This window comes from Lolium perenne, chromosome 6 (genome assembly GCF_019359855.2).
Source record: "Lolium perenne isolate Kyuss_39 chromosome 6, Kyuss_2.0, whole genome shotgun sequence".
In the NCBI taxonomy this organism is placed as follows: Eukaryota; Viridiplantae; Streptophyta; class Magnoliopsida; order Poales; family Poaceae; genus Lolium; species Lolium perenne.
In genome coordinates, this window is record NC_067249.2 from 5098554 (window position 1) to 5169872 (window position 71319).

Here is a 71319-nt window from a genome sequence, read left to right on the forward strand (position 1 = left end):
ACGATTGAACTCGAATTAAAAGTACATAGCATAACTGAAAGTTAAAGATACATGACCAAATTCTACTGTTGGAGTCATTCAGTCATACTCGTGCCTAGCCCTGTAGTAGTCGCCACTGTAGTCGTCGTAGTCGCCATCATCATCGTCGCTGGCATCGGGGTCGCGGTACTCGAACGTCGGCGGGTGAGCACGCGTGGGCTGGGACTGAGGGTAGCGCAGGCGGGGGCCACGGTAGGCCATGACGCCCTGGAGAGTCCGGCCGCGCCACCACAGCCGACGGCCGGCCTCGTTGAAGTTCGGAGGAGGCGGGCCGCCCTCCTCGTGCCTGGCAAGCGCCCTCTCACGCCGATTGATGAAGAAGCTTTCCCAAGTCGGGCTGTAGTCGGGATGCCACTGGGGATTCCTCCGCTGCTCTGGCGTGAGCTCGAAGTAGTAGTGGTTCGTGATGGCCATCTCGCGCGCCACACCTAGAGGGACTGGAGGGACCGGTACGCCTCCGACGCTTAGCAACCAGCCGGTCGGGACGCGGTAGCCCGGCGGGCAGGGGTAGTTCGAGGCGCAAAGCGCCTCCGCCTCCCGGGGGGTTAGAGATGCGATGGAAGCCATGGGAGAGAATGATGAGGTTTGCAGATATGAGTCTAGATGTGATATGTAAATGGTGGCCAAGCCTACATATATATAGTGAAAAAATGGCGGGAAGACAGAGGCGGGAACCGGTGGAAAGCGCGGGAAGAAAATAGGCGGGAAGACAGATCGAGGCAAACCTTTAGTACCGGTTGGTGGGTGCAACCGGTACTAAAGCTATCGGCAGGATAAGGACGCGTGGGTAACCTTTAGTACCGGTTGGTGGGTGCAACCGGTACTAAAGCTGTCGGCGGGATAAGGACGCCCTGCTCGATGAGATAAAGTATGTAGCGCACGACGCCCTGTCGGTGGGATAAGGACGCGTGGGTAACCTTTAGTACCGGTTGGTGTCTGCAACTGGTACTAAAGCTGTCGGCAGGATAAGGACGCTCTGCCTATAAAAGGAGCATCGATAGACCATGGGAAGCAGCTCAACAAGCCAACATGGATGGAGAGTTTCATCACCATGGATGGAAGAAAGGGTTGGGAAATCTCCCGTGGCGGAACTTGTCGAAGATGCCCTTGGTGCACACGCCCTATGGCATCTTCGGAAGTTCCGCCTCAGAAAAATTTCCCTGCAAGCCCGTGGAAGACTCCATCTCCTCTAACAATGTTGGGGAAAGGGTTGGGAAATCTCCCGTGGCGGAACTTGTCGAAGATGCCCTTGGTGCACACGCCCTATGGCATCTTCGGAAGTTCCGCCTCGGAAAAATTTCCCTGCAAGCCCGTGGAAGACTCCATCTCCTCTAACAATGTTGCGGAAAGGGTTGGGAAATCTCCCGTGGCGGAACTTCTCGAATATGCCCTTGGTGCACATGCCCTATATATGGCATATTCGGAAGTTCCGCCTCGGAAAAATTTCCCTGCAAGCCCGTGACTTAACTAGTAAAACAAGCCAACCATCTCCATTGTTAATATCTTACATACAGTAACATCATTACACAAAAGTGATTTCCATATTGAGATACACAAGTTATACTCCATCTCCTCTAGTCTTCTGAGTTTTCTTCGCCCGTTTCCCTTTCTTCTTCATCGCGACGCAACCATGGACAATCTTCATTGTTTAAGATGATGCTTGGGTCAATTTTTACCTTGAAGGGTGGAATATCGTCAAACTTATTATAATCTTCTGACATGTCTGTCTTGTCCTCTACTCCCACGATGTTTTTTTTTCCTGAAAGAACTATGTGCCGCTTTGGCTCATCGTATGATGTGTCCTCTTGCCTTTCTTTTCTTTTTTTCGGTTTGCTAGACATATCCTTCACATAAAAAACCTGAGCCACTTCACTGGCTAGGACGAATGGTTCGGTGTCGTACCCAAGATTCTTGAAATCCACTGTAGTCATTCCGCATCGCGGGTCTACTGTACTCCGTCTTTCAGGTTGAACCATTTACACCGGAACAAAGGGACCTTGAAATTAGGTCCATAGTCAAGTTCCCATATCTCCTCTATGTACCCATAATATGTGACCTTGTTCCCATTGCCATCTTCTGCATCAAAGCGGACACCACTGTTTTGGTTGGTGCTCTTTTTGTCTTGGGCGAAAGTGTAAAATGTGTTCCCATTAATCTCGTACCCTTGAAAAGTCGATATAGTAGAAGATGGTTGCTTGGCCAACAAGTACAGCTGCTCGTCATCGGTGACATTCATGAGACGTGTTTGCAACCAACCGCTGAAAGTCTTCATGTGTTCTCCATCAATCCAATCTTCACGTTGCTCCGGGTATTTAGAGCGTAAGATCTCCTTGTGTTCCTCTTTGTACGGAGCCACCAAGATGGAATTATGTAGAACTGTGTAGTGTGCTTGAGTGAAAGAATGTCCGTCCATACACGTTGCTGATTTCTTTCCTAGCGTGCCTTTTCCACGCAGTGTCCCCTCATAGCGCGATTCAGGAACACCGATCGGCTTAAGGTCAGGAATAAAGTCAACAAAAAACTCAATGACCTCCTCTGTTCCATAGCCCTTGGAGATGCTTCCTTCTGGCCTAGCACGGTTATGAACGTACTTCTTTAAGACTCCCATGAATCTCTCAAAGGGGAACATGTTGTGTAGAAATACAGGACCGAGAACGCCAATCTCTTCGACCAGGTGAACTAGGAGATGTGTCATAATATTGAAGAAGGATGGAGGGAACACCAACTCGAAGCTGACTAGACATTGGACCACATCCTTCTGTAAATTTTGTAGAGTAAGTGGATTGATCACCTTCTGAGAAATTGCATTGAGGAACGCACATAGCTTCACAATGGGTACTCGAACATTTTTCGGCAGAAGCCCCCTCAATGCAACCGGAAGTAATTGTGTCATAATCACGTGGCAGTCATGAGACTTTAGGTTTTGAAACTTTTTCTTCGACATGTTTATTATTCCCTTTATATTCGACGAGAAGCCAGACGGGACCTTGATGCTACTCAGGACTTCAAAAAAGATCTCCTTCTCCTCTTTGGTAAGAGCATAGCTGGCAGGACCTTGATACTTCTCTGGATTCAGGTTGTTTCCTTCGTGGATACTTTGCTAGTCCTGCCGTGCATCCGGTGTATCTTTTGTCTTCCCATACACGCCCAAGAAGTTTAGCAGGTTCACGCAAAGATTTTTCGTCACGTGCATCACGTCGATTGCAGAGTGAACCTCTAAGAATTTCCAGTAGGGTAGCTCCCAAAATATCGACTTCTTCTTCCACATGGGTACGTGTCCGTCAACATCATGCGGAACAGATTGTCCGCCGGGACCCTTTCCAAAGATCACTTTTAAATCCTTGACCATATCATATATAACTTCCCCATTAGGGCGGGTAGGCTTCATTCGGTTATCTGCCTCACCTCCGAAATGCTTTCCTCTCTTTCTTACGTGATGTTGTTTTGGAAGAAATCGACGATGCCCCAGGTACACATTCTTGTTTCCCAAATAATTACTATCAGTCTCACCTAAACAGTGTGTGCATGCATTGTATCCCTTGTTTGACTGCCCTGAAATGTTACCAAGAGCAGGCCAATCATTGATGGTTACAAATAACAACGCTCGTAGGTTAAATTCCTTTTGTTCGTGCTCATCCCACACAGGTACACCTTCATCACGCCACAACTCTAAAAGTTCTTCAACCAATGGCCTCAGGTACACATCAATGTCGTTGCCTGGTTGCTTCGGGCCCTGGATGAGCACTGGCATCATAATGAACTTCCGCTTCATGCACAACCAAGGAGGAAGGTTATAGATACATAGAGTCACTGGCCAGGTGCTATGGTAGAGCTCTGCTCCCCGAAATGATTAAAGCCATCTGTACTTAGACCAAATCTTAAGTTCCATGCTTAATCTGAAAATTACTTTAACTCTATGTCGATTTTTCTCCACTGCGACCCGTCAGCGGGGTGTCTCAAAGATCACATCTTTCTTACGGTCCTCTTTGTGCCATCGCAACAACTTGGCATGCTCTTTGTTCTGGAACAAACGTTTCAACCGTGGTATTATAGGAGCATACCACATCACCTTCGCAGGAACCCTCTTCCTGGGGGTGGACTCACCCTCAACATCGCCAGGGTCATCTCGCCTGATCTTATACCTCAATGCACTACATACCGGGCATGCATTCAAATTCTCGTACTCCCCGCGGTAGAGGATGCAGTCATTGATGCATGCATGTATCTTCTGCACCTCTAATCCTAGAGGGCAGACAACCTTCTTTGCTTCGTACGTGCTAGAGGGCAACACGTTCTCCCCTGGAAGCATCTTCTTTATTATTTTCAGCAACTTTTCCAATCCCTTGTCAGAAGTACCATTCTCTGCCTTCCACTGCAGCAATTCCAGCGTGGTACCCAGCTTTTTCTGACCATTTTCGCAATTTGGGTACAACAGTTTGTTGTGATCCTCTAACATTTTCTCCAACTTCAACCTCTCCTTTTCATTTCCGCAGTTCATCTTCGCATCAAGAATGGCCCGACCCAAATCGTCATCCGGGTCATCAAAAATCGGCTCATCGAAAATGAGCTCTTCTTCATCTTCGTCTTCCCCCATTCTACCACCGTCTTCAGTGAATAAGGGATAGTTGTCACTATCCTCTTCTTCTTCGTTGTCTTCCAATATAACCCCTCTTTCTCCGTGCTTGGTCCAACAATTATAGCTGGGCATGAAACCATTCTCCAGCAGCTGGACGTGAAGGGTCTTCGAGGTAGAGTAATCCTTCATATTCTTACAGGAACTACATGGACAATACATGAAACCATTTGACCGCCTGTTTGCCTCAGCCACGTTGAGAAAATAATGCATGCCAGTAATGAACTCGGGATGGCACCGGTCACCGTACATCCATTGTCGACTCATCTGCATTTTATATGTATATCAAAAATCATTAAAATCACAACATCATGGATATATGAGTGACCAACTTAATTAATATTCAAGTTCATCACATAAAACTAATTGTTTTTTATAAAAGAAGAGGGGCTCACCGAGGTGGTACCGTGCCGGCTAGGGGACGACGCTGGCGATCGACAGCGGTAAGGACGGGGATGATACTAATTAAAACCTACAAAACATACCATAATTTCAGCTCAAATTGCATATAAAAAAATAAAATCACTAACTTAGGCATTTCATCGAACACCTTGCTTGCACTACAAAAATAGTACGAGTTAAAACTACCAAAGAACTGAGCTAAATTAGGAACGCCGGAAGGAAGGATGATATTGCTAACCCTTGGATAGATGTATGCCGTTAATCTTGTTAAAATGGTGGAGAAAAATAAAGATTATTGGAGTGTGAGAGGTGGAGAAAAATTTAGAGTGTGAGGAAGAAGAGAAAAATGAGAGCCAGCAGGGGGCTCGGGAAGGGATCTGGGCGATTTGATATAGCTGGGTACCCTTTGGTACCGGTTCGTGTTACGAACCGGTACCAAAGGTCCAGCCCGGGCCCCACCACGCGTCTGAATTTTGGCCGAAGACCTTTCGTACCGGTTCCTAACACGAACCGGTACGAAAGCTCCTCACGAACCGGTACCAAATCTCCTCGCCCGCCAGAGCCATTGAACCGGTATAGATGACCCCATTGGTACCGGTTCGTAAGGGAACCGGTACCAATGGCTTAGATGGATGAGAGGTTTTCTACTAGTGTCATCTAACCACCCCACCACAATCTTCCAACTGAATAGATGAATAGATACTCCAAACAGAATAATGGAAAATGCATCTCTTCTAAAACCGTGCTACTCTCCAAATTTAACAGAAAACGTACACCTTTAGTTCACAGCGCCAATGTTGTAATGCCTACTACCAATTCTACAATGGAAAATGTATTTATATTAAGTAAGTGAAATTGTATGTACAAAAGGGGAAGTGGTTGTATACTCCGCAAAGAAGAAACACACAATAAATCATGAACATCTCCGTAAATAAATATGTGTAGTCACTAACTTGTCAACTCGATGCTTTGAACTCATCAAATTTGAATCAACGAGAGTACATAATCTAATAAGCACACATCTCAAAGAAAGCTACAATTTCAAAACTCAAAAGCACACAGATATTAGCTACTAAATAACAAGTTCTTGTGGCATGGCTGATTTCTGTTGAATGAGTAATTGATTGGCATTATCCTGCTCATCATCTTGATTGACACTATATAGCAGTCTATGTCACAAATCACTTTGCAATTATTGTGAATCTATAACTTGAGAACACGTCTAAAAATGTAAATGAAAAGAAAAGGATTGTCAATACATATTAATATGGTCCTTCGGTACTATCCATATGCCCATGTTCTCACAAGATCTTGAAAGCGCGCTGAAGGCTTAATATGGACAATTTTCTTAATACCTATGAAACCATGAGTTGCAACAGAAGTTGCAAATCTAGTTTTTTCTAGGTTCCGAACAATATAAATGCTTGGTTCTCATAGGATTATATATAATTCAATATGAAATTAGCTATTAGGTACAACTCAATTAGAGTAACCCTAGGTACTCCCAAAGAACTGCAATTCTAACTAGCACAGGGGATGCAGGTTTCTCCAACAGCTCCATACTCCCAGGGTATAGGAAGGCATTCGCTGCGATCAGCGCATTTCAAGAACCCCTCTTGTTAGATTAAACAAACCTGTTGGGTACAACTCATGAATGTTCTACTGGTACATGCATATAATGCTACGGAACTAGTGTGTGTGAACAAGTAGCAGCAAGTCAAGATAAGTTGCATCAGGTGATAAGCTGCTGCAAGTCAGGATAGTGTTTAGGCTAGTATGCAGGACTCCAACTAGTCGAAGGTTTGCTTCAGCTCTACATGTAGTAGTCTCCTCTACATGTACTACAAAATAAGTGAGAAACAGAAATTTCAGATGAAATTCAGATAAAAGTACAGACAAGTTTTTATAGATGGATAAGAGCATATCTTTTCAGTCATCAAACATCCAAGGGGAAAGGAGAATGATGAAAGGGGAAAGGAGAATTAACCTACACCTAGTAAAAGTTCATAGTCTCGGACATGGAATAAATCATAACATGTTGTGGGTGTGCCCTGTGCAATTTGGGTCGCAGAACCGAACAATCCTACAAAACAGAAACATGTGAGTGCATGGTATTCCAATGTATAGGTTGCAGAGTTAATATCACGCAATGCAGTCGATGGTTACTGCAGGACTGTAGAGACATCAGATCGGCCATTTACATCAAACTGTCCTAATAAACTGGCACAAAAGTGTTTATTATTTTTTGCCCGCCCAAATTTTTCTCAAGGAACTTAACAGCTGATTCTAAGAGGAAGAAACAAACTTTCCTTGTAACACGACCAGATTAATGTACGTTTCTGTGAGGACCGAACCAGCAGGGGGCTCCGCGTCGTGGATCCAGATCGCTGTTGATGGGGTAATCTGTAACTGAGGGCAAACGCTGTTGTGGGTGAACGACCTTGCAATGATCAAATTTAGTTTCAAATCAACCCCAAACATCAAATAGAGGAACCACTCGGATCTGGCGAATTACCTTGTGGTGCAGGGGCATGAACAAACGCCTGTACTAGACGGGATGCGGGGGCCTAAACAAATGCCTGCAGTAGATGGGAACAGCGAGCCGAACGTGCTAGTTGCTAGGATGGTGGTCAGGCCTTGGCGATGAGCGGAACAGATCGGGCAGCAGGTGAAACCAGGAAGAGGGCAAAGGAGTTCCCGGTACGACTGGGAAGATGGTGCGGTGGTGGGCATCTCGGAGGTAGAGGTCGGCGCAGCGGTGGGAAGGGGCGGCGCAGCGGTAGGAAGGGGGATGGGGGCGGCGCGGTGGTGGCAGCCGCCAGACGACTCAGGTATGCGTAGACGAGTTTTTCTAGGGGAGGTGAATTCGAGAAGAGACTAATTAGAGGATCAATATATAGGAGGTGTTAATGGAGGGAAAATTGTATAGTAGCGGGAATTATTAAAATTTCCCATCTACTGATCCTTCCTCTCGACCAAAATAACAAGATTGACATAGGAATAAGATTTTGTTTTTGGTGAAAATAAACTTAGATCTATTGGTCAAGCTAGTAGAATAGCCACCCCTAAAAAATAAAAAATAAAAATCAAGATCCCTTTTTAGAGGAGGTTGGCGGATCAAATGGCAAAGGAAAACAGAAGAGGGGTGGGGACGTGGTGTGCATGAAACTCACGATATGGAGGAAAATAATTTGAATTAAACAGAATTATAAAGTACAAATCACTTTTTAATTGAATTGAGACGAATATAAGAAAGAGAACATCTAGATTAAAACAATATATAGAATCGGTCGAAGTCTCTCCAAATAATGTGCAAATTAAGATGGCAACACCAAAAGCAATATGATGGTGGTCAACCCGTTGCTCATAACAAACTAACACTCCAAATGTCTCAAAGATTCTTTCCCTAAAATCTCCCAGATCGCGCGTTGAAGGCCGGGTTCGGGGGCAAAGGGTGGTCCGATTGCGGGCGTGTGTGAAGGTTTTCCTGAGCGAGAGCTTCGCGTTTCAAAGCCAACGGCAGCGATGCCTGAGGGTAATGTTACCCTCTTGGGGGGCTCCATTGTGGGTACCTTCTTCGCGTTAGGGCTTCGGATGAAAAAAACTCGACTTTGGTTGCGGATACGACGACGTGGTTTGTTGTTACCTTGTTGGGGGTGTCTCCGTGGAACTCTTTTCCTGCAGACCCGTTTTGGTGTCGCAGATGGGAAGTTTTGGATTTGCTTTTACTTTTTTGTTTATTTATGATTTTGTGTTACTCGCACTAATATTTGTAACACACTCCCGCGCACACATATATTTGTGTTACTATGTCGATGTACTTGTATCACATTGCCTCACACACATACTTATATGTTACCGTGTCGATGTCTCTGTAACACAATTTTGGGACTTATATAGTTTGTGTTACTCTCTATCGTTGGCACACAAATTATGTGTTACCGTAATTTTGCATGTAACATATTTTACCATGTGTTACATGATTATGTTACCAAAGCTATGTTTTGTTGTAGTGACCATAGCGGACCACCCGCAGCAAGTCCCTCGACCAGGGCAATCAGCTTTGATCCTGCCGGCGGTGATTGCAGGATTCGACGTTTCACGAGTGTTCATAGATGGAGGCAGCAGCTTGAACCTCATGTATGCAGATACTTTGAGGAAGATGAATATATCCTTGGCGAACCTAACACCAACCGACACGTATTTTCATGGTATTACACCAGACAAGCCAAGTTATCCATTGGGAAAGATAAGTCTCGACGTTCAGTTTGGAACCCCAGAGAATTACAGAAGGGAGAAGTTGGAATTTGAAGTCGTGGATTTCCCGTCACAGTATCATGCTTTGCTAGGGCGACCGGCGTATGCCAGGTTTATGGCGGTACCACACTACACGTACTTGTTATGGAGGCTCCCTGGACCTAAGGGTCCAATCACAGTAAAAGGAAGCTTCGCACTAGCGGATAAGTGCGACAAGGATTTTCATCGGCTGTCAGAAACTTTCGGGATGCAAGCAGAATATATGGCGTTAAAGCTGACAACTGACTATGACGTGTTGCCAGATGGAGGGAGGCCGCTCAAGGAACCAACCTTTGATACCACGAAGAACTCGAAGGAAGTGCAGATACACCCGACAGATCCTAAGAAAACGACAGCTATCGCCACAAACATGGACCTCGCATAGGAAAGCGCGCTCGTCGAGTTCCTCCGTGAGCGCTGGGAAATCTTCGCATGGTGTCCAGCTGACATGCCAGGAGTACCCAGGGAACTTGCCGAGCACCCCCTTAATGTGGATCCATTGGCCAGGCCAATTAGACAACCTTTGCTGCATTTTTCAGAACCAAACCGCAAAGCAATGCTGTCGGAAATTAATCGACTCAGGGAAGCTGGATTTATCAAAGAGTTACATACAGAAGCCACGTGGGTAGCTAACCCAGTGCTGGTCCCGAAGAAAAACACGGAGGTCCTTCGCATGTGCGTCGACTTCACGTGTCTCAATAAACATTGTCCAAAGGATCACTTCCCCCTCCCGAGGATCGATCAAATTATCGACTCCACGGCAGGCTGTGAACGTCTTTCCTTCCTGGACGCTTATTCTGGTTATAACCAGATCCGACTAAAAGAAGAAGATGAAGTCAAAACAGCTTTGATAACACCATATGGCGTGTTCTGCTATAGAACAATGCCTTTCGGGTTAAAAAACGCGGGAGCAACATACCAGCGGATGATGCAAAAGTGTCTCGCCACACAGATTGGCAAGAACGTTCAGGTGTACATCGACGATGTCGTCATTACAACAAAGCAGGGCTCAACCTTGGTTGAGGACCTCAAGGAAACTTTCGACAATCTTGATAAGTTTTGCCTCAAGCTGAACCCAACGAAGTGCTCTTTCGGCGTCCCTGCAGGCGAACTTCTCGGGTTTTTGGTATCAGCAAGAGGAATCGAGGCTAACCCAGAGAAAATCCAAGCTATAGTAGTAATGCGGAAGCCAACCAAGCTAAAGGAAGTACAGCAGTTAATTGGGCGAGTCGCGGCTTTGAGCAGATTCGTCGCCAGACTAGGAGAAAAGGCGCTGCCATTTTACGCCTTGATTAAGCAAGGAGAGAAGTTCGAGTGGAACGAAGAAGCAGATAGAGCCTTTGAGAACCTCAAGCTCACAATCTCAACACCTCCAATATTGGTAGCACCTAAGGAGAAGGAACCCCTTTTGTTATATATTGCAGCCACACCTCAGGTGGTTAGTACGGTACTTGTGGTCGAACGAGAAAAAGAAGGGAAACTTCATGGAGTCCAGAGGCCAGTATATTTCATCAGCGAGGTTTTATCGCCTTTAAAACAGCGGTACCCGCACTATCAGAAGTTGGCATATGGGGTATTCACAACTGCAAGAAAGTTGCGACACTATTTTTCGGCGCACCCGATAATAGTGGTCAATGAGGCACCTTTGTCAAATATATTAAACAATCCGGAGGCTACGGGTCGTGTCTCCCTCTGGGGAATAGAACTCTCCCCTCGGGACATCACGTATGAAAAAAGAAAAGCAACAAAGTCGCAGATCTTACCAGACTTCGTCGCAGAATGGATGGAGCTGCAAAGCACGGGACCTCCAGACTTGTCGAGAACATGGACCATGAACTTCGACGGGTCCAAAAGGCTAGAAGGAGCTGGAGCAGGCGTGATATTAGTATCACCTCAGGGAGATAAGTTGAAGTATGTGTTACGGATGACGTTTCCTAACGCGTCTAATAACGAGGCGGAGTACGAGGCACTCATACATGGGATGAAGATGGCGAAAGCTTGCGGCGCAACCCGGCTCAAAATATTCGGGGATTCTCAACTAGTGGCTCAACAGGTGATGAACCAGTGCGACGCAGTCAACGACAGCATGATAGCATATAAGGAGGTATACAACGAACTCGAGAAACTTTTCGATGGGTGCGAAGTGAATCATATTAGCAGACTCAGCAACGACGAAGCCGACGTTTTGGCGAACATCGGGTCGCAATGTTTGGCAATACCACCCGGCGTATTTTGGGAGGAGATAAGTGAAAGATTAACAAAGGCGAAGAAACAGCCAAAGAAAAAGGAGAAGCTCGAGAAAGCCTTGGGGGCTCCACCGGCAATAGAGGCAAGTACATCGGGAGATGAAGAAGAATCACATGAGGTGATGGTGGTGCAGGTTCCTTGGATGCAGGTATATGTCGCATATATTTCAAGGAAGGAAATACCCGAGGATCCAGTAGAAGCAAGGCGAGTTATTCGACGGTCCAAGGCTTTCACCGTGGTTAAAGGTGAGCTTTATAAGCGAAGTATATCGGGCGTTTTGCAGCGATGTGTCACGCCCGAAGAAGGTCGAGTACTCTTAAGAGATGTGCATGAAGGAGTGTGCGGACACCACGCAAGCAGTCGAGCTATTGCAGCCAAGGTTTTTAGAGCAGGGTTTTACTGGCTAACAGCAATCGAAGATGCAAAGGACATAGTACGTACCTGCGATGCATGCCAAAGGTTCGCCGCGAAACCTCATTCTCCGGCAGCAGAGCTGATGCCAATTCCGTTGTCATGGCCCTTCGCTCAATGGGGTCTCGATATGGTGGGCAAATTGCATAAGGCGTGGCCAGGAGGATACGAGTATATGCTTGTAGCTGTCGACAAGTTTACCAAGTGGGTTGAGGCAAAACCAATAAACTTGCCAGACGCAGCATCGGCGGTAAAGTTCATCAAAAGTATAGTTTTTCGGTTTGGAGTTCCTCATAGCATAGTCACAGACAATGGCAGCAATTTTACCTCCAAGGAATTCAAAGAATATTGCGCAGAAGTAGGCATCAAGTTACATTTTGCGTCGGTGGCGCACCCGCAAACTAATGGTCAAGTCGAGAAAGCAAACGGCATCATCTGCAGCGGCATCAAGAAACGCCTGTTAGCACCATTGGAGAAAGCTCGACACACTTGGCCAGAGGAGTTGCCTAGCGTGTTATGGAGCATACGGACAACGCCCAATATAGCGACACAAGAAACTCCGTTTTTTCTGGTCCACGGAGCTGAGGCAGTGTTACCAATAGAGATAGAACACAATTCCCCGAGAGTGGCGGAATTTAATGAAGAAACCTCGAGGAAGGCACTTGAAGACGACGTGGACGCACTCGATGAAGCTAGAGATGAGGTGCTGTCGAGAGTTACCAAGTATCAGCAAGACCTGAAAAACTATCACAGTCGACGTTTGCGCCCGAGATCTTTTCAAGTTGGCGACCTCGTTCTTCGGCTTACTCAGGATAGCCACGAAAAATTCGAGTCACCATGGGTGGGACCCTACATCGTTACAGAGGTGATCGCAGGAGGAGCGTACAGAATAAAGGACAAGAAGACAGGGGTCGCCGAGCTAAATTCATGGAACGTGGCGCAACTTCGGCGTTTTTACGCGTAGAAGTCAAAATATAGATGCATGTAAACATACAATGTACTGAAACGCTCGCGAGTTTTCGGACGCACTCTTTTCCTTTCAGGGCACCGAGTGGGGCTGGAAGGTTTTTAATGAGGCAGGCTCGCGATACTGCAATATAGTAAAAATATTGGTGATATACATCTTTTTCTTCTTCGACAGGCTCGGGGGCTTGCAACCCGCGAGTCACACAAAGGATACTCGGTCTTTACAATATAGATGAAATCAATTTGCCTTGGTCGAAAAACCTCGCAAACAACATAAATATACTCGGGGGCTAAGGGAAAACATACATAGCTTTCGGAATTTACAATATATTTCTCGCAATATACATGATATCTCTGTATTTCAGGGAAAATGTGACAGAAAGAACCTTCAATCATCTCCTAAAAGGTCATCTATGTTTACCCTCTCTTCTCCCGCAGAAGCACCCAGGGAATCCGCATAATGGCTGTCCGTAAAGTATGCAGCATCCATCCGAAGAAGATCGTCAATCATTCTTTCGGCTATGGGCGTCACCACTTCATTGATCTTGTCGACGTTCCTCTTCCGCTTCTTTAAGCGTTCGTGGCAAAGATCAACAACGTTGGACATATCAAGCTTCAGGTAGCATATCTGGAGCATGATCATTGAAAACCTAGCACCAGCCATCAACTGAGCCTTCACAAATCCGTGAACTCGCCGAACACTTTTGAACTTGTTCATCAGTTCGGGCAGAGTCTTGGGTCGCAGGTTCCGAGGAAACATGGCGTTGTAAACCATGGCGAGTGTCTTTGTGCAGAAGTCGAGATATTCCCGAACCTGGGAAGCTCGATCTTGAAATCGTACAATTTGGCGGGTCCGGTCCGAAGAAGACCAAAAACTAGAGTTGTTCTGCTGTGCAAGACGAACGAGAATCTCGGTCCTCGCATCAACGCGTTGGTCTTCGGCAGCAGCATTCAAGAAAGAACCTAACCATATCAAAAGACATGAGAACCGAAAAACTCGTATGCAAAGTAAGTCAAAAGAACGCATGGGGTGAGACTTACCCGCCATATCCAGACTTGCGTCAGTCAGCAGGTCAATCATGTAATTCTCTCGAGACGCAGCTTGCACAGCCTCGGCAACGGCAGCATCTTTTAACTTTGAGGCTTCTTGAGCCTGCTGAAGAGCCATTTTTTCCCGCTCGGAAGATTTGCGTGATTGTTCCATAAAAATAAGGGATTGTTTCTTCGTGGCCTGGAGTTGCTGTCGAAGTTCAGCTATTTCTAGTTGATTTAGGTTCACAGATGAGGAGTCATCCAGCAAAACTTCGTCAGCTATACGTGTGGAGTAAGAAGTTGCAGGAGAAGCAGAGGTGCGGCGCAGCGAAGGGGAGAACGGAGGAAGAAGAAGGTCCTTTATACACAACTTGCGAATCGGCGCACCGTTGGATGTAGCAGTAATGGACTTGATGCTCCACACGTGGCTCAAAGGGGTAAAAACGTATTTTCACTGTGAAGGAACTGGACAGGCGCTGCAGTGCGCGTGCTAGAAAAAGCGGAGGACGCGTGTCCCCCACTTGCGTAACGTGTCAAACTGTTGAAGATTTTGGGTCCACAAGCTAGTGACAGGACAGAACTCGCGTTCTCCCAATACGGCGGTCGTGGCTATCGTCAGCACTGATGTCACTTTAAAAGAGAGAAATTTCGACTGTGTTGTTCTGAAGATTGGCGACAGAGATGGATTTCTGATAACTTCGTGAGCTTTTGATCAAATACAAGTTTTTGATCAAATGCTCGGGGGCTACTTTTGAAAGAAGGAAACCTCGAGTATGGCAAGAAAGAAAAGGCGACAGCCTATGATCAAATACAAGCATTTGTTCATATGCTCGGGGGCTACTCCCATCGGGAGCGCTGGTCGCGCACCCGATAAAATGGAAGCACTGGAAAAAGTCGACAACATAGCAATTGCGATACTGCAAAGGTGAGCCTACAACCAAGTACAAGCACTTAGCTGTAGCCTCGGGGGCTACTCCCATCGGGAGCGCTGGTCGCGCACCCGATAAAGATAAGACGAGCAGAAGAAATGACAATATAGCGACAAAGCTGTTAAAAAGGTGAGCCTACAATAAAGTGCAAGCACTTGGCTGTAGCCTCGGGGGCTACTCCCATCGGGAACGCTGTTCGCGTGCCCGATGAAATTCAAGAAGTCTTGGAGAGCATATTTCGAGTTATCAAAATAACTCGATATATACTCCCATCGGGAGGATAAGATAACTATACAAGTCATCCATTGACTCGAATGGATGCGCTATTCCAGCAGCCGAAAATGGCACTCGACAATATATTCTCAGAGCGCTTCAGTCGCGAATTAATCTATGAATGCCGCAAAACTTTGCGAAGGTAAGTCCCCAGGATCTGTCCTGTGCGGCGTGGCACCGCCTCTGACGGCGTTTTGCTACTGTTTCCGTATCAACAGATACGAAGAAAAATCCTAACGGACGCGTTAGGTACCCGATAAACATAAACTGGGGTTCGACATATGGTAAGACCTTAAGCGGCACATGTCGAACTTACACCAGTATCCCGAGATCATGTCCAGGGACGTGATCTTGAAGTAGGTGTTGGTGGATTGCCACAAGAGCAGTTAACTAGTACCTGATCCATCAGATGGACTAGCCCCAATTACCGTTATCCCTGTACAATATATGATTGACTGTTTAAAAATATGTGATCAACTCGAAGAAGTTGTGTCAATTCGAAGAAGTTATATTTAAATTATAAAGTTGGAGATTTTCCCTGATTCTCCGATTCAAGCAAAATCTCGGGGGCTACTGACATAGGCATCCCCAATGGGCCTGCCAGAGAAGGTACCCGGGTTTTACTAAAGGCCCACGACCCGAAGATTGTAAAGTCCGGAAGCCCAGTTAGGAGAGAGTTTGGAAAGATAGAATTGTATTAGGAATATCGACTTGTAATTACTATGGGATGGACTCAGATTGTCTTCCGAACTCTGTAACTTGTTTATCACGAAACCCTTGGCTCCGCCTCCTATATAAGGGGGAGTCGAGGGACGAAGAGAGGATCGATTCATTGTCAACATAACCCTAGCTTTCTAGCAGTCGAGTGCTTTCCGGCTGAAACCCTCGAGATCTACTTGCCCTCTACTTCCGCTAAAACCCTAGTCTATAATCCGTAGACATTGACAAGTTAATACCTTGTCAGCTGCTACTGCTTCATCTCTTATCCCAGCACGACAGTGGAGACGGCGGGGAAGACTGATCCTGCTGCTTCATCGAAGGTAGGCATGCCGGGGATTCCACCGCAGTGAAAACGTGTGGATGGGCGCGTTGCTGCTGCTTCATCGAAGGTAGGCGCGACAGGGGATCCCGCAGCGGTGAACGCGTGGTGGAGGTGTGCGGGGGTCCAGTGGATCTCTCTCCCTCTCATTAACCCCTCTATGTTCTCCTTAGCTATCTTCATTTTGATTATTACTTTTACCTCTCGGTGTGATATTGTTCACCTAATTGTTGTGTTTCAACCATGTCATGGAGCATATCGCTTCCAAACTATTAGACATGATGCTTGAGAGAAGAGGCTTGATCATTATCTTAGTTTAGGAATAGAATCTAGAGATATCTAATTCATTTTCTGTGTTTTAGCTGACCCTATTTGACATGAAACTTACCAAAGTTTACCCTCAAAAGTAGCGGTAAGAGGAGGGAGGTGGCAGAGAAGTATTATATATCGAGAGGTGCTTCATCATCTTTAGAGGCATTTAAAGGTTACGGTTTGAGGTATATCCATTAGTCTGGCCATATTTTCTAATATATGCATTCTATGTGCTCAGATAGTTACTACCGTTTCATGTTTCATTGCTTGCGTTCTTGTGCTTTTGTCTTTGTTTTTTCGTACCTATTTTTTTTTGTTTTCCCTCACTTTTTTGCAGTTCTTTTTCAGGTTTCTTTGCTATGGTGATGGCAGCTGCCTGTCGGCCCTGTAGAGTCTGAGCTTTTGGACTCCTCTGCCGTCGGCTTATTTGCTAGGTGCTGAATTGCCTAGGTCGTCTTCGGTCTGTTGGTTATGACTCCGAGGACTCGCCTCATGCCTACTCTTCCGGCTGCTATGCCGGATACTTTGCTCCAATCTATTGAGGTGTTATCTGCTCCTGCGGGATACTTTGGCCTCCTCAAGTGTGAGGGGAAAGAATTCTTTTACTGTAGTCTACTCTTCAGGTTTGAAAATCATGTCAGTGCTATTCGCTGGTGTACCTTCAGGTGTTACATTTTATCAGACTTCCTCAGATTTCATCATCCCTGGTGTCCTGCAAGTAATAAATAATTGTCCTGTACCGTTTTAACAATGAAGTTTATGAGGTCTATTACCGGAGCTGACTAACTACATACAACCAGGCATATGTGCAAACTACAGTCCACCTAATTAAGAGAGAAGCAATTGTAGGCCACTGGTTTAGCAATGGAATTGAGAGGACTACTAGAAGTGCTAAAGAGCTCCGTCGAATCAGGCAGCATAAGGAGCAGCACAAAATAATGCAGACATGAGTTGCCAGTACGTTTGTATAAGCGATGGTTCTATGAAGCCACTCTTTGGTTTGCAGGGCAGTCATTGTAGCAGAAAAGGTAAGAACTTGCAAGCCAATATGCCAATTTAACTAGCCTGGCCAGAGGGGTTTCTTTTTGGCCAAATTGACCCCACTTCACTTACTCATCTATCACATTTAAACTACTCTATCCTACATATCACAGGATCATTTCATCAAAAAATATGCTTCCTCTGTTTTGTTCTATGATATATGCCCATTTGGTAGGCTACAAAAGTTGTTCTTTCTTTTATTGGTTTCTTATTTTAGAGCTGTTTGTTCTCTTCTCGCTCATTTTGTGTTGGGTTATGGTTTGCAGCTGCCTGCCTTGGTAGGTCTTTCTATGGTGGTCTATGGCACTTCATACTGTTAAATGTTTAGGCAAGGCTTATCATTGTGTATACACCGTTTGTTGTCGAGATGGCTTGGTATTTCTTCCGCTTTTCCATCTCCCGGCATCATGTTGGCAGCAGTGATAATAATGTTGGGAATGACCCATTTGTTTTTAAGATTTGTGGAGTTAACATGAGATTGGATCTTCCTGCAAAGTATGCTGGAAAAAGACAGTCCCTAATGGAAACGCCTACAGGTGCACTGGTGACTGCTCCTGCAGTGAAGAGAAGCACAGGTAAGCAATTGTATTGCTTACACCAAAAAAAAAACACCCTTGCTTATATAAATGGAAAAAGTAAAGCTGTTATTGTTTTCAGGTACAAGTTGCGCGTGAGCACAGAAGACATCAAACCAAATGAAGAAAATAAAGAGTTCATAGGTGGATTCATGTTTTTTTAGCGATCACGGTAAAATACTTATAGGCCATGATGCAGAGCTGGTTGTTGCAAGGACCAGAGGAAAAGCAAGCGATTTACCACCCGCTGTGCAAAATGTTGTCGGTGCAAAATGTTTGGTCACTGCCTGTGTCACACAGGAAGCTTACGAAGCTGACAACATCATGTCAACTGTCCGCTGTCATCAACAAGCACCAAAAAACTACACCGTCTCAAGAAAAAGCTCTGTCACCTTCCCCTCCTGACGAAGTACCAAATGGAACAGAAGATACCAGAGATTCAGGCGCCACGCTGAGCAAAAATATTATAGAAAAGGTTGAATCCGACATAGAGGAGGTCAGTGCAAACTAATTTTTTTCTATTCTCTTTGTTCCCAGCAACACAAGCTTAAAAGGCACACAACTACGACACAATGCAAAATCGAATAACACCTCTTTTTCCTACTGAAGGGCGTCAGCTTTGCATCTGAAAAAAAAAGGAAGACCGAACAAGTAAACTCAGCATCAGCCAAGAAACAGGTTAACAAGGCACTCTTCCCGCACAAATAAGTAGTTATGTACTACAAACTTCGAACAGAAGCTAAGCATACCCAGTTCAATTGTATAAAGATGCTCTAGCTTTACTTTCCTCTTTGTTCTCGCAGACAAGCAAAGCCTCATGTTCAGCAACGGCTTGACCCAGTCTGGAAGCTATCAGCAGAAAAAGTTCCGTGTAGTGAAGATTTCGCGTGCTACCACGGATCAGTTATGTATAATATTACGGAACTACCGGCCAACCTAGAAAATGTGTCCTTGATGTACCGTAGTATTAAGTACCTATTACCCAGCTGTGTGCAATAACTTAAAAGCATACTTCTATGTCTCTGCAATACTATGTTTGTGTGTATGATTGTATGAAGCATTCTGCTGCTTAAGCCGTGCTACTCTGCCCTATAGCGCCCTCATACTTGTGCAGGTGTAGCTAACTTAACTGTGCCACCATTTATAGAGATTAGTTTGGACCTTCACAGGAAGCTCATCTGCACACAGCTCTGCCATCGCTCTTAATTCAGATATTATGCTAGGGGCGAGGCGTGTCGCCGAGCCAATGCCTCCTAGTTACCTACCAATGGCACTGGGTTTCCTAAAACCACCTTTTCCCTAGAGGACTAAGTTGCCAAAAACCACCGCTTTGGAGATCATCGTTGCTCGGAACTACAAGTTTGACTTTGTTTCACAGAACCACCACTTTTCGGCCAGGCTGTTGCACGAAACCCAATTGATCGGTTGATGAGCTATGTAAGATGTACAGCCATTCATGTATCGCTACTAATATGGATTATCTGCTGTGTGAAGTGTTTGTGTTTTTTTCGTTGGAAGATTGCACCATATGTTGAGGTGCTTTTTTTAAATAAATAAAAAAATTGAAAAGGAAATGGGAATCCATTAACCAGAACGCGCAGCACTATCGCTCGCGATCAAACCAAATACAAAGTCTGGGGCAAAGTCTACCCAGCCATCACAGTCAGAATCGGCACGCATGTATGCCATACTCGAACAGGACCCCTCCACCCGACCCTACCTAGCCGCCGCCCCTCCACCCTCCCAGCGCCGCCGCCGCCCCTCCACCCTCCACCACCGCCCCCTCTCCTCCCTTCCCACCTTCGCCCCGGGTCGTCTCGCGCGAGGCGGCTCCGGGCGACAACCCGAACCCAAGAAGAGGCGGCCCATCTTCCTCCTCCTGGCCGCTGCCGCCGTCGGGGTCAGCGGTGGCGGCCGCGTCCGGCTGCCAAAGGCAGGGGGCGGTGGTGGCGCGTCCATGGACTCCCCTTCGCGCGGAGGCGGGGTCTTCCAGGGGCGGCGACGGTGGACGGCGGGTCTGGTGGCGGTGGCTTTTGGCTACTTCACCTAGATCATGGCGGGAGACGCGGTGGTGTGGCGGAACTCGGCGGGGAAAGGGCGGCAGCGGGATCGGCGAATTTTTTTTAAATAATACACTTTTTAATATTAATTCCAGAAATAATATTCGTTTTTGGCTTATTTCAGAAATAATACACTGTCGGGGTCCGCTAACCCGAAATTAGAAAATCGGGGTCGGCGAACCCGATTTAGCACAGTCGGGGCAGTGGAACCCGATTTGTAGAAGAGCTCTGCTGCGGCGTGACAATAAAATAATAACTCGGGGTAGTGGAACCCGATTTCAATTAATCGGGGTAGGTAAACCCGATTTTAGCTAATCGGGCCAGGTGAACCCGATTCCAATAAATCGGGATTGTTCAACACGAGCACCAATTTTTCCCGCCTTTTTGCGTTCACACAGTTTCCCGCCCGCCCTTGCCGCCACTCCTTCCCGGCACCCTTCCCACCAATCGTTGCCGCCACCATCTCCCGCCAGTTTTTCCCGCCACCATCTCCCGCGCTGGTGTCGAAATTTAGCCTATAAAAGCAGGCAGCGCTACTCTGGATTGCACAAGTTCTTGTATCTCTATCTTTGTGCTGTTTGCTCACTGTTAGCCATCATGAGTGTGCCGTGCTCTGACCCGGAGTTTAGGCCGGTGAAGGCGAAGGCTGCAAGTTTGCCCCCGGGTGTGACTGCGGAGCGGTGTTGGTGCGGCCGTCTTGCTAAGGTTAAGCAGGTGGAGGATTTCTCCGACTGGTTCGGCATGAAATTTTTCATGTGTGCGAGCTATGAGCATGATCCACCCCGTAGTTCAGCTTCGTCCTCCACCAGGCCGCCGGTATGTTTGGACATAATTTTATGTTGACATTAATTTATTTATGAATGTGATTTAATGTTATTATTTGTGTTGCAGTCTCCCCCGCCCCTATGCAAATGGTTTCACTGGATAGACACGGAGCAGCCGGATTGGGCGCGTCAGGAGGTTGAGGAGAAACACCGGCGTGCGTGGGCAACGTTCTTTGAGGAGGAGCGTTGGGAAAAGGTTCGTGCTAATGAAAAAGCAGAGCGAGAGAGACAGATACAGAAACTTAGGGCGGAACAAGCTCGTAATCGCGAGGTGAATCAGAAGAGGATGGATGATGAGGCTGCACGTAGGTTTGCAGAGGAAGAGGTGCGCAGGGAGGCTCGTGAAGCAGAAAGGAAGAGACTAAGGGAAAGAGCTGCTGAGGCGCAAGCGGCAGAAGAACGCGGCGACAAGTCTGGAAAATGGCCACGGTGGACGCAGGGAAAGTAGTGTGATGTGTCGTACTAGCTATGTATCTTAATTTCAGTTGTATCTTAAATTCCGTTGTAGTGTCGTTGTATCTTAAATTCCGTTGTAGTGATAAATCCTATTTTTATTTCAGCTGCAATGTATCTTCATTTATGTTTTAGTATTATTGTTTCCCGCCTAATTTTTCCCGCTCAGTTTTTTCCCGCCTTTTACCCCCGCCGTAATCTCCCGCCAATTTTTCCCGCTCACTTTTTTCCCGCCTTTTACTCCCGCCCTAATCTCCCGCCAGTTTTTCCCGCTCACCTTTTCCCGCCGAAAGTCGTCCCTTCTAGCCTATAAAAACCCCCCAGTGTTTCCTTCTGTTTCAGTGTATTCTCTCAGGAAGATGGATCCCCCATATAAGAATCCCCCCCATCTTTTCACCGAATCCATGGCCAAACCTCTTCTAGACGAGGCCCGCAAAGTGATGAGGGAGAGTAAGGTAGACACATTTGAGGAGTTCATCAGTAGCGACGCCTTGCTCCGTAAGGTGGGTAGGGAGTTTGAGAAATATTCTTATGGGTGGCCATTGAAGAAGATGCCTGCTCGCAGCCCACGGGAGATAAGGTGTGAGCTTATCAGGTTGAATGAGAAGTGGAAGTCACTAACTTGGAAGAATGAACGAGATAGGGAAAGAGATTACAACTTTCCATGGCTGTGGACGGTTGAGAGTGAGGACGACGATGATATCTTTGAGCCTAGCAGCAAGGCGAAGAAAGCTGCATCGTCGAAGGGCAAGAGTGCCAAGTCCTCGAAGGGGAAGAGTGCTGCACCACCGGTCATCGACTCGGACGACGACTTCGAGCCTAGCACGAAGGCGAAGAATGCTGCATCGTCGAAGGGCAAGAGTGCCAAGTCCTCAAAGGGCAAGAGTGCTGCACCGCCAGTCGTCGATTCAGACGACGACTTCGAGCCTACCACCAAGGCCATGAAAGCTGCATCGTCGAAGGGCAAGGGAAAGGGTGTGCTGCGTTCTTAGTGTTTTAGTTATCAGTAATCATGGATCTTGTAGTATGTTGTAGCGATGGTGTACCATTTAATATGTTAGCAGAGAGTTATGTTGTAGTAGTAAGTTGTATCTTAATTATCGCTTGAAGTTCAATATGAAATGTTTGTTAAATAGAAATAGTAGTCATACATGGCGCATACAAATAGTAGTCATACATGGTGCATACAAATAGTAGTCATACATGGTGCATACAAATAGTACTCATACATGGTGCATACAAATAGTACTCATCTCACTGACCACGGCCCCTCCCTCCACCTCGCCTCGGTGGCGGTCGAGCCTGAAAAGGTGACGGCGAGTACATACGAACAGGTGGCTGGCGATGTCGGGGAGGAAGCATGTACCCCTGCTCGTGCTGACTGTACTGCGTGGGATCTGGAGGTGGAGTTTGCTGTTGACTTGAAATCCAGTCTTGATAGCTCTGCTGTGTTTCGTCCTGATCGTGAGCACTGGACCAGAAGGATCGTGATCCGGACCCCGTCGACATATGTCCCTCACCTTTGATTAGATAAAAAAACCGTTAGTCGATCATGAGGAAATTCACACATGGTGCACAATTAATATGGATAGTGATGAATTGCGTACCCTCTGGCTCATCCATACGGGGACGCCACCCGAAGTTAGGCATGGGAAATTGCTGCTCCATGCCGAAACCGGCATGCTGCCAATACTCGTAAGTAGGCTCCTGCTGCTGCTGGTTTTGCCACCCAGAACCTCCTGCCTGGTTAGGAGATGGTGGCCTCGGGCTCGGCGGTACCTCCATACGTGGGCGCGGGGCGTGCCGCGGCTGATGCACCTGCAAAGAGGGGCGAGGTGGCCGCTGTGCTGCTCGGTACTCGACAACATCCGAAGATCGGGTGCATGTGATAGTCGCGTAGATACGACGTAGTTTCTCCTGAAGACGCTGTGCAAAGGAGGCGTGGTGCTCATACCGTCCAAGAAGTGGGCCGGCGGAGAGCGACCGTTCATACTGGGCGGCGTCATCTTGCAGCTCCGCCGTCAACACGGCCTACAATTGTGAGCTCAAATTAGTAAAGTGTTGGCAAAATGTAGAAAAAATATAGTTGACTTACTGCGTGATGCCGAGTGCCTGAAGTGGAGTGGCGAGGGTAGGTGTCCCACTGTGTCGAGGGAGCCATCTCAACTGGGTCACACGCCTGGCTCAGACGAAGTCGTGTCCTAGGCATGTACGCTCGCAAGTACTGCTGAAATTCCTGAAGATCAAACGGCTCCCTAGTGGCCCATGACACGGCCGGCGCATTGGCCCAACCAGCGATGTATGGACCCAGGAGCTGTACCCATCCGACAGCAGTCTTGTTCGCTCCTTTTCTGTTGTACCTGAAAATTAAATTGTACCCATCCGTCAATGAATGTCCAATTGATGTAATAACTGATGGTAAAATTAAATTGTACTCACGCGTGGACGCGTGGTGGTAGTGGAACTGTGGGAGGTGGTGGCTCGATCAACTGACGCATTCCAAACTGTCTCATGACCCTCTCGTCGCGACATCTCCTCCACGAAGATATCGAAGATGATCTTCGCCTTCGTCATCCAGTAGGCCCAATCTCTGGTACACATCAACGATATACCGCCTGGGTATGTCTCGTCGCGGTGGTCCTCACTGTATGGCTCCCAACTAACATCGCTCTCCAGTAGTAGGTCAAACTGCTCTGTGAATGCTGGGTAGCAATTCCGCAGCTGATTATGCCCAAAATGTCTCTGCATAACATAACATAAGTATGTTAGTGTTGCATTTTATATAACAATATAAACAAGGTGTGTATACCTTCCGCGATGTCCATATAGAACCAAACGTCGGCATGTCGATGCGATCCGCGTCATACAACTCGTCTGGCGGCCAAGACCCAGCACCAATATCAGGGCGGCCGACGGGAAACCTCGTCCAGGACCAGAGCTGCAATAGGAGGGGGCAACCAACGATTCCAGAACCATGCGAGGTGAGCTGGCAACCCTTACACATACCTCGGTACGTAGCGGCTAAGACCGCAGAACCCCAGCTCCTCTGTGTGATGTCCTCTGCTTCTGTGGCCTCTGCTATCTCCTGAGCTATAGGGATGTACCGCGCACTGATCGTGTTCCCGTGATTGTCCGTGAACATCGTCTTCCCGAGTAGCCACATGAGGTACGCCTCCAAGCTGCGAGTGATCTGGGCCGCAGTCATCGGTACATCGGGGTATCCGAACTGCTCGATCTGTCAAGAAATATTCAATGTTAGGACTACATATTACGCGGTAATTAAGGCTTGATAAAATAAATGAAACTGTTACGAACCTGGAACTCGTGTAGCCACGCCTGACGAGGGCCGTGAGCCTCAAAAGAGATAGGCCCAACGCCCTCGCGAACACCAACGAAACGTGCATCCATGCTGTGCATCCATCCCACGGGTTCCTCCAATGGGCCGATGGGCTCACCAGCCAACGGAAGGCCCAGCAACATAGACACGTCCTCTAGAGTAGGAGCCATCTCACCCCAGCGAAAGTGGAAGGTGTGGGTCTCGGGCCTCCATCGATCCACTAAGCAGGTGATCAAAGTAGCATCGTAGTTCAGACGCGAAACGTTCTCTCGGGCCTCCACTAATCGAGCGAAAGGTAGTAGTCCAGCCCACTTCAACCTGCAAAACAAATGATGAAAATGGTAAAGCAAGGTCCAATTCGAAGGTAAATTTCAAATTATAGCTAAAACACCTACCTGTCTTCCCACTGAGGGTGTATCATCCAGTTCTTCTTTGGAGTACGGGTCTGCAGTGGGTCGATGCTCTGCGGGTCGGACTCCAAGTGCGATGCACGATGTTTCTGATCAATCACTGGATCGAGCAACGGGCGGGCCGCCATATCTGCAGAAAGATATCAAAAATTGTTGCATTGTTCAAAGATGATACAAATTAAACCATTGATCACAAAGTTTACAAATTAAAGCATAGTTCATACAAAATTCAAATTAAAACATAGTTCAGAAATATTACAAATTGTACCATTGTTCAGACTAATATGGTTCACACGTACTACAACTTAAGCATAGTTTATAAATATTACAAATTTTCTACTGTCTCCCTCTAGTTCTTCCCCTCCCACGCCTTCCTCGGTTGCCTCGCCTTCCTCGGTTAGCCGCCGCCGCTGCAGCTGCTGGGTAGAAAGTGGGACATAGGGGGTCCCTGTGTCCAAATTGGTTGCAGAGAAAACATTGCCTAGTTGGACCACCCGCTTCTGCTTCATCCATATCATTTCTAATGCGCCTTGTCTCCCGTCGACCTCTGTTTGTACGCAATAACCTTGGGTCAGGGATGTACCGCCTTTCATTTGGTATCACCGTAGTAAAATTTCCCACAACTCTGTATCCGACCATCTCGCCGGTCCAGGTGTGCAGCACAGCCTCTTTCGCGTAATATGGAGAGACGAAAGAGATTGAGTCCAGCCCTAGTTGTCTGGTAGCTGCCAAAGACATGGGAGCATGGAAGGTGAAGCAACCTCGGTTTGTTGCATGTGCAGTCACACGATGGCCATTCTTCATTTCCAATTCTGACCTCATGTGTTCTCACCGCATTCACACAACCAAACTTGTCGGTTGGTAAGCGCACCTCAAACCTCCTTTCCTGATTACCGATGGCCAGAACAGTGTGTGACATACCCTTCTCCATCTTGACATCCATATATTCCATAATGGCCTTACAGTAAGGAGTGTTTGGATTCTCAAGCATATGCTTCAAAGCCAACTCCCGTCTCTCTTTGAAATAATTCATAGTGCCATATAAAATACCCTCCACAAGGGCTGTCAGCGGCAATGCCCTATTTCCCCTAAGCACGAAGTTGTATGACTCAGCTAGGTTGGTAGTCATCACACCATACCTAGCTCCATGTGTGTCATGCAGCAAAGACCACCTTTCTAATGGCTCGTGCTCTATCCACTCTGCAAAATTTTTAATCCGTCGTCCAGGCCTCCTTCTAGTATTGGGTGGGTCAAATCCAGGCAGGTCACATAGCCCAATAGGATCTGGCTCGGGGCCTACTGGAACCTGTGTACCCTGTGCCACAGCTGCTGCATGAGCTGCTACTAATGCAGCTCGGGCGGCTAACCTGTCCCGCACATGGTCCTTAGTGAACTCATCCAGCTTGCCGCGGAGAAAAGTGTACTTGCATTCTTGATTCTGCTTGCACAACTTCTTGAACAGATTCATAAGACCCTTGCTCCTAAACTGCGAGAAGAAATTGGCCCCCAGGTGGCGCATGCACCACCTACTCTGCATATCCTGCCATGGTGTCTCTTCATCAGGTCCGGCTTCTACCAGAGTCTTGATAGCCGCAAGTATACCTGCATGCCTGTCATGTAGCACGCACACATTTTCGCGATCTTTCACTATCGATTTTTTTAACTGCCTGAAGAACCATAACCAGCTAGCAGTGTTCTCGCTCTCAACAAATGCAAATGCGAGAGGCACACATCGATTGTTGCCATCCACTCCAATTGCTGTCAGAATCTGTCCCTTGTACCTCCCAGTTAGAAAAGTTCCATCTACACACATCACCGGACGACAGTGCATGAAAGCCTCGATGCATATGCTGAATGCGAAAAACACCCTGTGCAGAACCCTGACATTAGGGAACTCAGGTATCACAAAGTCTTGTATGTCCACATGGGTGCCCGGATTCCGGTCCTTCAATGTCTGCAGGAGACGGACGACACCGTCATAAGCATCATAGAAGGTCCCGAATCTGTTCTCCAGTGCCGTCTGTTTAGCCCTCCATGCCTTGCCATATTCAATTACATACTTATATTGAAGGTGAACTCTTCTCTGGATGGCTTTAACCCCCATTGCTGTATTCTCTACAATCTCCTTGTAGAACAGGCGAGCAATAAGAGTGGATGTAAGGTTTCGGTGATCCTTCAACATACTCTTAAGGACACATGTGTGCGGCACGAAATCGCTCACCACCCATGTTGTGTCATACTTCGGACAGTACCCATGCACCCTTGATGGACATCTAGCATCGCTGCAGACCACTGTCAAGAATTTCTGACTTGAAACGGTGGTTCTGAATACCCTTTGCGTGTTCATTGCCCACTGAGTGATTGCTTCCTGCAGATGTCTCTTGTCAGCATATCTAGCACCAACTGAGATGGTGTTCATGCTGTACTCCCAGGCAGAATCGTGCCGATCATCGACTATCATTGCCTCCGACAAATCATGGTTCCAAGAAGAGGGGATCGGATCCGCCTCTTCGTTATCATCTGAAGTATCGGATCCACCGGATTCATCTGAGTCAACCTCATTGTCCACTCCATCCTCGTCTTCCTCGTCCATCATGTTCTGCATCTCTTCTTCTTCTTCGTCCACGCTTTCAAGCTCAACAGTATCGTCATGACCACCTGCTGCATGGCTACTCTGCCCGGATTGGAAACTGCTGCCGCCAGCATCAGAACTTTGACTGCTCTGGCCTGGATGGAACGCACCCTCGCCTTCTTGGAAATTCACCACCTTCGCCTCGGGAAGCATTAAGGCGATGGGGTGAGTTCCCCTGCGCTCGCACGCTTCCAACCAGTGCACCCACTGAGAGGTCCGCTCAATCGGCTTCAACCGCCAGAAAATCTGGGTACTGGAGCTGCTCCACAAAGCATGCACACCAACAGTGTATGCTTCGGGATTAAGCCCGAAATTCACGGTCAACCACTCCTTCAACTGACTAACTCGCCATGTTTTTGGGTTTGTCAGATGCAACTCCTCGTACTGAAACTCGCTCAGATCAGCTCCCATCGGAGTTGTTCGGACCGTGCCATGACCGAAGTAAACAACGAATTTTAATCTATCTGACATATCTGCTCACCTATAAAAATTACATACTCGTCAAAATAATCTAGCACCTACACTCTAAAATAAATAAAAATCTAGCACCTACAGTCCTAAATAAATAATTTCTACCTGAAGCTAACGAACGTAACATGCATTATGATTACACCATCTAATATCAGGGATTAGGGTTTACCCTTGAAGCGTGCCAAACACCTCCGTCAGCAGCTCAGCTCCTCCACCCCGCAACAGCTGCACCACCACGCAGCAATAGCAGCACCACGAAGCAGCACCACCTCCACCAGCTCCACCACCACCAACAGCTCCACCAACACCAACAACACCTCCACCAAAACGCCTCAAAAACTAACCCATCTATAGATCAGCTAATTCTACAGCATTTGGTGGTGAAACTACAACGAATGGCTGGATAAATCGCTCACAAACGAGGAAAAATGGTGCTGGACTGAGAGCTAACGAGAGAGAGACAGAGAGCAGCAAGCTGGAGGAGGAAGAAGATGGTCGAGCAGCGCTGCGTGCGAATTTTATCTGCCGCACTTCGGGGTCAGTGCGCCCGAACCGCGCGACTCGGGGTCGCCCAACCCGAAATTGGCGCATCGGGATTCCTCTCCCCGACACAGTCTGCCCCTGGCCAGGGGACAGGCCGACACGGGCCTTCGGTGGCCGACAGCCACGCTTCGGGGACGAGCAACCCGAATTTGGCCTGACACGGCAGATTCGCCTCGTCTCGGGCTAGCCGACCCCGATTTTCTAAATTCGGGTTAGCGGACCCCGACGGTGTATTATTTCTGTAATAAGCCAAAAACGAATATTATTTCTGGAATTAATATTAAAAAGTGTATTATTTAAAAAAAATTCGCGCGGGATCGCTGCTGACCTCCACCGGCCGGGTTGGAGGAGGAAGATGGACCGTGGTTCCCAGCCATGGCGGCGGCGTGGGGGCCGGCCGTTCCGGCTTTCATGGTGGTGGTCCTAGGGTTCTTCTTTCGCGAAGATGAAGACGTTCCGGATGCCGATCTTTCTTCATCTAGCCGGAGTGATGAGTTCCGGAAGGCTCTGACAGCGAATGGAACAGTGCATCTTTTGCCTGGAGTTCACATGATCGGGTGGTATTCGGTCGCGCACACTCATGCTTTTATTCCGACCGTTTGGTTCCGGAGGGAGCGGCGCGAAGCTCTGTTCTGTGTTGAAATCAAGAGACTTTTGGTCCATGGTGAAGTCAGAAGCAGAGAATTTCATGAAGGCGGGATTGGGGGATTAGCTAAAGAAGGTTCAAGTCTCCGCAATTTTGAGGAACTTGCTTGGTGTTCCGGGATTCGCAGCACTGGTATGAAAGTGGGGGCGGCAGCACAGGTGAAGTTCAGAGTCCTACCTTTCAGGGTGAAAACCCAAGGTCTGGCCTTAACTGGTTGTGCCTGGTAATGACCTTGTTGGAGGCATTGTTTTGAGAGCGGGGACAATCTTCAGGGTGAAAACCTAAGATCTTTGATCGGGCGACGACGACGCTGGTGCACCGTTCCCTTCTTGGAGGCGTCGCTTTTGGAGAGTCTGTATTTCAGGTGTTGTCTAGGGGGTGGATGTATTACTGTTGCTAGGCCTGGGATACTCTAGCGGGACTTTTCTTTCTTAGTTTTCTTTATCTTTTTTGGTTGTGTACATCGGTACTGTCATTAGGGTGTTGCGTTGTTGCAGAGGCTGGATGTAATTGGTATCTTTTGATATTAATATATTCCCTTTATCGAAAAAAATACTCGAACAGGACATAGGAGACTGCTTTTTCTTTCCTCTCTGTCGGCTAATCATATGGGGGTGGCTGGCTCTGTTCCCCATGCCTTGTGTTACTTGGTTAGTAAGCAAGCCATGCGTTTTCTTTTCTTTCATCAATAAGCTAAGCTTGAGTTGCGACTTGTCAAAAGGCTCCTCCTGAAGGCTTTTTACTTACTAAGCGAATCTTGGCACTTTTCATCTATCTCCAAAAGTCGTAAAGTACTAATTAACATCCGTATCATTTCCGCTGCCCCGGCTCCCTCAATTCTACTATTGCCAACAAAGGAAGCATATGCCATAGCTAAGCAAATCCAAGCCAGTGGACATGAAGAAGAAGAACATACCCGGGAACGTCGGCGATGAGATGCCCGGCGGCAGCCGGCGTCGGGGGAAGGCTTTCACGGTACGACTTTTGCTTCGTTACTTAACTGCCACTTCTATTCGTGGAAGCCTTCCCAGGTATGCCATACCATACATATGCTGCTAGCCTGCCTGTCTATCCATTATGGTCGTCGATAGATTTGATTCGTTACTTAACTGCCACTTCTCTTCGTTACTAAAGGAAGCATATGCAGCTAGACAGATTCATTTCAACTCGAATTCACCCGCGCATATATATGTGTTCTTGCGGGTGATCAACATGATATACCAATCTATCCCTCCTATCCTACTATGTCTCAACTTCCTTGCATAGTATCTCTCTAAAACCTAGCTTACATGGTACGTGTTTTTTCTTCTTTCTTCAGCCGAGAAATTGCAAGAAAAACAGTGCTACTACCTCGGTACAATCCTTGCGCCATCCTCATCATCCATCGTCACTACCGGAAGGCGTCCAGTTTCAGCTCTACACTTTCCCGGTCAGACAGATCAATATACTCGATTATTCACAAATCAATTGTTGACAACAGATAATTAATTTTCAGGTTACTGCAAGGTGTGTTGGAGATGGCGATGGCTTCACTGCTCATGTCGAAGAAGACAGCAGGTATGCAATTAAACAGAATCATTCATTTTTTTCAACGAGTTAAATGCCTGTCCTCGCCGATTGTCGCAGCACAAATCCTAGACTGTCGGGTAGTAATAGCTTGGAAAGTGATTAAAAATAATTTATATCTATACCTAATATATATATATATATATAATAAAAAAAGCAAAAGTGTTTCCGTCGTTTGGTTTGGTTTGGTACGTCGTGCAATCTTGTTCGTCCACTCGTGAAATAATGTCCGTCCGAGGTCTGTTCGTTACCTATTATCCGTGGTGTGCTCTTGTCGCGGTCAAAATATGTTTTGGAAATAGAAACGTAACCGAGCAACCTATAGTGGGATAAAGGAGGATTGCTTCGTCGCACCAGTCCCATCGCTAAAGGAAAAAAAAGACAAAAAGACTGTGACTTACTCGAATACTCCCTAATCATATTTCCCCGGGTCGTACTGGCGTCGAAGAAGGACTCATCGAGTAAGCATCCCATATAAACACACAGCCAGGGTAAGGTTTGTCTCCATAATGCAAGAGCGAAAGAACCAAACCAGGACCGTGCCCAACTCGAACTCTGCAAATCGCCAAGGTCGCGGTCGTCTGATCATGAGCGTCTTTGCGCCGACGTCAGCGACGTAGCCCCGTTAACTTCTGGCAGCTACCCCTACCGTCACCACACCAAAATCGCCATGGTCGTGGTCGTCTGATCATGAACATCTTCGCCGACGTCGACGTTGTCACATTAACTACTGGAGGCCTGGAGCTATATATACGGGTACCACCATCATGCCGAACCAAGATCGGAGGCGGCAAACCGACCAATTTGAAGTGTCCCGGAACCACCAGCGTCGCGGACTTCGTCTGTGCCGTCAACTGATATCCGCGTCGCCGGACTGAACGCCGCCGTCAGTGTCATCCAGTGGCCTCTCTTGCACATCGTAGCACAGTCACCCAACTGTGGTAATAAGGGCTCCGCGCACGCAGGAGGCGCTGGAGATGATGTTTTAGATTGCCGGGGCGGAGTTTCTCTGCTGCCCGGCCGCTGTGCCTGACACGGTCGCCTACATGCTGCAGACTGCCATGGCCGGGGGATTTCGCCGCCATCCTAGATCCTCGAAGCCGCATGGCGAAGGAATATGAGGACAAGTGTGAGGTCATGGCGGCCTCATATCATACCCGCATGACTCTTCTACGTTCGTCTTACTCCGTCTAAAAGAGTAAAATCGTCAACTCCGCCGCGATCCAATGTGCGATCCGGTGCGGCATGTTCGATTCGGGAGGCGTGCTATACTGCCACCGCCTGAGCTGCTTCAAATTGATTCACAGTAAACTGGTGAAATCAGGCCTTTGATTAGGTAAGCAAATCAATTTTCTCTTTCCAACCAGTGAGCTGCTAACTTGATCGCTACACCGGCGCCTGACAGCCTTCCCCTGGGATTAATCTAGGACGATTAGATTGCTTGCATGATACGACCAGAATAATGGTGACTGATTATTAGTTATTCAGAACATGGTAGAAAGATATTTCGTTGTTCCCAGGGTTAATTGGTAAGGTTGGCGTTTTACTATATGTTCAGCATGAGATGGGCAGAGATGAACCTCTGTAGGTTGTTGCAGGTCAGATTTCTAAATGAATGATTTTGTGGTATCATGTGCGGGTGTATTGTCTGAAATTTATAGGACCTACGTAGGTTAACTGATTTTGAAGTGGATTAGTAATAGGAAAATATAGTGGGAAGAGCAAATGGAGCACGTACTTATGTTAGGGAAAAGAGGTTTCAGTTTAATTGAGATACATCATCTGTTTTGTGAATTTTGCTAATGCAAGGTAGAAAGAGAAATCAAACAAATGGTTCATGATATTTATCGGTGTATGGATTTAAAGCTTATGAACGGGCGCCCATTTAGTTTAATGGGGCACCGTAGCAACGCACGGGTTTTGTGCTAGTAATATCTAAATATGACCATTAGGAGTCCAAGCTCTCGCACCCCCCCAAGTCCACCGCGCAGCGTGTTGGCCCGAAACAAACCAACTCAGGTTGAACTAAGAGCGGTGGAGAGGAAGGGGTGACAGTGTACACACGAATGGTTTGCCACAATTTTTCATTGCTCTATCATGCCCTAGATATAGGCGCCGAATGACTACAAGGTAAAAAAAGCAACGTCCTGTTGGACACCGACTGGAACAGGTTGACAGACGTCTATTATGTCCTGACCACTGTAGACTGTAAATGACGTCTACCACGTCCTACCACTGTAGATGAAGTCTAGCACGTCCTAGTCTACCTACTCTGTACATGGTTGTACAGGTGCTGACGCACTCCTCAGGTTGAGCTGACCGCTCACACCCGAACCCACACAACTAAATCGGGACAGGCCCCGAGTCGGTACACTCTTAGAAACAAAAGCCTATTCTAACAATCACTCCCAAGGCCTGAGTTCTGGCGACACCTCCACCATGCCGATGCTTTAGCACAGCTCCGCGAGGCGGACTCGACCAAGGGGCTTGGTCAGCATGTCGGCGAGCTGATGTTCGGTTGGCACAAACTCCAGCTCTATCTTCTTCGTCTCCACGCAGTCTCAGATGAAGAGGTACCTCAACTCGATGTGTGCTTGGATCGCTCGTGGAAGACGGGATTCTTGGCGAGCGAGATGGCCGACTTGTTGTCAACCTTGAGCATCACCTTCTCAGCTTCGCCGTTGCTAAACTAGGCCAGCAACCGAGCCAGCCAGATCCCCTGGCAAGCAGCTGTGGCAGCAGCCACGTACTCTGACTCGCAGCTCGAGAGAGCCACGATTTTCTGCTTCTGAGACTGCCAGGTCACTGTGCTGCTCCCCAGAAAAACGGCATGCCAGACCTACTCTTGCGCGAGTTGACGTCTCCACCCAAGTCGCTGTCGTTGTAGCCGACTAGGCGCGGTGCACCTGTGCCTTTTCCATACCTACATCTGAGTCGCGTGGACCTAGTGATGTAGCGAAGGATGCGCTTCACGGCCGCGAGGTGCTCCTCTGTTGGAGCCTCCATGAAGCGCGACACGAATCCGACTGCGAAGTTCAGATCCGGTCGGGTGTGCACCAAGGACCGGAGGCTGCCGACGATGCTCCGATACTCGGTCGCATCAGTCACGGGCGCCGTGCTGCACTTGGACAGCTTGAAGCACGGTTCCATGGGCACATGGCAGGGGTTGGACCCGGCCATCCCTGCCTTCTCCAGCCGCTTATGGGCATAGGCCGATTGCGAGTTGTCGATCCCGCCTGGCCCTTGTCACACCTCGATGCCGAGGTAGTAGCTCAGCAGTCCAAGGTCGGACATCTAGAACAAGGCACTTCATCTCTAGCTTGAACTCACCAATGTCGCTGGAGTTGGAGCCCGTGATCACCAAGTCGTCGATGAAGACTAACTAAGAGCTGTGTTGGCATCGCGCCTCGCACGTATATGCCATGCTCCAACTTGCATTACATGAAGTCGAGCTTGGCGAGGCATGCGTCGAGCTTGGTGTTCCATACCCTTGGCGCCTGCTTGAGGCCGTAGAGCGCCTTATCGAGTCGAAGCACCAGGTGCTCCTTCCCTGCTGCAGTGAAGCTTGGTGGCTGCTGCACATAGACCTCTTCCTCCAACTTGCAATCGAGGAAGGCCGACTTGATGTCCATGTGGTGGACGTCCCACCCCGCACTTGTGGCCAGGGCCAACAGAAGCCGGACTAACTCGAGTTGGGCCACGGGAGCAAAAACTTTGTCGTAGTCGATCCCGTGATGCTGCACATAGCCCTTCACCACGAGGCGAGCCTTGTGCTTAAGGACCGCGCCGTGCACATCCTTCTTCACCTTGTACACCCACTTCAGGCCGATCACATCGATGGCCTCCATCTCTTCCTCCATCGCACGCCTCCAGCTAGCGTCCAACTTGGCCTCACTAAACGAGCCAGGCTCTTCAGTGGCGAGTAAGTGGAGTTCCTTGTCCGGCTCCGAAGCCGGACCGGCGTCAAGTATGTTTCTCAGCGTGCGGAACCGATGCTCGAGCTCCTAGTCGTCTTCTGCGTCAAGTGTGCTTGTGTACATTGACGGTGGCTTGAAAAACTCGACACCTATGGCAGCTGGAGCCAGGGACTCTATTGTCGGGAGCCTTGCTATCGATGGCGAGCCGGCTGGAGGAGACACACTCCTGGCTTCTGGAGTCGGTGATGGCGGCAAGTCAGATCCAGGATCCGCACTCCAGTCTCCTAGAGTCGGTAGCGGCTCGAGCACCATGTGCTCAACCGTGAACGAGTCCACTCCGAATGTAGTCACCAACGTCTCCGAAGAGCTCTAGTCCCATTGCGCACTTTCATCGAACAATGCGTCACGGGTGATGTGGACTCGGCTTGTCGCCGGGGTCGAAGGACCAATAACCCTTCGTGCCAGGCTCGTAGCCCACGAAGATCATCAGGTTGCTCTGATTGTCGAGCTTCTTCAGGCCGGATCGAGTCTCTCTCTCACGTTTACCACACAGCTGAACGTGCGCATGAAGTGCACATCCGGCTTGTGACCATGCATCGCCTCGAACGGCGTCATGCCATCCACGCTCTTAGTCGGCAACCTGTTCAAGATGAACAACAGCCATCGACACTGCCTCACCCCAGAACTCACCGGGGACTCTCTTGGCCTTCAGGAGACTACGGGCCATGCCCACAATCGTCTAGTTGCGTCGCTCAACGAGGCCGTTCTGCTGCGGGGAGTATGGAGCCGTCAGGTGACGGCCTACTCCGAGCTCCATGCAGTACACTGTGAAGGATCCGGAGGTGAACTCGCCTCCAAAATCCATCCTCAGCTTGTGCAGCTTGCAGCTAGATTTTGACTCGACTCCCTTCTGGAGTTGGAAGATGGCGGTTGCAGCCTCGTGCTTCATTGCGAGAAGGGCCAGCCACATGTACCATGACAAGTCTTCGACTAGGAGGATGAAGTACCTCTTCCCGCTTGGAGTAGCCGGCTTGATCGGCCCGTAGAGGTCGCCGTGGACCAGCTCGAGTCTGTCTTTTGCCCTGTACCTTGCCTGCTGCGCGAACGAGGCTTGCCACTGCTTCCCTTCTAGGTAGGTGTTGCAGAGCTGGTTCACGTGCTCCACCAAGGGAAGTCCACGCACCACGTCTCCTTTCGCCAGTTGGCGCAAGCTGTCGAAGTTCATGTGCCTGAAGTAGGCACGCCAAGTCTAGGCCGAGTCGGTACCAGTGTGTATCGGTAAACACACAGGCTGGGTGACTCGCGCGGTCAACTTGTACACCCGGTTGGCCGCACACTTGACCTTCACCAGCAGCTTCCGCTACCTGTCTCACACTCAGAGGAGTCCATCCTCAATCAACACCTGGCAGCCATTCTGGTCGAACTGGCCCAAGCTGATGATGTGCGTGTTCAGCCGGAGTATGTAGAACACCCCAGTGATGGCCCGGTGCTCGCCTGACTTGCATACAAACATCACCTTCCCTTGCCCACAGATGTCAACCGTGGAGCCGTATCCGAAATTGACGGAGTCGACGATGCTCAAGTCGAGCTCTGCGAACGTGGCGTGATCACCAGTCTTGTGATTGGTCGCACCTGAGTCGAGGTACTAGACGCCCTCCTTGGCATCCCCCTCTTGCGCTAGGTTTGACCTGCACCTTCTCCTCCACCAGGAAGAGGGTCAACTCCGAGGTAGCCGACTTTGCCACCTGTCGACTAGGTGCGAACGACACTCGAGTCTCTGCAGCCAGCTCTGAGGGCTATTGTGCTGGTGTCGCCTCCTGCTCCATGAGTAAAGGTGAGTCTGACCCCTCCTGAGTCGACAGATCACACTGGGTTGTCCAGCGGATCCGGAAGAGCTCCTTCGGAGGAGTCGGCTCGCCCTCCAAATTGGTTTCAAACCCTAGACCACAATATAAGAAGCGACTTTAGAATTCAATTGAGACTGCGTATTGAGGGACTGCTGGTGCTACAGCGTACCTGTTTTCTGTGATTCTGTCGGCTGAATCGGATGACTTGATGCGATCTGGTGATCGGCGATGGCGGCAAACTGACGGACGGAAGTGCGGCTCAGGTTCTATGCTAGTAGATGAAGAGGTGTGGTCGTATGTTTTGAGGATGGATGGATCGATAGCTGCAACTGGCCTAGTTCGCTTGCTTGCCGGCTGGACGTATTTGGGCCGCCACTCCTCGTTTCTGGGCTGGGTAAGCTACGATGCTGCTTCTTCCGGTGTCCCTCTACAAAATTTGGGGGTGTCACGCTCTATACTATTATACAGGTACAAGGCAAAGTGAAATTTTACCCGGTGTCCTGTGCTACCGGGAAGGACAACGTGCGTCCGCCCCTGCCTCCAATTCTGCCACCGATCGAGTTGCTGAGTCTGCCACCAATCGAGACGAGGATGCCACCTCAGAAGTACCCAACTCCGCGCTCTAGGGAGTCAACACTTGGAGCTCTGGGGCGGATGCCACGGTGCGCGCCTGCATCATGAGCAGCGCATCATTGTTGTCGGCTCCGCAGCGCACGAGGTGAGCTTCCTCATGCTTCTTCTTGTGGTAGTCCCGCGCCCAGTCACTGGTGACTCTGCAGAAGCGACACTTCTAGTGGTCTTCGGTGTGGCCTTGCACACCTAGGTTGCCTCTGCCAAGCCCGCGGCCATGTGGCTTGCCGCCGCCGCATCCGGCTTGGCTGGATGTTGCTCCTCCGTCTTGTAGCTTCATCAGGGCGAACCACACCTCTTCAGAGATGAGCAGCTTGCCGGCTTACTTGGCCTCCATCTCCTCCAGCTAGTAGCGCTCCTTGTCTGCCTTCAGCCATCCGATGAGCTCCTCTATGGAGAGGGTGTTGAGGTCAAGTAGGGTCTCGATGGAACATGCCATCTATGAGAATTTCTTTGGAACGATGGAGAGGTACTTATGAATGACAGCTGGTTCACTGATCTTCACGCCGAGCACACCGAGCTGCTACATGAGGGACGACATGAGTATGCAGAAATTATCGATGTCCTTGCCATCATTGAACTTGATGGCCTCAAGCTGCTTCTTCAACATCATTGCCTTCGCGTCTCGCACCCGGGTTACCCCGAGCAGCATCGCCTTCACCATCTACCAAGCTTCATTCGCCGTCGCCTTGATAGCGAGCGTGGAGAGCATCTTCGGCGGGACAGACCGTAGCAGGCACTCCCTAGCTGTGCGGTCCATCTCGCACTCCAGCATCCCGTTGTTGACGGTGACCCAGAGCTGGCGCACCTCTAGCATGACCTGCATGAGGAGGGCCCAATCCACGTAGTTCGTGCGATTTAGCATTGGCCAGGAACCATCAGTTTTCTGGACCACCTGTTGGACTACCAGCAAGCTCCTGCTCCCTTCTTCTCCTCGGCGGGGAGCAGCTCATTGCTTCCGCCGGTCATCTCTGATAGCTAGGTCTCAAGAAATCAGGCTCTGATACCAATTGTTGGCCCGAAACTAACCGACTCGGTAGAACCAACTCAAGATGAACTGAGAGCGGTGGAGAGGATGGGGTGACAGTGTACACACGAATGGTTTGCCACAATTTTTCATTGCTCTATCGCGCCCTAGATATTGGTGCAGAGTGACTACAAAGTCAAAAAGCAATGTCCTGTCAGGCCATCGAGGCAGCACACTACCAAAACCATAAGCCTAAACTAACAATCACTTACTAGGCTTGAGTTTCGATGACAACTCAACTATGCCGATGCTTGAGCACAGCTCCTCGACGTGAACTCGACCAAGGGGCTTGGTCAGCATGTCGGCAAGCTAATGTTCGGTTGGCACGAACCCCAGCTCTATCTTCTTCTTCTGCACGCAGTCCCGAAAGAAGTGGTATTTCAACTCGATGTGCATGGATCACTCGTGGAAGACGGGATTCTTGGCGAGCGAGATGACCGACTTGTTGTCGACCTTGAGCATCACTGCTCTGATTTGCCATTGCTGAACTAATCAAGCAACCAAGCCAGCCAGATCCCCTAGCAAGCAGCCGTGGTGAGTACTCTGACTCACAGCTCGAGAGAGCTACGATCTTCTGCTTCTGGGACTGCCAGGTCACTGGGCTGCTCCATAGAAAGAACAGCGTGCCAGGTGTACTCTAACACGAGTCAACATCCCCACCCATGTCGTTGTCACTGTAGCCGACTAGGCGTGGTGCACCTGACCCTCTGCCATACCTACACCCGTGTTGCGCAGACCTGACGATGTAGCTAAGGATGCGCTTCACCGCCGCAAGTTGCTCCTTCCCTGCTGCAGCGAAGCTCGGTGGCTGTTGCACATAGACCTCTTCCTCCAACTTGCCATCGAGGAAGGGCAACTTGACGTCCATGTGGTGGATGTCCCACCCCGCACTTGTGGCCAGGGCCAGCAGAAGCCGGACTAACTCGAGTTGGGCCATGGGAGCAAAAAATTTGTTGTAGTTGATCCCGTGATGCTGCACATAGCCCTTCGCCACGAGGCGAGCCTTGTGCTTATGGACCGCGCCATGCGCGTCCTTCTTCACCTTGTATACCCACTTCAGGCCGATCACATGGTGGCCTGGTGGTAAGGTGGTGAGGCGCCAGGACGAGTTCTCCTCGATGGCCTCCATCTCTTCCTCTGTCGCACGCCTCCTGTTGGCGTCCGACTTGGCCTCACTAAACGAGCCAGGCACTTCAGTGGCGAGGAAGTGGAGTTCCTCGTCCGGCTCCGTATCCAGACCATCGCCGAGTACGTTTTGTAAGGTGCGGAACCGGTGCTCGAGCTCCGAGTCGTCTTCTGCATCAAGCATTCTTGAGTACCTTGACGGTGGCATGACGAACTCTATGCCTATGGTAGCCAGAGTCGGGGACTGCGTTGTCAGGTGCCTTGGTGTCGATGGTGAGCTGGCTAGAGGAGTCTCACTCCTGGCTTCTGGAGTCGGTGATAGAGGCGAGTCAGATATAGGATCCGCACTCCCGTCTCCTGGAGTTGGCACCGGCTTGAGCACCATGTGCTCAACTGTGAACGTTTCGGCTCCGAAGGTGTTCACCGGCATTTCCAGAGAGCTCCAGTCCTAGCGCGCGCTTTCGTCGAACACAACATCGCGGGAGATGTGGACTCGGCTTGTCACCGGGTCGAAGGCCTGATAACCCTTCGTGCTAGGCTCGTAGCCCATGAAGATCATTGGCCCGCACCCATCGTCAAGCTTCTTCTGCCCGGGTCAAGTCTCTCTCACGTGTAGCACACATCCGAACGTGCGCATGAAGTGCACATCTGACTTGCGACCAAGCTAGGCCTTGAACGGCGTCATGCCGTCCACGCTCTTAGTCGGCGACATGTTCAAGATGAACACAGCCATTAACACTGTCTCACCCCAGAACTCACCGGGAACTTTCTTGGCCTTCAGGAGGCTGCGGGCCATGCCCACAATTATCTGGTTGTGCCATTCAACGACACTGTTCTGCTGCAGGGAGTATGGAGACATCAGGTGAAGCCCCACTCCGAGCTCCACGCAGTATGCTATGACGGATCCGTAGGTGAACTCACCTCCACGATCCGTCCTCAGCTTGTGTAGCTTGCATCCGGATTCCAACTCGACTCCCTTCTGGAGTCGGATGATGGCAGCTGCAGCCTCGTCCTTCGTCACAAGAAGGGTGAGCCACATGTACCGCATCAAGTCATCAACTAGGAGGAGGAAGTACATGTTCCCGCTTGGTGGAGCCAGCTTGATCAGCCCGCAGAGCTCACTGTGGACCAGCTCAAGTCAGTCTTTCGCTTGGTACTTTGCCTCCTGCACAAACAAGGCTCGCCGTTGCTTCCTTGCTAGGCAGGCATGGCAGAGCTGGTTCTCGTGCTCCACAAGGCGAAGTTCATGCACCATGTTGCCTTTCGCCAGTCGGCGCAAGCTATCGAAGTTGAGGTGCCCGAACCGGGCATGCCAAGTCCAGGATGAGTCGGTATGAGTGTGTATTACTAAACACACAGGCTGGGCGAATCGTGCATTCAACTTGTACATCTGATTGTCCATCCTCGATTAGCACCTGACAGCCATTTTCGTCGAATTGGCCCAGGCTGATGATGTGGGTGTTCATCCGGGGTATGTAGTACACCCCGGTGATGGCCCGGTGCTCGCCCGACTTGCAGACGAACATCACCGTCCCTTACCTGTAGATGTCGACCATGGAGCCATCTTCGAACTTGACAGAGCTAGTGATGCTCGTATCGAGTTCTGCGAACGCGTCGCGATCACTAGTCATGTGATTAGTTGCGCCCAAGTCAAGGTACCAGATGCCCTCCTTGGCGTCACCCTCTTATGCCAGGTTGACATGTGCCTGCCCCTCCACCAGGAAGAGGCTCGACTCCGAGGCAGCCAACTATGCCACTAGTCGACTAGGTGCGAACGGCTCTTGAGTCTCTGCAGCCAGCTGCGATGTCACCGACTCTGCCTCCTGACGAGTCGGGGAGAGCTGCTGCTCTGTCATCGCCTCCGGCTTTGTGAGTCGAGGTGACTCCGACTCCTCTCGAGTCGGTAGATCCCACTGGGTTGTCTAGCAGATCTGGGAATGCTCCTTAGGAGCTGGCTCGTCCTTTGACTCAGCCACTGGTTGAGTCACTGACTCAGCCACCGGTCGAGATGAGGATGCCGTCTCCTCCTGAGTCGGCAGATCCAACTAGGCTATCCAGCTGATCTAGGAGAACTCCTTTGGAGGAGTCGGCCCACCCTCCGACTCTGCCAACGGTCATGTCGCTAACTCTGCCATCGGTCGAGATGAGGGTGCCGCCTCCGACGTGCCCGACTCCACGCTCTGGCGAGTCAACACTTGGAGATGAGGGGCGCATGCCTGCATCAGGAGTAGTGCGTCATCGTTGTCGGCTCCACCACGCATGAGGTGAGCTTCCTCGCGCTTCTTCTTGCAGCAGTCCCGCGCCCAGTGGCCGGTGACTCCACAGTAGCGACACTAGTTTTTCGATGTGTTGCGGTCTTTGGTGCGGCCTTGCGCACCCGGGTTGCCTTTGTCGTGCATGTGGCCTTGCGGCTTGCTGCCTCCATGTCCGGTTTGGCTAGACGATGTTCCTCCATTTGGCAGGTTCATCTAGGTGAACTACTCCTCTTCAGAGAGGAGTAGTTTGTCGGCATGCTTAGCCTTTGGCTCCTCCAGCTCGTAGCGCTCCTCGGCTGCCTTTAGCCAGCTAATGAGCTCATCTACGGAGAGGGTGTCGAGGTTGAGCAGGGTCTCGATGGAACATGCCATCTGCGAGAATTTCTTTGGGACAACGGAGAGGAACTTATGAATGATGTCTGGCTCACTGATCTTCACGCTGAGCACACCTAGCTGCGACACGAGGAACTTCATGGCCTTGAGCTGCTTCTTCAGCACTGTCGCCTTCGCCTCGCGTACTCGGGTGACCCGAAGCTGCATCATCTTCACCATCTCCTAAGCTTCCTTCGCTATCCCCTTGACATCGAGCATGGAGAGCATCACTGGCCGGACAGACTGCTGTAGGCACTCCATAGCCGTGCAGCCCGTCTCATGCTCCGGCGTGCCATCGTTGATGGCGACCCAGAGCTGGTGCGCCTCCAGCATGACCTGCATGAGGAGGGCCCAATCCGCGTAGTTCGCGTGATTCAACATTGGCCACGAACCACCAGACTCCCTGGTCACCCATTGTATGACCAGCGAGCTCCCGCTATCCTTCTTCTCGGTGGTGACCACAGCCTTGCGGCCAGTCATCTCCGATAGCTCTCAATAACTCAAGCTCTGATACCAATTGTTGGCCCATACTAACTTCTAACTCGGAGGAACCAACTCGGGATGAACTGGGAGCGCGGTGGAGAAAAAGGGGTGATAGAGAACACATGAATGGTTTGCCACTGGCCACACTTTCTCATTACTCTATTGCCCTACATATAGCGGTTGAGTGACCATAAAGTCAAAAAGTAATGTCCCGTCAAACACTGACTCGACGGGTCGACTGGATGGGTCGATGATGTTTACCATGTCCTGACCAGTGTAAATGACGTCTAGCACGTCCTACCACTGTAGATGACATATAGCACATCCCACTCTACCTACTCTATACCTAGTTGTACAGGTGCTGATGCACTACTTGGGTTGAGCTGACCGCTCACAACCCGGACACACACTACCGACTCCGGGAGCCGGCTAACAACGACTCGACTCGGGACAGGCCCTGAGTTAGCACACTCCCAGAAACACAAGGCTAGTCTAACATAGGGCTCTCCTAGGCCGGTGTTGCCTAACTTCTAGAGCATCTGCTCCTAATGATGCACGCATTCCTAGGTCTTGCTTGTGGCATCGGGCGTGACGGCGGTGTCCCCGGGGCTTCCCAGCGACTCTGTGGTCCAGCCGTGGGCACCCCAGCATATCACGGTGCACGAGGATGGTGCTCCGGTGACTGCGCGCTCAGACATTCTTGCTCCAGCTCCTTTCTGCTGGCCTTGGTCGCAGTCAATCTCGCGCAGCTGGCCGGATATGCGAGTACCGGACGGTGGCGCACGTTGCGCCTCCCAACGGTGACCTACGTGACCTAGCTAACATCTCCTTTGTTGTCCCCACATCTATCTATGTCGCTAGTGGCCACCCATTCATCTACACCACTTCACTCGACACCTCGCTCAAAGCCAACATCCCTGGTCTCAAATGATTCTCTGCCATCCCTGTGACCGACACCTGTGACCCCCCACGCCGCCGTGCGGCCAGCCCTAGGTTGCGGCATCTCCTGAGCCCGCGGACGAAGCTGTGTTCGTGGTGGTTGAAGACTTCTTCGATCAGCCGCCGGAGCTGCTCCTGCCTCTGCCATGCCTCATGCCCCACAAATAGCCCTCCGCTCCGGTCGTCATTGGCACCGCCCGCCTGGGTGCCAAGCACTAGCTGCCTGCTCTGGACAAGTCCAGCTCGGTGCTGCATTCGAAGATGGGCCTCTCTAGGCCCAACATCGCGGTGGGCAAGGCACGCACGAATTATGAGAAGCTGATCAAGGAGGCCTAGATCCCTCAGACTACACTTGATGCACTTGGGGCCTTTTTCACCTGGGGGAAGACCATGCTGAAGCTGGGGTAGAAGCCCTGCTAGCTCATGGCAGGCTTGGATCCCGTGAGTTGCTCACCGACGGGGCAATCATCGCCACCTCTTAGTTATGTCGACCAACATCGTCTATATCATGTTCTGCATTTCTTTTGTGTTGCATCCTAAGCTACCACAAGGTGGGCTTGTCTCCATCATCTTTGCATGCTCCTTCTTCGCTACGTTGATCAAGCGCTCCCGAGCTACATCTTTCATGACGCTCGATCGTCTTCTCCCTCTGCAATCTGGCACATGGCCCGCTAACCTGTGTGCTACCATGTCTCCCCAATGATTTGGCCCAACGTAGACATCGGCACCTGGAACACCCATGGCCTCAATGACCAAGGTAGAAAAGACACCATCCGTGAGAAAATCGAACTAGCACACTACCACATTGCCTACCTACAAGAAACTAAGATGAGCATCATGCAACCATATGAGGCTACCTAAATTGGCGCCAACCGTCTGATCACCCACATCCACAGGCTAGCTATTGGCACCAGAGGGGGGATCCTCCTTCTTTGGAATGTCTCCCATGTCTGAATCTGTGACTCCACTTTGGGTGAATTCTCCATCTCGGCCACTGTCATGATCCTGGCATGCAACACATCCTTTCGCCTGACCATGGTCTATGTACCAATTTTGGATACTTTAAAGCCTACTTTCCTCACCGAAATTACTGATGCTAAGCACCAGAACGATTAACCCTGGCTAATCTTGGGCGATTTTAACATCATTTATCAAGCGGCAGATAAAAATAACCTCAACCTCAACCTTCGACTTAGGGGCCTATTTAGGAATGTTCTCAACGATTGCCTTTTGAAGGAAATCCCACTGCAGAATAGGAAGTTCACATGGAGCAACGAAAGAGAAGATCCAACTCTTGTCCAGCTTGATAGGGTGTTCTCCAGCACTGACTGGGACGTCCCCTTCGACAATCAAACACTGAATGTCGTGTTGTCCTCACTTTTAGACCACTGCCCTCTCTTGCTCTCCAACACTAGCGGGCCTCCCTAACCTAAGAGCTTCAGATTCGTAAACTTCTGGATCAGCATGCCTGGATTCAAGGAGACGGTTCGTTTGCTTAGGCGGAGCCAACCACTCAAACTGAACCTGTGCATATCCTAAACCACAAGCTCAAGGTCACTAGCCGTTGCTTATGTGTCTAGATTAGATCCCACTTCTCAGCAGCAAAGGTCTAGCTTATTTTGGCCCTTGAGATCATCCTTTAGCTAGACATGTAGGGAGACCTCCGGCAGTTATCGCCAGCTGAGTCCCAGCTCCACTCCTGGCTTAAATGTTCGGTTTGCACCTTGGCGGTGCTTGAGAGATCAAGGAAAGGATAGGCTTCTAGAATCACGAAGCTTAGAGAAGGCGATGCATGTACCAAATACTTCCATCTGAAGGTTAATTTAGGAAAGCAATGGAATCATATCTCCAAGATTGTCACTCAGCATGGCTGTGCTATCTCCCATGAAGCCAAGGAAAGTGCCATCTTCATCCATTTCTCCTCTTTCATGGGAAGACCCGACGCTCAAGCTCTGGACTTCAACTAGGTGGCCCTGGACATCCCCGAATATGACATGTCCCATCTCAGTGCCCCGCTCAGCTTCGACAAGATTAAGTCAGCAATTGCCCTCATGCCTAAGGATAAATCGCCAGGTCCGGATGGCTTCAATGGTCATTTTTTTTGCCTCTTGCTGGTCAATCACACAACTTTTGCCTCGGGTCTATCACACAACTTCCACATCCTAAATTTGGCCAATGTGGCCTTGCTTCCATAGAAGGACGAGGCAGAATCTATTGGAGACTATAGACCTATCAGCCTCACCCACGGGGTTGCCAAGATTATTTATAAAGCCATGGCCCTTCGGCTTCGACCTGAAATGACCAACATCCTATCTGGCAGTCAGGGCGCCTTCATCAAGACTAGAAGCATCCATGACAACTTCATGTACATTTGTGGCGTAAGTTGATGGCTACACCCCAACAATTCGCCAGCTCTCCTCATCAAGCTTGACATTGCCAAGGCCTTCGACAGTGTTCACTGGGATTTCCTTTTGGATTTGCTTCATCGGCTTGGGTTCCCGAACTCCTGGAGGAATTGGTCCACCCTCAAGAATCCTATTTAACGGCATCCCTAGGCCATTAATCGCGCACGGCCATGGTCTGAGATACGAAGACCCCATATCGCCACTATTCTTCAACTTGGCGTATGATCCGTTAGAGCACCTTATTTATTTAGCAACCGATTCTCATTGGCTACTGCCTCTCCCTGGAATATACACAAAGCTTCAAATTTCTATGTATGCGAATGATGCTATGGTCTTCCTTGGGCTGGTTAAGGAGGACATCCAGACTGTGTCCGAGATCATGGATAACTTTGGTCACGTCATTGGTATGCGCTCCAACATCGCTAAGAGCAGCGTTGCTCCGATCTGATGTCACCAACTCGACCTTGACTATATTCTACATGACTTCTAGGCTACAAGAGTAGACTTTCCAATCAAATACTTGGGCTTCCATATATCAATGGGCCATCTGCGTTGGGTCGATGTCTAGCCTATCTTGGATACAGCTTCAAGCAAGGTCGTGGCTTGGCAAGGAAGATTCATTGCCATGGCTGGGCGTGCTACTTTGATCAAGTCGATACTTGCCTCATATCCAATTCACATGCTAGCAGCACTTAAAGTTGACAAGGGTACCACCAAATCTTTCAATAAGAGATGTAGAAGCTTCATGTGGGTGGGCAAGGATGAAGTCTCTGGAGGGTAGTGCAAGGTCAATTGGTCCAGAGTGTGTCGGCCAAAGCAGTTAGGCGGCATGGGCACTCTTGATACGGATAAATTCGCTAGAACCCTATGCTTGCGTTGGCCTTAGCATGAATGGGTGTCCTCGCACAAGCCTTGGGTGGGATTACCACCCCCATGCGATGACATGTCCCAGCTGCTCTTTGCGGCCGATACATCCATTACCATTGGTGACGGGATGACAACCAAGTTCTGGCACTCGGCATGGCTAAACAGCACCCGCCTTAAGGACACGGCCCCTCTGCTTTTTGCCTCCTCTCTCCAGAAGAATAGGACGGTCCCAAGTACTTCATCAGAACACCTGGATGCTTGACCTGGCTCCGCAAAACATCACTGCCCAACACTTGGCCGAGTTCATCCCCCTGTAGAACTCTATCCAGCTCATGACCCTCACGCCGGGTACTGTGGTCTCTACTCTTTCTCCTATGCCTACCCGCTGATCTGGCATGCCCCCCCCCCCCCCCCCCCCCCCTAAATGCAAGCTCTTCACCTGGCTCACCCTTCCGAACCAACTTTGGACAGCGGATCGCCTGGTAAGTAGGGGATGGCCTCATGATCCCTTGTGTTAGCTTTGCATATCTACCCCTGAGTCGGCGGTGCAAATGTTGTTCCATTGCTGCTACTCCAAGAGAATTTGGGACACCGCAACAACCTGGTGTAGAAGCACTAATCTTTTCCGCATCCCAAGCTCGTCTGCTAGGATGAGCGACATCTGGCACCAATTCACCCATTGCCCTGGATTTTCGACCAAAGGGGCTAAAATCAGCTGTAATCCTTGTTTGCTAGGAAATTTAGAAGGAGCAGAATGCACGATTCTTTACCAAGATATTATCGATGTTGTCTTGTGTGATGGCACAAATAAGAGATGAAGGTCATGCCTGGATCGCGGCTAGACCAGAGAACTTGGCTCAGCTGGTTCACTAGAATCTCGACCAAAGGGGCTGAAATCAGTGGTAATCCTTGTTTGCTAGGAAATTTGGAAGGAGCGCAACGCATGTGTATTCAACAAGATATCATTGATGTCGTCTTGTGTGATGGCATGAATAAGAGACGAAGGTCAATCCTGGATCGTGGCTGGAGCAAAGAACCTGGCTCGACTAGTTCACTAGGCTTTCTTTGGGATAATCTATTGTCTTGTATGTATGCTTGATGTGATCTCCTTTTTTTAACACATGAGTCTCATCAATTAGCAAATCACCACATCACAATTGCCCCATTGACCGAAAAAAACACCTCCCGGGTCGCCTCGCGTGAGGCGGCTCTGGAGGCTCCCTGAACCCTAACAAAAGCGGCGACCCGATCTACTTCCTCCAGCCGCTGCCCGCACCGGCACCGGCTGTGGCGGCCACGCCCGGCCGCCGAAGGCCGGTGGTGAGGGCGGCGCACTCTGAAGGCTCCTCTACGTGCGGAGGTGGGGTCTCGCAGGGGCGGCGATGGTGGACAGCGGGTCCAGCGGCACGAGCTTGGAGACACTCGCTGGGGCATCGCGGAGGTTGCGGTGGTGAGGCGGAGCCCGACGGGGAGCAGAGGAGGGCGGTAGTGTGGGTTGGTGAGCCGACGAGGTAGGGTGGCGGCGGCAAGGGCCCAAGGTCGCCGAGGCGGTGGCGACGAGGCTCGGCCAGGAAGGCTCCTAGCGAGCAGCGGCCGGCCGTCTCTGCGTCGCGGGCGCGCGACAACGCTATCCCTGTGGCTGCCGACGTAGGAGGAGGAGGAGAATGGCGGGCCCGATCTGGACCTCCACGGGCCCGATTTAGGCGTTCACGCTAGGAGCCTTGCGTCGCGCAGAGGTCGCCCGGAGTTGGTGACGACCGTCGCGGGTGTTCCTGGTTGTGCTGGAGGTGGTCAATGGCTGCTTCCCCGTCCGGGATGGAGGAGGAAGATGGATCGCGTCTCTCAGCCATGCGGGGTGTCGGAGTACTGCGGCTTCGTGACTACAACGACATGGCGCTGCGGCGGCGGCGCTGCGAGGCTTCATGGATGGTATGCCCCATTTTTGGGAGTATGGGAGATGTGCGACGTTACAGACGAAAGTCCTGCCCGACTCTGGTCGAGCAAGTGGCGACGGCGCCTGCGGGTGTCGTTCCCCTCCTTGTAGGCACCGCCGAGGTGTGTCGGCGGCTCCCCCGCTCTCTCGGAGTTGGTTGTTGTCTTCGGGCGAAAGCCTCGATTCGGAGCAGGTTTGGCACAATGTCGGCGTCATCGACGTTGTATCTCTGTTGGGACCATCATGCTTGAAGACACGGCTCAGAGGTCCTATGTTGCATTCCTCCGGTGTTCGCTGTTGTCCAAGGCTGATCTTCAGGGGCGCTATGTACGCCATGGCTGGCAAGTCCAAGATGATGCCTTCTCGGGACCGACCAAGTTCCGCCATTGATCTTCTTTTGGTGGTGCGTCGACAAGGATGGTTCTTTTGGAGGTGTTGTTCTTCAGAGGTGTCCAGCGTCGGTTGAGACGCAGCTCTTTTGCTTAGTCTAGGTCAGGCTCTTTTGTGTTGTTGTTGTTTTGTCTGTGGTGGCAGTCTTCAGACTTGCCGGTGTGGAGTTGTGCTACGCTCGTTGCTCGCAGCGAGTGGTGGCGCTCTTGTACTCAAACCTCTGCCTTCTATAAAATTATGGTACGTCTTTGGCGTACTCTCGAAAGAAAAAAAGTAATCTCCTTTTTTATTTTTGGGCCTAGGCCTTGCTGTTTGCTCCTTCTTAACCAATGAAAAGGCTAAGCTCCTGCCCCGTTTCAAAAAAGATTAAAAAAATAAAAGTTCAAATCAATCCGGTCATTGACCACGCACCCATGCGGACTAGATTAAAAGTCCTTAATTGATCTTGGGATTTTACATTTGTCTTGGTCATTTTGCTCTTCACAGTCATTGAATGCGAGTATCCATGTTGTTTCAGCACTTACTACGTACATCCACAAGACATGCATATTCCTTAAAAAGATACCCACAATACCTATATGTACCTTGAATAACATAGTCTTGTTATCATCAAATCATCAAAACTGAAACGGGGGCCTAGATACTACACACTACATCACACACATCAAGCGACCCATTGCTAATTAACATGATTGATTTTAGCTTGTTTCAATTTTTTGCACTAGCTTGGAAGCACGTTTCTCATTAAGCATTTCTGTGAGCTTGCAGGGTACTAAATGGTTCAAACAACGGAGAGATTCTTTCAGGGAAATACAAAATTAGAATGAGGTATGTATTACAATACTTACATTTAAAAAAAAAGGATAATGCAATGCGTGGTTTATCGCATTGCCACACAGAACGTCATCGGTGACAGTTGAAAAATAGCATCCCTGTCGGTTCAAGCTACCGGTTGTATCCAAACGTCTTTGATACTAATTGACATCTCTAACTGTTCTCCAACCGTCTGTGATAAACTCAACAGAGGCGGTACAAACTGACGAACCGTCTGTGATAAAAGCAATAGAGGTGGTTCCCTGTATGGACCGTCTGCGATAATTGATTATCATAGACAATTGAAAGGTGAACCATCCGCGATACTGTATTATCACATATGGTTTTTTAAGTTTGAACCGTCCGGGATGTGTTTTTTCAAGTGAAACCAAAATCCGGTAGCTGAATTTCACAAATTAGCAGTGAAACATAGATATATGTTGGAAGATTACATTCAATTACACACATATGTTCATCTACACTTGGAATCGAAGCATCAACCAAGGAATGAATTTACACAAGGACTGGAGGGGAATTGACAGTTGCAATCAAAGCATCACCTTAGATCGCCCTAGATGCCCCTCCCCCCTCCCCTCCCATGTCGCGAACATGGTGTCATCGTCATCCATCCCCTTCTCATTGTCGGTGGCTCGTCACCTAATCATGCCATGGAAAGGAAGGGCCTACCCACTAGCCAATGACGATGAAGGATGGCCTTGGTTCCCTGACAAGGCTGTCGATGCGTGTTACTGCTGGAGCTCTGCATCTAGCCGTTGCCGAGCCTGTCAAGGCCGAGATGGATGCCACTATCGCTCGGCCTAGACATGTGTCACCATGGACACGGCCACAACTTGCATAGGGGAGAGAGTCAGCACCAGACCCGTCCACCACCTCCTCCAGTCCTCTTGGTGAGCCCATGGTGAGCTCGGGTTGGATTTGGAACCAATCCTTTTTGCCCCACACACAGAAATTTCCTTTTTCTAGGCACCCGGATTTCACGGCTCGATCTAGAGGAGGACAAGGGAGACGGGCGTAGTTGAGGAGGAGGTTGATAAGGAGGAGGGAGAGGAGCAAGGGTGGAGTCGATCGGTTGAGGAGAAGGGTTATGCGATGACACTGATTAAAGACTTGTACCAATTGGAACGAAGTGAACTATCTTTAATTCGGGCCTTCATTACATACCAGCACAAATTATCACATAATGAACCGTCTGTGATATTCAGTACATCTTAGACAGTTCATAAATTTAACCATCTAGAATATTATCACAGATGGTTCAAATAATGAATCGTCCAAGATAGTTAATCATCACATCCGGTCCATTGCCATGAGGAGACCCTTTTAGCATAGCCGTCTCTGATAGATGTTAACGACCGGCGAGTTCACCTAAACCATCTGAGATGAGAGGTCTCCGATTGGCATTTTTGTAGAGTAAGCTACATACAATCCTAATCATTCATAACTTGAAATCCTTCCTTATGAAAAATAATTAATTAGAAAAAATAAATGATGGGAGCTACAGGTATACACTTGATATATTTGTGATACGTGAGCTGGGAAGTCAATTGAAAATAATTTAATTGACCTCTATAATTAATGCAACAATTGTGCTTATTTATGATGAAACTAGCCCAACCTAGTTTAAATCAAGATAAATTTACTTACTTATTCGAGTCTGATACTCAAATACACATTTTATGCGTACGGAGAGTTATTCACACCAAATGTCACGAATGTCAGTGAACACAAATGGGTATTTATTTGGGTGCCTATGCTCCATCGTGATTGTTTCTTGTACCTTCCAGCCTAGACACCAAAATCAATATTCATTTTTGTGCATCCCGATTCATAATGTTTTGACTTGGGTATATTTTCATACAAATAAAAAAGTGTATTTGACATATAAAACTTAAAGGGATATTAAGTTTATCTTGAATTAAACCAGTTTGAGCTCCATGATTTTCAAAAATGTATGTGATATTTAATTTTGTAACAATTCCTTATGTCATACGAAATTTTAGTTTTATTCTAGAAATTGAAAACATTAAATTTGAATTCATTGTATTAACTTCTAAAATTCAATGTAGATAATATATAATGGTTGTAGTTTAATCCTATTTAGTGTCCACTAGATGGATGACTAAACATTTTTATTTTTAGGGCTCCTTATATCATCCTATGTAGATTATATATAATGGTTGTCTTTCTTCCAAGTATGTTTAGGGCGCCTTATATCATCAATTTTTATTATATTGTAGATTGTGAGAAGAATGTGCATATATAAAATTCTATGAATCAACAGGGGAATTGATGCACCAGAGCTGAAAATGGAGTATGGGATGGAGGCTAGGAATGAGCTGGTGAATCTCATCGAGGGGAAATGTGTCATGATTTATGTGTATGAGAAGGACCAGTACGAGCGATACATTGGTGATATCTACTGTGGTGGCGTGTTTATCCAAGTGAAACAGAAAATACTTACGTTGTGCTTTTTTTGATTGCATTTTACATGGTTCTGATAAGATTGATAATGGTTGGTGTATACATTCTGTAGGAGGAAATGCTGAAGAGGGGCTTCGCATGGTTTTGCAAAATTTATGACAAACGTTGTGAATTTGAGCAAGTAAGGAATTTCTCCCTTCACATTCCAACTTGTATTTTAATTAAAACAAGTGTAATATAACACTTCCATTGCCATTCTTACAGGCTATCTAATGCCACAGGTGGCCAGTGTTAAATTGTAACTGTATAGTTTGTGTTTTAATTCTGCTTACCATCTGACTAACTGCATATGCAGTGGGAGAGGGAAGCGAGAGATGCACGCCGAGGGCTCTGGCTGTCAGATAATCCTAAGAAGCCATGGGAATGGAAGAGAGATCACCCGCGCAATGCAAAAAAACAAGATTGCATTCAGGTATACTTAATTATTGATGCAGCTAATAAAATCAAGCCAACAATGCTTGAACTATGTGAGATGAGTTATATATGGGTACTATAGTTCGATCTGGAACATCTTGCAAGCAGATGCACGAGAGCTCTCATTGTTGTTGATGAACATATGTACCAAAAAACAAATCCTGGACCTAATGTCTTTATATGAATGCTGGCAATTTGTAGATGGATAATGGGAGCTATGAAGCCCTATCAGGGATGATAAAGGAGAAAAAGAATTATGAGGAAAAAGCTATGGAATGGAAAAAGAAATGGGAGAGTGTTGTAGCTGAAAACCAGATGCTGAATGATCAACTTCGGGACTCCAAGGAGGCCCTATCAATTATGATAAAGGAGAAGAAGAATTCCGAGGAAAAATCTACGGAGTGGAAAAAGAAATGGGGGAGTGCTGTAGCTGAAAACCAGATGCTGTTTCGTGAGTTAAAGGAGGTGCTTCAGAATGAGGAAAAAGCATGCAGGCAGCACGTCAAACAAAGAGTCATTTGGGTTGGCACATCTATACTTGCTGTTGGTATTGCAGTGTTGTGCATAAAATGGAAAACACCTCCTAAGAAGAATGGTGCTACTCTTCTATACCACTACGCTAGGACCAGGATTTGGTAACACATAGATATGCTACTGCAGCTTTAAAAAGTGTTAGTAAGGCCTGTAGTAACACAATTTATATGTATTTTTGTAGCATGTGTTACAACGACTGGGTTTATTGTAGCACATAATAGCTGACCATATATATAATAAAATGTGTTAGAAGTACTCCATAGCAACACATATCATATGTGTTGCCAGAGGCTCTAGAAACACAGTTTTCTACATGTAGTAACATGGATAGTGACATCCTTTTCTAATTGTAGCAGCACAATTAGTAACACATTTTTCTCAACACTGTATCAAATGCGTTCCACTTTTCTTTGATCAGTATCAATATTTCTTGATCTGTGAAGAGTCCAACCAGGGGCGGACTACCACTGGTATTTGGTAGTATTTTGTGTTAACTAGTAATCAGTACATGGACATTAGCTCTTAAATCTCTAAACGCCCAATGCCTGAACGGCCCAAGCCCATGAACAATGCCCAGAATGTTGTACGACACGTGGCCGGCCTCATGGCGAATTAGATGGGTTCTCTGCCCATGAGACCATAGGATCGAATCGTATAGCAACTTCCAATCGCATTCGACTTGATGAACAGCCATCGCCTGACGCCGGCCGCAGCTAGGGCATAGCTGGAGCCACCAGTCGAGATCTCGCACGGGCGCACCCCTGGTCGACCTCCGTCGCCGGCCGTGACCTCATGGATGCCGCGCCTCCATTGTTCATGCACGGCGTCCCGATCTTCAAAGTCTACAATCTCCCGTCGCAGCTAACACGAGTACCGATCAATTGGAACTCTACTTGCTGAAAATTGCAAATCTAACTAGGGAGACACGCCCATATTTGTAGAGTTGGTATATGAAAATTCAGGATAAAAACTATTGTAGGATGAGGAGAAGTTATGGATTAATCTACAACCTAAAAAAATATCGTCTCCGTGTCATTTTGTGGTTGCGGACTCACGGTCTTCTTTGCCCCCCTATACTCAAATCCTGGCTCCGCCCCTGAGTCCAACACCAATGAAAAGTGTGGATACAAAAATTGTGGTTAGCTAAACTGGTTTTAAAAAGAGGAAAATAGGAAATAGAATTGCAGCCGAGGCATTAGATGGCACAAGTAGAGAATGGAAATATCGTACATAGCATAACCTATTTGTTGCACTTTAGAACGCCATTGAGAATTTTTTAGGCAATGTTACACATCATTCTCGTGAGCCCTGAAACCTCCTCATTGCCACAACCATGTGTACACCCACAAAAGGCAAGCATGTCAATATGTAGATGAAACCGACATAAAGGTAAACAAAGTAGTTAACCATTAATTCTGCTATAGCACAAAAGCCTATAAAGTGGTATCTATGCAGATTAATTAGAAGCAGAGAAAGGAATTTTAAATGGAATATGTGAGCCTGTGAAGCAAAGGCAATGTATTCACAAAATTGATTGTAGAACAGATTCTAAAAAAACCACTTTCTTCTATAGTTACCTTTTTTAGAAATCTTTTGAAAAAATCTTTGAGCATACATCATATATCTTGCACAAGACAAACTATGTAACCTACACAAGAAGAACCAGTGAAATATAAATTTTAGAAACACAACAATTGGTAGCCTCAATTATATTAGCTGTGGGAAAAATCAGAAATGCCTTATAGCATCCAATATCACCAAGAACTTCACACAAGGAATAAGTTCATCAATAAGAACTCGGATAAAGTATTCAATTTATTATTTAAAACAATTTATGAAGATTGAGTAACTAAGAAAGCAATCCTTTCTCAATTATAATAGTGTGTCCTTGTATGAATGGTAAACAAATCAGAGTAGCAATTGGAATGGCAACTGTAACTGCTCAATGCTTCTGTGGACTCCAAATATACTCCATCCAGTATATGTCAGTAAATGGAAATTAAGGAAAACAGAAAAAATATCGCAAGAAATCTAATGTCCACCATTGTCAATGACGCTGTTGGTTATATTTATGCCATGTATTTTTTAAATATCTCTGTGGTCCTAAGAATAGCAAAAGTTTCATAGAGCTCATCACTGCAAACAGTATTCCTATTCTTGGAAGTTCATAAAATAATCAAGATGAAGCTCATCAAATCTGATCCAGCTAATGTGCGGAGGGAAATAAAACATGTAAATGCAAGAGCTATAAGAAATTATGTACATTTAGGCAGCGTAATCTTCACTCAGCAAACCAATCATGTAAACTGCGTATTTCTAAAAACAACAAAATTTTCATAGAGCCCATCATTGCAAGCAGATTCATACTCTAGCATGCAATTCACAACCATCAGAAATGAAACAATTCCATAGAGAAATAAAGGAAAAAAGAGAAGAAACCGCAAGAAATGAAATGTCTACCATCCTCAATGACAACACTGTGGGTTATAATGAAATGACAGAGGTAATTGAGAAGATATAGAACTTCTAATGTATAGTAACAAAGCTACCTTGTTGGAGAATTGAAAATAATGTGACAAATCAATTTGTTAAATCATGGACATTTGAAAGAAGATTAACATCCTTTTTAGTGTGGTAAAGTATTCTCTAAATGCATCGATCTCTAACATCATAAACTATTTTACATTCTGGAATTTCTCTTTCAGTTAATATGTAACATGCTTTACTTATTTTAGTCTCATGCCATGGGAATAAAGAAACATGTATTCTCGCAAATAGAGACATAATTGAATCTACAACAGAATTGAAGCTATGAAGGAAATCCACTTCCTCCCTATGAAATAGGCTTTCACCCCGCTTTATAGATAAAGCAACATGACCAAACTGATACAAAGTGATGAGGGAACCCTTTTACAAAGTAGATCAAAGATAAAACAAAAATACAGGAGTAGCCACCCCCCCCCCCCCCCTCCAATGAAACCCCCGAGACTACCGACTAGAGGTGAAACCGCGCCTCCTTAGGAAAGCACGGAACATCAATGCATTGCACACACCAAGCTGTCGCCGGAGAGGACCGCCTGCCCTCTTATGCTAGGCCATGGAGCGCCGATCCTGCTAGCAGACAATGAGGACCAAGAGCGGTGACAACTAAGTCAAGTGTAGAAGATAGGTGCCCCAAGCCAGAGCCGGAGAAGCTTCGAGACAGGGATCCGAACTTGCCTGCCAATGACGACAACACGTGACCGAAGGTACCTAAGCTCCACGATGACGCCCCCCATGAGGGAGACGATGCGAACCGCCGCCATCGCCGAGACCAAAATGGTCAAGGGTTTTCACCTGGAACCATAGAGCGGGGAAGGTGACCGCAATGGTACCCCCAAGAGGGACACGACACCCACATGCATCATCGCAGCTTGTGCCGGAGCACTAGGCGTTCGCCCGAAATCACACCCGCGCCACATCGACGTACCACAGTTAGCCTGCCGCTACCAAAACCGGCCTCCAGGACATGATCTAGGAGCTGCCACTGCCGAAGCACCGTCAACACCAGATCCCCCGTTGACTGCTCCTCGCCATCCACACAGCCAAAGAAAGGAGCCACCACCACCGCAACGCCGCTCACCGGAGAGCCGACCGCGCAGTCCACCTTCCAGGGCCGCCGCCCTGGCAACGAAGATCTCGCACCAGCGGGATGGCAGACACCACCACAATGAGCCCAACGGTATGGCCGGAAGATGCCGACGACGAGCAGGACGGACACGGCGATCTCCGTGCCACCCGCAAGCCACACCCTGCACTTGGCGGCCGCCAAACCTAGGCCCGCCTGGCCTAGATCTGATCCCCCAGCCGTGATGTATCTGCGCCACTGCCTTGAGTTGCCGCCATCCACGTACAACGGCCGATGCCCGCCCGATCCAGGTCAGGCCCAAATCTGGGCCGCGTAGCCCCTCTGCCATGTCACACCACCACGGGCTGCCATCGACCCCCTTTCCCCATTACACACCTCTGCCGCGACCATCGCCAGACGCCGCCACTAGTCGTGCCACGCTGCCATCCACCGAGATGAGCCCGCGCCGCCGCAACCACCGCCGTACCAAAGGGTCTCCGCCGCTTAGCCACCACGCCGCCGCCGCACAACCACGCCGCCGCCGCACAACCACGCCGCCATGCCCCATGCCTAGCACCATGCCAGCACCGGCCGCTGCATCCCGCGCCGCTGCCACCACGCGATGGGGAGAAGGAGCCCTGCCGCCACCGCCGCCGCCCGGGCTTCGCCTAACGACGCCCTCCGGCGGCGGCAAGGAGCGGGAAGAGATGGGGAGGGGCTGGGGAGGAGACGGCGAAAGGTGCTCCCGGTCGCTCATGGGAGTGACGCGAGAGCTAGGTCAAGGAAATCCACTTCTACGTAAGGTAGTTTCAAGTGACATTTTGGCTAATTAAACCATTAATTTTTAAAATAGGGAATAAGCATGAACAATTTCATCATCTAGAATGCATTTCAAAATATATGAAGCAGGACCGGGGTCTCACATCTTCAGATGATATAATCAATCGAGTAGCATGCCGAGGCACAAAGACAAAACTTCTAGTCATTGTGGTCATGCTACATTGGAAAAAAAAAAGTGGTGTTCACGATAGCTGACCACCATGTATGATCTTTGGTGCTGCTCATGGATGAGCCAAAGGGTGCCGTCATTGCTGGATTGCATGGACAACCGAAATATGGCGCTCTTATCAGTTTGTCAGGTGAGGGGCAAAGATGGTGTAGTTGAACACAACCAATTAGCATTGTAGAAACTAAATATGTACCTAACAAAATGCTATAATATCAGGCAGTTTACTTTTTCTTCCTTTTTTGTGGAAAGGACACAACACCATCACTCATTAGTAATTCAGCCCCGAAATCCATGATAAACAGGAACATCAAATTCTGATCTACATGCTTGTATCATCTGTTCTCTAACTAACATATAATATGGATGCATTGGGTAATTAAGCTTGCTACATGATTCAATTAATTAAAACTGCATGAGTCATTTCTAAACATAGTGAACCATATTCATGATCAAGCATAGGTGGCTACTGGCTACCACACTGAAATTGTTGCTTTCAGGGAGAAAATTCTTGAGGCCAATGATGATATTGAGCCCATATCTCAAGTCGTTATCTCTCTGTACCCAAATGCATGCATCTTGAAAAAGAGCAACAGGCTTATCTCATGAAGGTAGACATCAACTAATAATAATTAGGGAGCAATCGCATGCATTTTACATAAATAAATTTTGTTCCAATTGAGATACGAACATTAACAAAAAGGAAGAGGTAATAATAATTAGGAGGCTCCTCAACGATTTTGTTATGGTGGCCATTCCATCGAGCCTCCAAGCCGATCTGAGCCATCGATTTTTTGACCACGTGAGATAAAAGCACAACGAGCAAGCGCCAGGAACCCTAGAAGCCATCCCGCCCTCGCGCCCTTTCCCCTCCTTCCGTCAGCACCCTCCCGTCCCTTATCTTCCAGGGTTCCTCTCCCCTTGCCGACCACTGCCACCCCAGCGAACTCCTCCCCTCGTGCTGCCAACATCCGCTTGATGAGTGGATTTTACAGTCATTTTTATCTTCGTTTAAACCGGATATTCTCAGATTTTTCTTTGATTATCCCTTCAATCTGCCCGCTAATCACTAATAAATGCAAAGAAGTGCAAATCTCCTTGTCTATTTTATTCCTTGCAGATATGGACGTATTTATGAGGAAATCTATGCATATATGGAAATATTGAAGGAGTGTAGAATTTCCAAGCAAAAGGGAGCGCTCAATGCATCAACAGAACGAAAGCCGGTGCACGATACAAGCGGGCGCGCTCGTACCAGTGGTCATACCAGGCGCCGCCTCCTCCATGATGTCAGCACGAACAACTTTTGTTAAGGATCCGACGGCCATTTCGCCCCAGAAGACTCCCGAAACCCTATTCTCGTCATCTTCACTATACAAGGAGGGATCCAGCTGCCACCAAGCATAATCCATCAACATCTAAGACCCTGAAGCCACGCCACACCATCATCTCCATAGCCATTTTCATTAGATTAGATCTCACTACTTGTAATCTTGATTCCATCGTGATCGGCCGCATTGTAAGACTTTCAATCATTCATCTTCAAGAACACTTTTATACAATGTCATCTACTTGTGATTCAATCGTGATGTGTGAGTAGTCCCCTCGGGCTAAGGGCTGAGGCCTAGCCTCGCAGCCCCATGTGTGCATCAGACGGGATTAATGCTATGATCTTACTTTATATATTTGTACAATTATTTGTCCCTTGTCTTTACCTTGATCCCAGGACTCGCCAGTACCCGAGGCACCGAAGATCAGTACAAGGAAAGGCAACGAGCAGGGGAGAGTGGAAGGCTACGCTGAACACCGGTGACGGTAAAGTCAGTATGATAGCCAGAACTGATTCCCTGGGGAGCAACGATGATGTCACTAAATGCTAATACGTTGGTCTGGTATATCCTTAATAACCAAGGCAACTCCGTGAGAAGGAATAGGGCCAAGGTTAGGCAATCTGATCCACAATATTATAGCAGTATGGTCGTGGTGTCATAAGGACGCATCACCCACTTATGTATTGTAAAATCATATATTTATTATTTACCGATGCTTAATGTTTATCTTATAATCCCCAACATATATACGAAGCTGCAGGTGAAACCTTTGCCCTAGCCTATTTCTTTATTATTGATAACCACTGCAATTTACTTGTGTTGGTCCAAGAAACATAAATGATATGCGATAACAAAGACTTGCAGAAATCACCTTGCCAAGCTTAATCACTTCCTGGATTCAATAATTCCTAGGTCTCTAGGGAAGAAGGCTATTAGTACATCCGAAACCGGATCGAAGGTAATCAACCCTTTTTCTGGTGCCGTTGCCAGGGAAGTATTACCAAAAAGCTTGTAGTATGGCAAACAAAAAGCTTTGGGAGTTTACCGCTCTCAATGATGACTATTTGCGTGCACCTATAACTCAGCTTGAGGTAGAGGCTGAGCATTATGAAATTAAGCCTAACCTCCTTAATTTGGTTCAACAAAACCAATTTGTTGGTTCTACTTCAGAGGACACATGTATGCGTCTACATACGTTTACCGAGCTCTGCGATATGATGCACATTCAAGATGTTGACCCAAATGCGGTCAAGTTACGTTTATTTGCCTTCTCATTATGAGGAAAAGCTAAAGAGTGGTTGCTTGATTTACCTATAGGCACCTTCATGGGAAAATTTATGTAGCATGTTTATGACTAAATATTTCCCACCTGCAAAAACAGTGCCATTGCATTCTAACATTAAAAGTTTTAAGCAGGACGATCGCGAGCCACTAGCGCTTGCATGGGAAAGAATGAAGGAGGCATTGAGAAATTGTCCAAGTCATGGAATAGAAGAATGGTTAATTCTTCATTTATTTTATAATGCCTTAAGTCCTCTTTCAAAATTTATGCTTGATACTGCTACAGGAGGAACTTTTATGAGAAAAGAAGTCGTAGTTGCAAAGAAACTTCTTGGCGATATGCAAGAGAACCATGTCCATTGACATGTAGAAAGATCTATATCGAGAAAGGTAAACTCTATTACAGAGGAAAGAAATGAAGAGCTTACAACTAAAATGGATGAGCTCATAGGCATAATTAAAGGTAAGTAAGAAATTCCTATTAATGTCATAGCTGAAGCTAATGTTGAAGATGTTGATTTTATTTCTCATAACAATTATGATCCTGCTTGGAAGAACCAAAGTTATGGTTCAAACTATCAAAAGCCCTATGCTAACCCTGCAAGAGCCACAAATAATTATGGCAACAACAATGGAGCCAGCAATGGTAATCGCCAAACTCTTGAGGCAACCCTCAAATCCTTTACCGCTACTCAAACCAAGGAGAACAATACTTTTACCGAAATGATAAAAACTCATGATGCAAGTCTTGGTCAAATGACCCATAAATTTTCTGGACTAAAAACTGATGTGCAGGTTCTTGAAGATCGGCCACGTAACGTGGAGGCACAAATAGCCAAAATAGTGGAGAGCCCAACCCATATCCTTGCAAAATTTGCAGGTAAACCGGAACCCAATCCGGTAGAGAGTGTGAAAATGATGACGAGTAGTGATGAAGACATGCCCAAAGAACTCAACTATAGCCATGCTCCTACACACGGATACACCATGGAGGACTTTGTCAAAATGATGAATCTGAGAAGCCCAAGCACGGAAGGTCAAGACGATGCCGTGTACAAGGATTTTTTTTTTCATCAGGTTGCTCTTAAGGTACGTGAGTTAGAATTAGAATATAAAAAACTTTCTGATAAACTTCCGGCTAAGCAAGAAGATATATTTGAGCCTACAATCAAAATTACTATTGGTACGAATGAGATAACTTCGCTTTGTGATTTAGGCGCTAGTGTCTCTACCATTCCAAAGTCGCTTTATGATAGGCTAAACCTTGGATCCTATGCTGTTACTGACCTTAAGCTGCATTTAGCCAATTCTACCTTTAAACAAGCCATGGGTATTAAAAGAATGTTGTTGTGCACATTAAGGGGTGTCCCGCACTCCTTGATCTTGTTATAGTTGATATGCCTGAGGATGGTATTGCTCCTATTATCTTAGGTAGGACATTTTTAAGAACTGTTAAAGATTTGATTAATGTCCACGAAGGAAATATGAGGTTTGAATTACTCTCTCGAGATCTTTTTGTTGTTCATTTTCTCAAGAAAAAGAAGTCCAAGGTCTACCGCAATGAAGGCATTACTTCAAAGGCCAACTACTATGGTATGGGTCTACCATCACCAAAACCTACTTGATCATCACTGTTGCAATGACGTCATTCTCATTTTGACTAAAACAATATAGAGCTAGATATGTCTGTATCTTAGGGAGAAGTACTTCCTCAAGGTTGAGCATTTTCTTTTGTAATTGATTTTCTATTTTGTTTTTAAGGCATTCTGAGGAATTTCTTCGTGGGTGCCTTCATAAGTCCGTCTGAGTGAATGGAGACAAGTACTCCTAATATAGTATAGCAGGGTTGACTGACTTCGCGAATGAGTTCCAAGCTTTTTGAAAAGACACTACAAGGAAGCGGGTCTATTGCAACAAAAAAATTGTTGCGATAGATGCCGTTTTGTGGCAATATGCACCTATTGCCACGAAATGGCGTTCGTTGGCAAGCGTTGCAATTAAACGCATGGTAATAAGCTATTGCAACGAAAAAGCAATCGTGGCAACAAAGTGCTCTATTGCAACAACCATGTGGGAAGTTGCCACATTTTTCCCCATGGCAACACTCACTTATTTCCACAATTTGGTTTGTCGAGATAGCATAACATAACATGCAACCAAATCGTGGCATTTGCCAGTTTGTGGTGGTAGACATTTGTGGCAATAACATATGCCAACGACCTATGTTTCGTGGCAATAGCGAACCGTGGCAATAACCTATAGCAACATCTTCTGATTTGTGGCATTAGCTATTTGCCCCGAACCGTGGCAATAACCTATAGCAACATCTTCTGATTTGTGGCATTAGCTATTTGCCACGAACCGCTACGCTCATGGTAATAACTTATGGCGACAAATATTCCACTAGTGGCAATAAATAGATATGGCAAGGGTCAATTTTTTTGTGGCGGGAAGGTATTGCGACAATTTGAACATTTGGTGGCGATACTCTATTTCAACAAAATCCAGTTTCATGGTGCCAAATACTTATCGCAACGAGGGAAATTTTTGTAGCAATCATACATTTAGTATCCGGAAATACATATTACACGTTCTAGAGGTAAGAAATCTAACTGGGTGAATAAAAAGTTAATATACATAATAATTCTTTTTTTCAGGGTCTTCTAGAGGTAAAAAATCTAACTAAATGAATAAAAACTTGATATCCATAATAATTCTTTTTTTCATGGTCCTATGCAAAGCTTCAAGACATGTGTGCTCCATGTGATCTTCACTTCACTTTACTTCACTAATATATTTCCGTTCTGCAAAAGATAGAGCAAGCACTGTAAGTTATATAATATAGAGGTTTGCATAAGGCGGCTAATTTAGTTTGATGCAGTTTTCCATCTGGTTAGACAGGTTAGAATCATTGAGGTGGATGCACGTAAATGCATAGTGTTGTACTGCATCATGGGATCTGGGAGATGGTTATGCTACGTCACCATATTACCAGAACTACTAACATATGTTAGGCTGCAATTTACTTTTAAGTTATCAATTATTAAAATATAATTAGGCTATTTCTCCGGATGCATAGGCTAAAAAAAGTAGACGGTCCATCCAAACATTGGAAATTATCACACTCTATGTGTTCAGCTACAAGTTATGTGTCATGGAGAACTAATTACACAAATGAACTTGCATCTTTCTTATTATTTCTTTTCCATCACCTTATGATGAGACAGTTAAATAATTTCCATGCTTTAGGAAACAAATTCAGTCATCACAGATTGCACATGTACAAGGAACATTTTTAGTCATCAAAGTCACTACATTATAATGTTTCAATTACCTTCGATGGATGACTGGGATGAGTTTTAGCAGCTTACACAAATTGGTTAGAAGCACACATATGTTGTCATGTACCCAAAGCCACACCAGTATTTGAGGTCTGCATGTACCTGCGAGAGTAGACTTAGCATGAACATCATTAAAAGTAAAATCCAGAAGCTCCTTCTCAAGTCATCTCTAGCCTGATCTTAATTAGAAAATTTTGCTGTAACTTTTTCTCATCTATATCTCAATCTATGGCTTTAAACTTTTTTCTATCTAATAAGTAGCTACGCATGTCTTCTGAATTTCCGCGGTTGACTCGGGACACTTCTTCACATCACTTGAACCTCTAGTAAGGTGCCGCACCAACCTTCCTACTCCAGTGTCACGTGCTAAGTTTCTGAGAGGGTAGCTATGAGACGTGGGAGGTCGAGGGCGAGGGGGTTTGGGCTTCGGCGCCGTTGCGCCGAGGAAGAAGAGATAAGGCTGCGGTGGTAAACTCCCTTTTCTGTGTTTATTATTCGATATCCCCAACAGAGGTGATCGCCAAGCTTTATAAATAGCTGGCCCCTAACAGATACGTACTAGGACTCAAATCTTTCCTATTACATGACTTTCCAAAACTAAATGACTTGAGAATAAAGTAAACTAAACAAATCTGAAGGAAAGCTAATCTAATTAGGACTCTTCTACTGCACCAGCCTTTGGCTTGGCACGACGTGAGTAGTGCTTCCCCCACATGACATCACTCCCCCCCTCCACCAGCAGCTCGTCCTCGAGCTGAAATGTTGGGTATGTCTTTTGGAACTCTGTGAGGTCCTCCCAAGAAGCTTCAGATGCTGCACTGTCTGTCCATTGTACTAAGATCTGTCGAGCACCACGACTAAGGCGGACCTTGAGTGCCTTCAGAGGTGTAGGAACAACTTTGCCATGGTGAACTTCTGGAAGGAGAGGTGGCGCTGTGGGGGGTTCTCCATGGAAAACCTTGAGCTGACTGACATGAAACACATCATGAAGACGGGAACGTGGAGGCAGCTGGAGCCGATAGGCTACTAGGCCAACCTTCTCGGTGATTTTATAGGGTCCATAAAAACGGGGAGAGAGCTTGCCCCGTGTGACACCTAAAGTTGCTGCTGGGCGATGGTTGAGACGCAGCCAGACCCACTGGTCAACCATGAAGACAACTTCGCGATGGTTGGCGTCATAAAACTTCTTGTCACGCTGTTGTGCTTGGAGGAGACGATCTCTAACTTCACGAATGAACTCATCACGATCCTTGGCTAGAACCTCCACAGCTTGCACACGAGCTTCTCCTGGCTGATAGGAGTGCATTGCTGGAGGATCTCGACCATATACCACCTTAAACGGTGTATCACGGAGTGCTGTTTGGAAGGAAGTATTATAGCAGTATTCTGCCCAAGGCAGCCACTGTAGCCAAGTACGTGGTCTGTCACCGGTCATGCAGCGGAGATACATAGCAATAATACGGTTTACAGACTCTGTTTGACCATCAGATTGTGGGTGAAAGGCTGAACTCATGTACAGGTGTACGCCGGCCAAGCGAAATAATTCAGACCAAAAGTTGCTCGTGAAAACTGGATCTCGATCTGAGACTATGGACTCGGGCAGGCCATGAAGACGGACAATTTCTGTGAAGAAAGCCTGAGCGACCGTTGCAGCAGTGTATGGATGGGCAAGTGGTATGAAGTGTGCTGCCTTCGAGAAGCGATCCACCACTGACAAAAGCACGGTCTTGCCACGGACTTTGGGGAGACCCTCGATGAAGTCCATGGAAATGTCTGCCCACACCTGAGATGGCACCTGAAGTGATTGGAGAAGGCCGGCTGGCAGCAGGTGCTCAGTCTTGTTGCGCTGACAAACGGTGCAAGCACGAACAAAGTCCTCCACCACAGCACGGTCCCGTGGCACATGAAAATCACGGCGGAGCCGATGCAACGTCTTTTGAATTCCTTCGTGCCCTATGTGTGTAGCTGCCAAAATAGCAGGCATCAATGGAGAAGTTGCCAACACATGGACCCGACCATTGAATGTAATGAGCCCGTCCGTATAGCCCCACTTGGCATCTAACTCACCGGCCTCGATTTTCTGGTGGAGTGCTACCAAGGTTGGATCAGCTGCAGTTTCGGCCCGCAAATCCTCATAGAGGGTAAATGAGGGGGCTGAGATTGCTAACAACGTACCATGGTCCTCCTCGCGGCGAGATAGAGCATCTGCCACTGTATTAAGTTTTCCTGGCCTGAATTCCACGATAAAATCATAGCCAAGTAGCTTGCTAACCCAGTTGTGTTGTGGAATTGTCGATAGGCGCTGGTCAAGTAAGTACTTCAAGCTGAAGTGATCTGTGCGGACTCGGAATGACCGTCCCCACAAGTATGGCCTCCAATGCCTCACAGCATGGACAAGCCCGATGAGCTCACGCTCGTAAGCTGCCAATTTGGCATGGCTTGCTGCGATTGGTCGACTGTAGAACGCCACTGCTCCCTCTCCTTGATGGAGCACTGCTCCAAACCCAGATCCTGAGGCATCACAATCGACAACGAACGGTTTGGTAAAATCTGGCATGTGTAGCACCGGGGCGGATGTGAGTGCTTCATTGAGAGTTTCAAAGGCGCTCGTCGCGGCATCGGTCCATCGATAGCCCTCCTTCTTGAGGAGCTTGGTGAGGGGTGCGGTGATGAAGCCAAAGTCACGGATGAACTTGCGATAGTACCCTGCCAGGCCAAGGAAACCACGAAGTGCGCGAACTGTTCGAGGTGTTGGCCAGTCCTTCACCGCCTGAACCTTGGCTGGGTCCATTGCGACTCCTGCCTCGGAGATGACATGGCCCAAATATACCACCCTTGATGTACCAAATATGCACTTGGAGCGCTTGAGTACAAGTTGATGTTCCTGCAAGAGTTGAAAAACTGCGCGAACATGGCGTAAATGGTCAACCCACGTTGGACTGTAAATCAGGATGTCATCAAAAAATACGAGGACAAATTGACGAAGAAAAGGCCGTAGCACGGAGTTCATGAGCGCCTGGAACGTCGCTGGTGCATTCACTACAAGAAATCTGCCATAATATGACGTTTTTTTTATGACTGGAAATTAAAATGTCATAGCTTTATGACGTTCCTAGCTTTGACCGTCGTTGGCTGTTGAAGGGGGGCAAAACCTTAGAAAATAGTGACGTTCTGGGGCAAAAACGTCGTTAGCTGCTTAAACGAAAACGTCATTATCTAACCGGGATGGATTACGTGGTCTATTTTTTCGTCTACGTGGTCTATTTTTTCATCTCCCGCCTCAATCCCATTGCTAGAAGTTTGTATTGGGCGGAATATGTGCGCGCAGAATCGAAATTTTCAGATCCCATCGCGACTGACTTAAACCTAATTCCCCATCCACTTTCGTTCCCCGCCACAGATATCCAATCTTTCTCCCCCCGCCGCCGCCACCCATCGCCAAACCAACTCCACCGCAACCACCCACCACCACCATCCCGTCGGCGGCCAACCTCCGTCCCCTTTTCCCCATCATTTCCCTCCCTCCTCCGTCCGTCGGGCCCGACCGCGACCAGCCACCATAGCCGCGTTTGCTTCAGATCTCCTCCATCCCCATCAATTCCTTCCCACTCCCGCCATTGCTGATATATAAGCCCGCGCCCCCATCCCCATCACCTACCTCCCCACCCGCAACCGCGCCATGGCCTGCTGACCTGGGACGAACGTGCTCTGGATCTGACCCGTCGGTCCGCGCCACTGCTGCTGCCGGGATCGGGATCTCGGGGCGCCGGATGGAGGTCTTCGGCCCCGTCTCGCCCGGCCAGGTGATCCCCCGCGGCGCCGCACCCCTCTTGCTTATGCTCTGCTTGTCCAATTCCCCGTCTCGTCTGTTGCGTCTAGGCGTTTTAGCTTGTTTCCTTGCTTGATTTTGCTGCTCCGGTGTCCCCGGGAGCTGCTGGCCGTGCCCTGTGTAGTAAGCACCAACTAAGAGCAAACAGCTCGAATTCCTGCCGCGCCGAGCAAATTCGGCGACCAAAACATAGCGGAGTTGGCCTGTAGTAGCTCGGAGCTAACAGCGAGCGCCGTGTGCTGACTGCCGAGCAAGCCCCCGGTCACGAGCAACTCCAGATCCCTCCCTCCCTCTTATTTTCTTGTCTTTCTACAGCATACACGATGCCAATTTGACAGATTTTTTGTGTGTTGCTTGTTTGTCAGGTGCGATGGACGCCGGTGAGCTCGCGCGACAGCAGAGCAAATAGCACACCCCCGCCTAGAGCTTCTGTACGCACCATCGTGACACATCCATGGTACTTACGCTCGCCCTGCCCCCTCCCATGTCCGACCAATTGTGTCCCCATACAAAATGTGTATCAGCATGTGCTCTGGGCCTTTGGTTCTCTGATTCTTGGTACGCTGGACTGTGTATGAGCCTTTGATATCTATTAGTTTCAGGCGCCTGGCTAGATCATGTGTGCTGCAGACACGCAAATATATATTGTGTAAGATATAGAGCTTCATTTAATTGTTGATGTACCTTTGCTTTGCCCATTCATTGCATATAGAAATAGGATATTTAACCTTCTTTGCTATTCATCTTAATGTGTCTCTGCTTGTCCACTTATTGTGTTTATTGAAATATAAATTACTGCAATTGTTTCTTATATATAGTGTAGAAACTTTTAGAGGCAAGAATCTCTGCATTTTTTTGATGCTAGTTCTGACTTTTACTTAATTATGTTCTTACTGTAGTTTAGAGAACTGAGTGTATGCATTAACACGATAATTCTAAGTCAGCTGCGGTCCTTTTGCATGTTATCATTTCTGAATTGTAGATAGGTAGGCATGTGCCTTTTGCAAAACTGTTACTTGACACGCATGTGCGAACCATGGTTATTGCTGTTGTTTATGCTGGAGATGTTCTGCAGCCACCCAAATTTATGATTTATTGCAGATGTTATGTGTTCGTTCCTTTAATCCTGCTACAATAGTTGTTCACCATGCCATGCTTCTTCTACAGATTTTGTACCTAGTGCATTAAAAAAACTGAATCAAGAAATTGCATAGTAATAATCTAATATCTTTTCCTTTTGCGAATTGACATACTTGACCAAGCTTAGTTCTTTTTTCACTTATACTTTCCTCAGATTGTGTTGTAAATTTATTTTTCTTCAATTCAATTAACCAAGCATAATTATTCTATATTGACCAACATAACATTAATTGTACATGCAGGCTTTGATCCAACTTGACACGAAGGCGTCGAGCCAGGTTGATCTTAGGTGGGCTCAAGGATGCCTGACAGCCTGCACCATGACATCAACTAGTTGTTGATCGGCAGGCACTATGCGCTCGCTCTGTTTCCAATGGGCAGCTTTGTGTATGTTTGCCCCACCCTCTTCATGCTCCCTGGTAATGAAATGGTCCAAACCGGTAGTTATCCATTAACCTGTAGGTATACTAGTCTGTAGGTTTCCATAACCTGTTAAATACTAGCTTATTGTTGTTATGCATTAAATGTTTCTTCTTTACTACAATGGGGTTAAGTCCTCGTCTGTGTTACACTTCATTTTCCCACCGTGTTGTGTCCATGTTTCCTTGTTGTCCCCTGCTGATTTTTGATTCTACATTCATTATATCCAGATCATATGGTGCATCATAATGAATCTATGTAAACCACAGTTGCATGTTTCATTTTATACTTGCCATAATTATTTTTGTAAACCATAATGAATCTCTGATCTGTATTATTTCTTTGTCAGATATTTACTTGATTTCAAATGACCCATATGGTTACTTCAGCAATGACCCATCTGGATGACTTTGGTTTTATATAACTTGATGCTACCAGAGAATGGATGGCTATGATATAAATCTATTGAATATAAATCCTATGACAGTTCAAAATCTTAGTATGGTATTCCACTGGTAGGAATAATTTCAGCTTGCTGCTTTCTAGTTATAAAATGTAATTTGTTAGCATATAGTGTTGAACTGCTGCTATGCTAGTTGTTTCTGCTTCCTAGTTATAAAATGTTTTTTGTTAGAATATAGTGTAGTTGAACTGCTGTTATGCTAGCTGTTCAAATCAAACATTCCTTATATATCAAGCATATATGGTGCAGTTGGTGATGTAAGTTGGCGATGTACTGATATCATGCATATGGTTTCGTTTGACAGGACCTGGATCCTAGTTTGTGATCCTTATCAAGGAGCTCCAGGTTGAAGAAGTTTGAAGACACTCGGTGGAAATTCTGTAGTTATCAAATTTGTAGACCTAGTAATACTGTGATTGTATACACATCTGCTTGTGAGATGATCTACATTGACTAATTTTGGGTGTTATTTGAAGTATAATTACGTGCATTTTTGTGTATTCGATTTAAATGTGGGTTATTTATTAGCTATCAAGTTCGTAATTGGAATCTGAATAAAATGTGACCTGATGCATACCGTGAAAAAAATGAGGCCCAAAAACCATGAGCCCAAAAACATTGAAGCTAAAAATGCCAAATTCAAATAAGAATTGTGCTCGTAACAGGTTAAGGCCCAACAAAGATGAAAAAAATTAGCATTACTAGGCTCGGCCCATGTAGAATACAGAATTGGACCGGGCTGATTTCGAATTAAGACGTTTTGGTTTCGTCATAATTTTGCCACGTCGGATTGCCACGCTGGACTCGGGGGCAGGTGCCCATGACGTTTTGGGAACGTCATGCCGTCAGTGACATTTTAAAACGTCACAAAGCTCTACGACGTTTTCAAGTGGAACGTCTTAAGCAGTCACTGCTGACTCCCAGCTTTCGACGTTTTGAAAAGCGTCACCGTAACGTCACAAGTAGCCATTATTGACGTTTCAGTGACACCTTTATTTTGTCAACTTATGGCAGATTTCTTGTAGTGATTGGTAAGGCCGAATGGCATGACCACAAACTCAAACAACCCTTCATGTGTCCTGAACGCCGTTTTGTGGATGTCCTCGCTATGCATCCGGACTTGATGATAACCTGAGCGAAGATCCAACTTTGTGAAGAATCGCGAGCCACAAAGCTCATCCAGAAGCTCGTCAACCACGGAAATAGGGAACTTGTCTTTCACCGTCCGTTCATTGAGAGCACGGAAATCAATTCAAAAACGCGAAGACTTGTCCGGTTTCTTCACGAGTAATACTGGAGAGGAAAACTCGG

General features: G+C 47.7%; 3 protein-coding genes and 1 long non-coding RNA gene across 5 annotated transcripts in view; 2 read left to right on the plus strand and 2 right to left on the minus strand.

Annotated features, from left to right (window-relative positions):
- Positions 1-20366: 20366 nt before the first annotated feature.
- Positions 20367-21637, plus strand: LOC127310903 (uncharacterized). The gene is made up of 2 exons (XM_051341522.2): positions 20367-21071; positions 21147-21637. The coding sequence occupies exons 1-2, from the start codon at positions 20853-20855 to the stop codon at positions 21525-21527; spliced, it is 600 nt and encodes a 199-aa protein (XP_051197482.1). The 5' UTR covers positions 20367-20852; the 3' UTR covers positions 21528-21637.
- A 1020-nt stretch (positions 21638-22657) lies between these two features.
- On the minus strand, positions 22658-24047 carry LOC127309014 (uncharacterized). The gene is made up of 4 exons (XM_051339989.2): positions 23972-24047; positions 23628-23892; positions 23140-23563; positions 22658-23052 (listed from the first exon to the last, which is right to left on the minus strand). Exons 1-4 carry the CDS (start codon positions 24043-24045, stop codon positions 22787-22789), a joined length of 1029 nt encoding a protein of 342 aa, XP_051195949.2. The 5' UTR covers positions 24046-24047; the 3' UTR covers positions 22658-22786.
- A 6256-nt stretch (positions 24048-30303) lies between these two features.
- Positions 30304-53960, plus strand: LOC127309013 (uncharacterized). 2 transcript variants are annotated; one of them, XM_051339987.2, is made up of 8 exons: positions 30310-30546; positions 30890-31000; positions 31067-31128; positions 50096-50155; positions 52443-52602; positions 52695-52763; positions 52938-53054; positions 53258-53960. In XM_051339987.2, exons 1-8 carry the CDS (start codon positions 30469-30471, stop codon positions 53693-53695), a joined length of 1095 nt encoding a protein of 364 aa, XP_051195947.1. In that variant the 5' UTR covers positions 30310-30468; the 3' UTR covers positions 53696-53960. The 2 variants fall into 2 exon arrangements, with proteins under 2 accessions (XP_051195948.1, XP_051195947.1); XM_051339988.2 differs by lacking the exon at positions 50096-50155 and having other exon boundaries at positions 30304-30546.
- Positions 53961-63298: 9338 nt separating this feature from the next.
- Positions 63299-71319, minus strand: part of LOC139831971 (uncharacterized) — a 25273-nt gene continuing 17252 nt past the window's right edge. The window contains exons 2-3 of the long non-coding RNA XR_011746396.1: positions 64150-64507; positions 63299-63619 (exon numbers count right to left, since the gene is read on the minus strand). This is a non-coding gene — a long non-coding RNA (uncharacterized lncRNA). The remainder of the gene's footprint in view (positions 63620-64149; positions 64508-71319) is intronic.

Excerpts from the sequence above, each read along its gene's own strand:
- LOC127310903 (XM_051341522.2), top strand. The coding sequence starts at position 20,853 with ATGAGTGTGCCGTGCTCTGACCCGGAGTTTAGGCCGGTGAAGGCGAAG. Across the intron at positions 21,072-21,146 it reads CGTCCTCCACCAGGCCGCCG|TCTCCCCCGCCCCTATGCAA; the intron begins GTATGTTTGGAC and ends TTTGTGTTGCAG.
- LOC127309014 (XM_051339989.2), bottom strand. The coding sequence starts at position 24,045 with ATGAGACAGTTTGGAATGCGTCAGTTGATCGAGCCACCACCTCCCACA. Across the intron at positions 23,893-23,971 it reads CTACCACCACGCGTCCACGC|GTACAACAGAAAAGGAGCGA; the intron begins GTGAGTACAATT and ends TTTAATTTTCAG. Across the intron at positions 23,053-23,139 it reads CCGTATGGATGAGCCAGAGG|GTGAGGGACATATGTCGACG; the intron begins GTACGCAATTCA and ends ATCTAATCAAAG.
- LOC127309013 (XM_051339987.2), top strand. The coding sequence starts at position 30,469 with ATGAAGAAGAAGAACATACCCGGGAACGTCGGCGATGAGATGCCCGGC. Across the intron at positions 31,001-31,066 it reads TTCAGCTCTACACTTTCCCG|GTTACTGCAAGGTGTGTTGG; the intron begins GTCAGACAGATC and ends ATTAATTTTCAG. Across the intron at positions 52,603-52,694 it reads GTGGTGGCGTGTTTATCCAA|GAGGAAATGCTGAAGAGGGG; the intron begins GTGAAACAGAAA and ends TACATTCTGTAG.